We start from the raw sequence: 72,089 nt of genomic DNA, 5'->3' as shown, positions 1-72,089 counted from the left end.
AAAAACCCCTCCAGAGCCCGAGCAGATGCTGAGGCGAAAGACACGGCCAGGCGGAAGAGAAGGAAGGAGATGGAGGGATGGAGGCGCGGAGGGAGGGAGGTGAGAGGGCAGGTGACCCCCCCAAGTCTGGAACGCTCCTGGCGGCCCGCGGGCCCGTCCCAGGACAGGATGTTATGGTTTATTCAGCGTTTAATGTGGGCGTTTCCTACAAGGTGCAGAGTGCCCTCCTCACCACAGAGAGGGAGATTTATGAGAGTGATGGCTGATGACTTTCTCCTCCAGGGTGTGTGTTTGTGTGTGTGTCTGTGCCCTCATACAGTCAGAAGAGTCCAGTCAAAAGGTTAACTCTGATTGCATGTTTGATATTGATGTAAAGGCTTATAATTGAATTCTACCTTTTTTACACTGAAAAAAAATATATATAAGTAGACTTGTTGTTTTGACTCATAAAGTTAAGTTATAAAGAAATAACATGTTATGAGTTAAAAATATTTAACATAACTAAGTTTTGTTCAAACAAAAACCTCTTTTAATTTACACGATTACAAGAGTGAACACTATTGGACCAACAATACACATTCACCTTCAGAAACACAAAACTAAAGTAACTTAGCCTGCCAGCTTCCCAATATATAAAATAATATATAAAAAAAAACACCCAACAGATGGTAACTTTGGATGACAAGAAAACGGTGATGGTACAGTAAGGAATGGGGGGGAGGACATTAGCAAAATACAAATACTATATTTAGTTCCAGGAAAAGGTGTTTTAAAAAACAACTCTGAAGAGCCTTGTTGGATGTGTATTAAACTAAAGCTGGTTGGAATTGCTTTTTATATTTGCTTAACAAACATTTTTTTTAAGTTTTAAGGTTGAAGATTTTCTTCCCAATTTAAAGGTCAATTACCCAACCTGTTCATTAGGACTCCCCCATCACTAGTGATGCCCCAACACCGGGAGGCTGAAGACTAACACATCCCTCCTTCGATAGGAGCCACCGCCACCGCCTCGCATCACAGCGCACTCAGAGGAAAGCGCACTGACTCGGTTCCGATAAATCAGCTCACAGACGCCTTGTGCTGAGCGATATCACCCCATCTACCAACACAGAGGGAGCAAAGACAATTGTGCTCTCTCAGGGCTCTGGTAGCCAATGGCCATCTACATGAACAGGATTTAAACCAGCGATCTCCTGATCATATTCACAGCACCACTAGGCTTTGAACTAATTTTATTGAGTTTTACTTGTTGATAAGTTCACAGAACATAATAATTTACCATAATGTTAGTTCATCTGACTAAAACAAAATTACTTTTTAAAGTATACAGTACAAGACCATTGTTCTGATTTATTGTTAAATTAAGTAGTAAACAGTTACTCAGAGCAACATTTAGTGTGGTTTTAGTGTAAATCTCTTTACACAATCTATATTGTCCCACAGTGACCCCTGATTCCATTCACTACACCATCAGTATGTTTCTCTTCAGTCAACAAACCCCACTCTGAATGAGTGTACACATAAACCACTCAATTTTGTACAAAATCTAAAATGGATGGAAATCCTTTAAAATAAAAAATCATATAGATGTGTATTTTTAAATAGTGCAAATTAATTAATTAGTTACCCTAAGAACATACTGCTCTAGAACAAATTACGTGACCAATCGGTTTCTCTGATTTGACTCTTTATAGATATATGTTTGAGTAAAATGAATATTGTTGTGTTATTCTATAAACTACTAAAAACATTTCTCCCACAGTGCAAATAAAAATAGGTATTTAGAGCATTTGTTGGCAGAAAAAAAAAACGAAAATAAAATGCAGACCTTAAATAATGCAAAGAAAACAAAACAAATGTTTTAAGAGTTCAGAAATCAATATTTGGTGAAATAACCACTCTTTTCATCTTGGCATCCTGTCCACCAGTCTTTCACACTGCTTTTGGATGACCTTATACCCCACATAGTGAAAAATTAAAGCATGTCAGCTTTGTTGTAAAGAATGATATGATATACAGTTGATCCTGTTGTTGTCACACAAATGCATGTTCAAAATAGTAAAATTCAGGAGAAGAAAAAAATTCTAAACCCTGACTGGAGTAATATTGGTACATTTAAATGAAAATAATAAAAACAATGTTTTTGAATGACATCTGCAATTTTATATTAAAACAAAAGATTGATGCACGTATTTAATTTATGCAAGTCAAATAAACAAATTTAACAATCGATTGCTTATTCGTTTGGCTACATACTTGAACATAATATGTAACCATGTAACAAGTAACCAATACAACAATCTGTGTCCCACGCTTATATTTGTTTTTTTACTCAACAAAAGGTTTGCTCAGTAGTTCACTTTTAACTCTATTCCAAAATAAAATGTACTGGGGAATTTTGCTGGTGTTCAAATAGATTCAAGTAGATTCAAGAGGTTAGATTCAAGGCCCAGGAGGTCAGTACAACTGTCTTTACTGTCTTTACTGTTATTCTGAAATGTGGAGAAGGTGAGTAGGTGTGTCTTCTGACTGCTACTGCAAGAGCTCACATTGCAGTAGAGAGATAAAGACATGCTGTCTGTGTGTGTTTGGCAGCAGTCGTCTCCACTGGATCCACAGGTCAACAGTAGGGAACAGAAGTGACTTTAGAGTCGGCATGTCGTAACAATTTTACCTTATTCACAGAATTTGGAACTTTAGTGCTAGGAAGACAAACACTGATGGCACACAGTGACCCAATCAAAAAAAAAAAAACAAGTAAAAACATACCAAAATAGTTATTTGGGGTAATTTCAGAGAAGAACCTGGAGAACCTAGTTCCTTCCTTGAAAAAACTTTAATCCAATGGTTCTCTGAAAGATCACTCTCTTTAGTCATATCTTTAGTGTCCAGTCGCTTATTAAGCCTTCTGCCTTCAGAGAGCTATTTCTATAATTATATTCTAATAGAAGTGTTTTTTTTGTTACTGTTGTTGACTGTTTGAATTGTGCTATTTACTCACAAAAGTGCTTCATTGTTTACTTTAAAAAAATCTGTAGTCAGTTTTCAGAGACTAGAACCAAGAGAAACGCCAAGCTTTGTATCTTGTTTAGAACCCTAGGATAAAATTATTATTTATTTATTTAGTTATTCTTTTAAGGTTAGTTAAGGAACTTTAAAAAGAAGATTCTTCAGTCGGTGTTTGATGATGGCAAGTGTCTGTGCTGTTCTGACATCCAGTGGACATGCATTTCACCACCTTGGTCCTAGCACAGAAAGAGTCTTGGTGTCTGTCGTCTGTGGGTCTTGAGTGAAAGTGGTTTGAGTCGAGCCGTAATAGAAGCTCTAAGAGCTCTTGGTGCTGATCAGACTTTGACCACTGCCATCATGTGTGAAGGAGCTGGTTCGTTCTTGGCTTTAGGGTTAGATTCTGAATTAGTTGCAGGAGTTTGGGGGCTCACAGTAGAAGACCAGCCAGTAGAGAGTTGCAGTAGTCAAGTTTTAAGTTGACAAGAGACTGCACAAGCACCCGAGTGGCTTCCTAAGAGAGAAATGGTGGAATTCTACAGATGTTATAAAGGAGAAATCTGCACAACCAAGTCAGATTTGCAACATAGCTTAAGAATGGTCAATGGTCATCCTATACATGAAGGCTTCTGCTGTTAGAGTGACCAGGGAGTTGTCGAAGGGACTGAAGTTTCTATTCACTGTAAAGAAGTCTTTAATTACTTTGCTCATGGATCAACTGCAAAATCAACTTCAGGAACAGCTTGACTGAAACTGTTGAAATGCAAGATATGCATATTTTAAACAATATACATGCACAAACGCATATTTTAGAACATGGAACCATGGAAACACGGTACAAATATGTGCCCATTACGCAAAATGTTGGCAGATCCACTTTAGTTGACTTGCTTTTGTTTATCACACATCATGCTTTTGTTGATCTCACAAAGCATTTATCATTATAACGGGCCAATAGGGGTTCAAATTTTGTAATAAATACAATGTGGCCAATCAGTGGGCTCTAATCATTGCATAGGCCCCAAGGCTGCACCCTAGGGTAGCCTGTGCGTTAATCCACCCCTGGCTGTGAGTTAGGAGTAGCCATGCTTTTTTGTTTTTTTTTAACAGATCTGGTAATGGGTATTATTAACCCCTTTTAAGCACACAGAGAACCATCCGTTAAAAGGTTCTGCAGAGAAACAGTAAGTAGTTCTATTTAGGCATCACATCGCAGAACCCTTTTGGCAGCTTTATTTTTAAAAGTGCTTGACCCCGCTTGAAAACCCGCAGTTTGAATATCCCAATCTGTTAAAATAGCCTGGCACCCTGCGCCGGTAATTAAACAGGTAAAAAGTGAGCCGTCCTGACCCCAGCTCTGACCCATTTGAAGTGTTTTTATCTCGACCGTGGCCCTGCACTGAGCCTCCCATAAAAGTGTCGTCTGGCCTTTAATGGGTTTTCCAGCCGGACATTTCAGACTCGTTTTGGACGGCCCTTGTTTGATTTGCTTTTTGTTATTGGAAGATATCTTAGTCGCTCCTTGTGATGACTCTCTTTAGCACCGGCTAAACCAATCAGATGTAACACCCCCTTCAACCCCCACCTCCACCTTCCCCTCCCGGTTACTCCCCAGGGGGGCCATTGGAAAGTGTGGCAGGCAGAATTAACGTCCAAACCTGTGCAATACAAAAGCACCGGTGCTTATCGCTGTTGTTCCATCGCTCCACGTCTTTTCATGTGCGTGGAGGGGATATGGTGGGCAGGGCCAGAGAGGCAGTTGTGCATCATTGAGACGTAACAGAAAGAGCCTATATTTGGATTGTTTTGACCATAAGGTAGGTCAAACAGGGACGTAGACTGGACCATCCTGCTGAAACAATGCAGTTGGGGTCAGATGACACTCATTAAATACCTGTGGACCAACATCAAAGCGCAGTGATGGACTGTAAAACTGCAGAGTTAGCACAAGTCAAAATAATTAATGCTAATTAATCTGCTGTGATAGAAAAAAGTAAGACGTTATCACTTTAATCAAACCTATTTCCAGTTTATTGACTCATTATATGTCAGTATAATTCAATTTTAAAACTGATTACAAATCTAAATCACATGAACAGACTATCTCTTGTCTTCTTTAACTTGCAGGATTTTTTTATGTGTCTCCTTGATGCTCAACAAGCATTTAAATACACTGTAAAAAATAAAACCGTAAAAAAACGGTCAAATTACTGGCAGCAGCGGCTGCCAAACAAAAACCCTAAAATTAAAGTAAAATACTTTCATTCATATGAAGTGCAAAACCAGTAGATTCACATGCATTTTCATTAAATGTTTCACACACATACACCAGTATTTTACAGTTTTTCAGAGCATATTTACAATTAAATTTCTTCAATAAAGTGATTTTGATCAACGTTCTGCAGGGAAAAAACTGTTATTTTACAGTTTTTCAGAGCATATTTACAATTCAATTTCTTCAATAAAGCGATTTCAATCAATGTTCTGCATGGAAAAACTGTTATTTTACCTTTTTTTTAACTAACTTTATTGTCTTTCAAGTTGTGAGCTTTATGATTCACAAATTAATGTGTATTTGACTCATTCCGTGACATTCAGTGACAAACTGCATGATCTTTTCAGAATTTCTTTATTAACAAGCTCTCTGCTCATTTAAAGCAATAAAAAGTGCTCAGAGAGTGAAAGCACTTATATCAGCACAGTCTAAAACCTAGCCAGGTGGATAAAACTGCTATGAAACTACATCATGGTGAGCCCTCTAAACTGAACATCTAATTAACATAGCCACGCCCCACAGACAGTTGTTTTTTTTAGGTATATTTTCTTTTACATAAAAGAAAGAAAAAAAACGTTTTATTTCTATGGTTATTTTCTGTATTTTTTTTTTAACAATGAATAAAAAATAATTACAAGTATGAAGAAAAACACTGAGATGTTGGGAAAGAAATAAACCTTTAAATAATAACACTCACATATAATTACATATAATAATAAGTAATTTTACATACATATCTATATAACTTAAGAACATGGAAAAATACCATAAACATAATATAGTAATATAGCCCTAAAAATAAGAGTTTTAACCGTAATCTCTCATTAATGTCATAATATGTAAAATTAGAACAGGGGCTTGTAATTAACAGAAAATGTCTGTAATTTGACAGAATTAGACTGTAGTAAAAGAAAATGGATAAATAGTGTAAACATTTAGAGTTATTTCTGTAAAAATAGAATTTTTTTTACAGTGTAACCTGGAAACACATATATCGGTCTCACTTGCACACTTTTAGTAAGCCATCAAGCAAGACAAACTTTGCCAATAGAATAAGACACTTTGGAGCAGTCCAACTCCAAAGGCTGAATTCACCAATGTCCAAAGCCAATTATGAAAGTGGGTCCTCTAAATGGAGAGATGAACTTCCACCCAATAGCTTGGCTGGGCTCTGAGTGGCCCAAAAATCATCAGGTGGAATCCTTGCCATCAGCAGCGGAGTCTGAGAGAGCACAAGCCTTGCTCTTCTAGCGTGATGTTGGTCAGCACAGGCTTCTGTTAGCTGATGTATCAGAGCCGGGTTGCTGCGCTTTCCTCCAACTGCACTGGTTACCCAGTGGTCCTGCATCAGTGGCAGTTTAAAAAGAGACAATGGCTGACTGCACATGTATCAGAGGAGGCATGTGCTGCTCTTTACCCTCCTAGTTTTGGGGGCATTACTAGTGGTATAGGGGGTTCATATGAATGAGCAGTGAGCAACTGGCCATTCAACTGGGGTCAAATCTTAAATAAAGTGTTGCAGAAGGAAGGCTAATTATTCTTTGTAAACTATTGGATTAAGAGGTGTATACAAACTTTAAATAATGGAAAGAAGGGCACACAATTATTGTAAATTAAAGTCAAAGCGGAGTTTTTTTTGTAATTTTGTACAGGTGCAGAGAGGACATGCATTCTATCAGCATCTTGTATTTTCATGTAACAAAATCTGAATTTTTTTATATGTTGAATTTGAATATTTAAATTGCTGAATGCTGTTAAAAATGAAATCCACAGATAACATAGAAATGAGTAAAACCTTACAATAGGGTTCTCTAATAATACTTAATGGTTAAGTAATGTCTGAACTAAATATTAATTGACACTAGTTGAGACATTTTAAAACAGTACTAATGTTTAATACTTAATAATATTGAAAAGAAAATGGATTGAGAGATTCTTTTTAAAAATGTTATGTAGTTAATGTTTTAACTACTCTTAATTAATAATTAAATAGTTATCAGACATTCTTTTGTTTGAACTGTTAATTTATATATTCTTTTAGACAGTGTGTACTATAGATGACACATAAGCGTTTACTTGTTACAGTACATTGTGATACTTAATGTTTAAGCTGTAAAGCTTGTGTGGCGCAAACAACGTTGGATTGTAATATTTAATAGTGCTTTCATTTATTTTTGTGGCTGTTTAATAAATTAGTCTAGTCTAGTCGTATTCTAGTTCTTATATTCTAGCTAAAACTTTAAATATATTTTTATTATGAATGCTATCATTTTACTGGAACAGCAAATATCTGATATCTTAAAGCCAATATCTTAACTGGAAGAATATGTATGAATATGTATGAAAAGCCTGACTAGCCTGTGATATTTTTTTTTACACTCATCATGTCAGCCTACACCAATGTCTGTATTCTGTGTTGTCATGTAGAAACTGATAAAGTATATAATATGTTTTTGAATAGTAAAGTAACAGTACTCAGAAAATTAAATACTGGTTGACTAATTACCCCTCCTCGATAATTTACATACCCACTATTTTAAAATGGTAACCTGAAATCTGAACACTTTTTCTAAAAAAAAAAATAAAAAATGGATGTCTGAATCTTGCAGTATGACAAAGGCAATATTACCTTAAAGCGATAGATTATCATCATGTACATCTTTCCCTATCCTCAGTCAATCAGCCAAGGGATCACTTCTTTAGTTTTGTATTGCACCTACGAGGCCAAAGTAACACATAATGGCTTAATGCCCCACCAAATAGCATGATGCTTATTGTATGCCTAAATGTATTAACTCAAATACAGAACTTGGGGTCAAGAGCAAAATACAAATGTGCTTTACTCGTCTTTTTTTTTTTTACTACTTGGCTAACGCTTTCTCTCCCTAGCACAAAACAAACAAAAAAAAATAAATCAAGGAGATGATTTAAGCATAAGAGACAAAAAAACAGACAAAAAGATAGTCTAAAATGTTTATTACACATGTGAATAATCCATTTATTGTACCAAACTAGACTTATTTTAAAGATAGAAATTTCTAATAAAAAAAAAAAATTAAAACAATAGTATGGTCAATATCAGAACTGTGTTCCACAGAAGCTGGAAATCTGGCTCATAATATCTGTGTCCTGTGACCTTCCCATAGGTACAGTCTCAAAAACATCTGACCCAGAGAGAGAGATGGAAAAATGGAGGAAGAGTAAAGAGGAGGGGAGGAAAGAGAGAGAGAGAAAGAGAGAGAGAGAGAGAGAGAGGGATAGAGAGAGGGAGTGTGACGAGCAAGCATGAGGGCACTTTGGCAACATCAGGCCCTATTTTAAGCCTGTGTGATAAGGCCATTGTAACAGGCCGCTTGGTCGTGCTCTCCGTCTCTGGTTTTGTGTAGCTTCAGCTGCCTCTTCACTCTTAAGCATTTTGCTGTTCTACACACAGACTTTCATGCTTGTGCTTGAAAATGTAGAATTGAACAGTGCGTAAACACTAGCACATCATAGGGCACCATTCATGAAGCTACATATCCACTACATAAGTGTTTTTTCCTGCCAACTGACATAAACCAACACAAAGATCATGACTATTTAACCTTTGTCTTTAGTTTAACTCACAAATGTCAACATTCTAATGTCAAAACTCAAACTCAAAAAGTGTCAGCTCAAATACAAATGCAATAAAAGTAAAAAAAAAAATACCATATCATAATACTATTATTCTACTTTCTGCTAGCCTTAGAATGGAGACATATCCAAAAAAATCAACATTTGATTTAAAACTTGCGACATTTATTTACATTTGTTTTGTATTTTACATTGTATTTTATATCATCTAACGAGATAAAAAGTTAAGTGTTAAGTGTAACAGCTTTTTTCAATAAAGAGTTTTATTACAAACCTGTCATCACTACTCTTTCCAGTTCTAACAACTTATTGATATCTGTTAACACTCAGATGGATATCAAAAATTGCACTGACATATCAAATGTAATGAAATCATTAAGTGTTACCCTTTGGGGCAGCTTGTAAATGCCCACAAGTTGTGTACGCTGTTAGGTGTTATCCAGTGAATGAAGTTAAACACTGGCCAGCATGCTCACAGCAAAGAGATGTGAATTATCGTGAGTTCGAGTGAGGTATGATTATCGGGTGCAAGATAGATGGGATATTCCATTTTTTTTTACATGTGCACAGTGAATATGATGGAGAATACATTACCATCCACAGTGGACAGCACAGTGAGTGGTAATAATCACAACGACAGCTTCTGGCTGAAATAGTCACCTCTGTATCAAATCATATCTATATGCAATTGACCTTAAGTCTTTATAAAGGCCTACAAGTCCCTGAAGGGTTTTCACAATTGTAAAGGTTTATTCCAACAAGCATCAGTGGCTATAAAACTTTATGTCAATTCAAACAGCCTTGACCATTGTTATAAAAAAGATTTATTATTGTATATGTAGAGTTTATATCTGTCATTATTTAAATGCATTTGAAAGACTTGTGTAGGCTAAATAATAGTCCCCTTCATTTAAGTGTTTTAAGTGGTTTGGACACTCTAAGAAAATAATTTGATTGGTCTAGGACATGTACATTATACGGATGCTTTATTAAATTTATTCAACTCAAATAAACTCAACTTGCACTGATGAAATACACCTTCTCCTGCCAAAGAGAATGATGTTGAAAACAGGTATTCCACATATTACACAACGTTCCACATATTGCAAAAAAAAAACACATAGTGTCCACATCCTCACACATACACACAAAAGACAACACAAGTAAGCAGGACATTTTCTGAAAGGTATGATGAAAGAAGAAACACCTGTGGCTGCGCACTTTATGTTTTTTTACTGGAGTGGAACTGACCTGCCGCAAGGGTTAAATAAAGACTATAAGAAATTGTTGAATGTTAAGAAAGACAACAAGGCTGACCAATCAGCAAGCTGTGCATTGTGATAAAGATCACACATCAGGAGACCATCTGTCTGTGTGTGTGTGTGTGTGTGTGTGTGTGTGTGTGTGTGTGTGTGTGTGTGTGTGTGTGTGTGTGTGAGTCTTCTTTTTATCCACTGCTTCTGAGCTGCAGAGATAAACAGCTAGTTGGACATCGAGATCGGTGGACATTAAGCCCCTCCTTCTAATGCTCTAATGCTCTATCCCCCTCTCTCTCTCTCTCTCTCTCTCTCTCTCTCTCTGCCTGTCTCTCTGAACTTAGTGTCTCTATAATGAGAGATAGGAGTGGGCCATGAAACAGGGGTCCTGCAGCCAGCCCTTGAAGACACACAGCCCTGCTCTTTCATCTGCCCCAGAAAGCCATAGATGGCTGCAGGGTGTGTTTGGGGCTAAACTGGCAGTACCACACAGTGCCCGTTCCAGAGGTCCTCCCTTCTTGACCACTGCTGTACAACTCTTAGTCCTGACCTTTGACCTGAGATGAGACGGTGCCAGCCTTTTTCCCTTAGTGACAAGCAAACAAGAGTTCACCTAACTTTAAACTCCCATTTTTTTTTTGATTTGTCATTGCAGTGCTGTAGACCATCAAACATTTATTTATTTTTTTTTTTTTTGCATTTTACCTGTAGAAAAGTTGACCACAAATGAAGTACTGAAAAAAAAAATATATATATATATGTATATATATATGTATATATAAATAGCATTGTATTGAATTGTATTGCATTGCATCCTGTTTGGCAATAAATCAATAAGCAAATCATTGTCGACCTCGCGCTTCCCACCTTCCCGCAGTGGTGTATTGGTGTAATGAGGAATAATGTGAGTTGCTCATGCGAAGGGTGTCTTCTACACTATTTAAATGTAAAGATTTTTTTATCTCAGAACACAGAAAACAGTAACAACTAATTTACCGTCACCCTCATCATCTTCATCATCCTCATCAATAACATTTACAGTATATATATTAACATCTTCAATCTTGCTGTTGCTCTGCTGCTTTTTCTCACGTTTATTATTTTAAGTGTTGTTTTGTTTGTTGCCGTTATCTCAGACACGCATATCTGACGTGTAAAAAAGTTATATTAAATTGTATTAAATTGTATTGCATTCAAGAATACAAACTGCTCTTTCTGTTTAACTATTTATTTATTGTTTTATTTAATCATAGCTTCGCTCAAATCGCAGGAATGAATGAATGAATGAATGAATGAATAGAGCGCGGGCGCGCATTCCTTCCAAGTGCTCATCCTGGTGTGTGTTTATTCACGCGCATTCTCGTGCACGCAGACAAGTCCATATGAAGTGAAAGCGCACCGAGGGCACGTTTTCTTATTTTCAGACTAGAAGCGTGCGGAGACTTTAGGTTGACAATAAAAGTTAAGATTTTGCAGAAGTTTCGCATGGGCATTATTATTATTATTATTATTATTATTATTATTATTATTATTATTATTATTATAATTATTATTATTATTATTATTATTATTATTATTATTATTATTAAGAACACGGCACTTAGTCGATTTTATTTTAACAATAGTAACAATACTGTTACAACTAAATAATAATAATAATAATAATAATAATAATAATAATAATAATAATAATAATAATAATAATAATAATAATAATAGTTTTTTTTAGCTATGCTATTTAGTTTTAAGAGTTTAAGGACTGAGCAGAAGCAACAGGATGACAAACCAAAATTAGAGGACCACTGCCAAACCCGGTAGCAGGAGGCCTCATGCGCTCATACACACACACACACACACACACACACACACACACACACACACACACACACACACACACACAAAAAAAAACTCAAACTGTCCAGAGAGCTCGCGCTCACCTATAAACATCGTCGCCGTGTGCCGCCGGACAGATCCGAGAGAACTCTCGAGGGCAGGTACCTCTCTCTCTCTCTCTCTCTCTCTCTCTCTCTCTCTAACACACACATATACACACACAAACACACATACATATATACCCGTGTCCGCATCCTCTCATCTCCTCGCACTTTCCCCGTTATTTCATGTCCTGATGCGTTTTCCATCCCGCGAGCGCACCGACAGAGAGAGAGAGAGAGAGAGAGAGAGAGAGAGAGACAGACAGACAGACAGACGGACAGACAGACTGATAGACAAATATTTGATTGGATTGGAAGAAAAAGAAAGTGTGTGTGTGTGTGTGCGTTCAGAATCTCCGCGGCCCAATCTGCGGTCACTGCCCCTGACCGCTTCTGACTGAGACTCTTTCTGACTGAGTTTCTACTTTTTACACAATCATTTTATGTAACTCATAATCATCGAAACATCTTTAATAAGATTTTATAAATTGATATATGTTTATAAATACATCAGAAACATATTTACTCAAATATGTAATCCGTGTGCAATATAGGCAAATAGAGCAGATTCCATCACACTACCGTTCAACCCCGCTGATTTATTTAATAGTATACACCACAGCAATACTTTAAACAATATGTAATGTCGTAATTTTAGACGGTATTTTTATGAAAGAACGCCGAGCTTCTGTAGATTATTGATTCTATCAATATAACAAAAAAATAAATAAAAAGCGCAGCCTTATCTGATTTAAACTCTCTAATAACACGTGGGGGGTTATATGTTACAATAAAGATTATTTTTAATTATTGTACTTTATTTGAGGTTACACCTCCTTTCATTCAAACAGATTCAAATGCATCTTCAAAAATATTATTAAAAAACGAACTATTTCTGTCAAAGAACTTTAGTGGAATATGTATCATATACAGTTCCGTTAAAAAAGAAAAGAAAAGATCTTATAAATCCAGAAAACAATAGGTACAAACATATTTTTAAAAAAGAGAACATATATACAGAGAGTGAAAAAGTTGAACATCGCACGAGACAGGGCACTCTCAGGTTTAAAACAAAATATAATCTGCGAATTATTCCAAATGTGATAAACATAGTCAAAGTTGAGGTGTAATGCCAATAACAAAGATTCTATCGACAAGGATATCTTTTCTGCCTCCCTATTTCGAATTATATGGAGTATGCATGCAGGTGTGTGTTATTAGATGGACTACTAAAACGTATGTCGCTATTCTACAGTGAATATAAATCTAGCCTATACAGCAAATTATACAGCACCTTTTGTATGCAGTAAAATACAGAAACAAACAAAAAATATCAAAAAGATATGCAGCGCTGGAAATTAATATGACACCCGCACCGCGCAGATTTTCACACTCGTATTCCAAAATAGCTCCGCCCTCCTGCGCTGTGAATGGTTAACAGTGAGAACTCACAGGCTGTCCGCCTTATAAGAACGCGAAAAGAAGACTATTAACCAATCGCAGCGATAGGAGGCGGGGTCTGACAGAAAACGGGCGGAGAAAAAAATCCAACCACGCATCAGAGAAGAGACGCTCAGCACCAGAAACTGTGCCGAAAGACAAGACGACGCATAATATGACACTACATATTTAATGCTGTTGAAAAACTGTAGCATTTAATCAAATTGACAGACTGTAAAAAAATCACAAAGGTATTTAACACACGTTCGTTTTAAATATGCATATTAAATCGATGCATCTATTAAGTGTAACCTTATTTTCACGTTTTCATAGCCTTCATAATTTTGTTGAAAATAATAAGCATTCATTACATCTTAAACACATTGTAATGTATTCGTATCAAACTCGAAAACTCAATTACAAACTCTGCAAAAATCAGTACACTGTTAGTTGTTGGCCAACAATAAAAGACTATTAAAAAAATTCTTAACCAGTGTCAATGTCAAACTGTTCTTATCAACCAAACAACTAATTTGAGTTACTGCGATGAGAACATCCAGGACAGTATTTTTACTGCCTACAAAGGCAAAACAATAGATAATCAGCTTTAAATAACTTTAAACATCACTGTTGTCATTATGTACCAACTACATTTAATCTACATTGTTAATCAACTTCAGCTACAAATCCCTCCCTCAAACAGACCCTTCACTCTGTCAGCTATAATGCGATATAACAGACAAGACAAGTGAAAAAAAGTCTTTTCTTTATCTTTTCTTTCTGTTGTTTTGTCCTCATCCCCCTCGCGAGCCTCCGGTCGCTCCTTATTGGCAGCGCGCGCCGTTACATCACCACGACGACGCTGTCCGCGTGACGCGCTCGGAGGGTCCTTCCTGTTTCCTTCGCTCGCGTCTTTAAGTGGCTCGCGCTGCCGGAGGAGCCGCAAAACACGGGAGGACCGGCGCGCGCCCTGTCTGTCTCTCATACACACGGACGCACGCTCGCACGCACACACGCATAAACACACGCACACACACGTACACTTTCGCTCTCTCTCGCTCTCTCTCTCACATACAAAGGCTTTATTCCTCACTCCTCTTTCTATCTCTTTCTCCCTCTCTCTCCCTCTCTCTCTCTTTCTCCCACGCGCATCGCTCAGTTACACCGCACTTCGAGCACGTCGTTCCTCTCTTTTTCTATTCCTGTCTCTCTCTCTCTTTCCCCCTCGGATAAAAGAAATAGGGATTTTTTTTGCTTTGGTCCGGCTCTCGTCTATCTGTGAGGTGAGTAAACTCTTATTTTTTTTCTTAGAGACAGTTTTGAAGATAATACAAAATACGCATCTTTCCTCCTGAGGTACGATAAAAAAAAGAAAAAATATTTTTAAAGCGTTTTCTCGTGCAGTTTTGCTGTTTTGTGTTCGTTGAGTTCGTTGGGACAGAGGTGTTCCTGATGATAAGGTGTTTACACTCGGCTTGCCGGAGTTTACTCCGCTCTTCTCCGTTGCGCACGCATCTTTGTTCATTATTCTTTTGAAAATTGCCGCATCTGCGGTGCGCAGTTTTGCGTGTATTTTTTGGCTTTTTTGTGTTAAGTTGTGGCCCTTGCTGAAAGAGGGGGGCTGTCTGCCTCCTCTCTCCCTTTCCAGAGCGCTGTCCCGACCGGTCAGTCCCCCGGGACAGCAGCGCGCGCGGGTCTGTTTGCTTCTTAATCACAGGTTAACCTCACCTCACCTCATGCACTCGTTTGATGAGGGATTTGCTGCTGTTTGCTTTTGCGCGCATCAGCCAGCTTCACTCTGCCAACTAGAACTTTGATTGTGGCTGCCTGACGACTTTGTTCTTTTTCTTTCTTTCTTTCCTTCTTTCTTTTTTTCCTCCCTTGTTCTCTTCACGAGAAACTGTGGTAAGTTGATCTAAATGTGAATGACGGGAAGTTGGAGTTTCTTTCTGCCCACCTTGGCGTTCGCTGCTTGTCCCAGTCAATTCTGCGAAATGGACGAAAAAAACGGCGAGGCTTGTTGCGCATGCGCGGAGACCGCGAGACAGGTGCGCTGTGAAGAAAGACAGACAGGTGCTGGGGAGGCGTCTCGCGCACACACACACGCAGACATAGTCTCTACGAGCAGTGGTGTAGATAGACTGTTTGGCATGTGTGTACGTAAATACAAGGCTCAGAACCGAAGCATCTTGAAAGTTTGATTTAGTGTTTTTGTTTTATTTTGGCCTTTTTTCCTTTTTTAGACTGAGTTCTCAGTCAGTTTGTATTGGTTTTGTGTCACTTTGCACTGAAGCTTAAAGTTAAAACGATGATTTTTCTTAAGAAAAAAAAGTGTAGAACTGATGCGTGGAATAAATGATGCCCAGAAAAGTCGCGTTCCTTATCCTTGAATATTGACAGACGGGTTTCCACGACGTTGTTTTTATTTTATTTTATTTTTTATTTTTTTTATCTTCATCATTGACTTTGTTTGAAAACTACACTGCCTTAGTGAATTCGATATTGTATGTTTCTGTAGGAAAGAAGTGGAATATATACATTTTTAGAGACAATGAGAGTTTACACGGGTGGAGTGCTGCTTTGCTCTTCCTCTCTCATACAGGGGTTAGAAAAGCTTCGGTTTCCTCTGCACGAGCCAAACTCCCGTCAGAATCGTACACTAAATAAACAACAGGTTATTTTAGCTAAATCTAACAAGTAACTAAAGTGCCTTCTTTACTCTGTGGAAGCAAATGGCAGATTAAGGTCCGACCAACACATCAGACAGAAGATTTAAGTTTTGATATATGGGTTTAAATATTTTTCTTTACCGTTCATAAACGACGTTTTTGCCGATAATAAGAGAAAGCACTTTGTTTTCAAGTAAAACTGGTTAACATTGAATTAATTGTACAAATGTATTCACTTAAAAAAAATCTGAACAAACAAGCCGAGACGTGTCTATAGTCGCTTTTTGGTCACTATTTTCGTATACGGCGATTATATTGAATGCAGTTAAACTAATCCAGCGTCTCTATATGAAAACACAACGACCTCTTTTCAGTGCACAAAATAAATTCGTGTGATTTTTTTGCCACTGAAAATTAGGCCCATTCAGTTGTTTTTGTTCTTCTATCTTCTTTTTCAATATTATTTTGATTCAGTGTATTTACGGAATTTTAGATTAATTTAAAAATGTACACATTTTGGTGTAAAAGGAAGTGTATGTGTACATACCATGTATACTTGTTCTCTTACATATTTATTATTACACCATTCGCTTCTAAATGCACCTTATTTCATTTTCAACACCACCACTCAGAATGATAATGAAAGTCAGAAAATGAAAGATAGACAATAGTCTAATTGTCTCCATCCTCTAGAAAAAAAAGAGATTTTATTCAGTAAACTCAGTAAACTTAAACTTCTGTTGTCATGTTTTTACTGCTCATTATTAATGGGTTTATGGCTGCTCATCTCTGTGTACAAGATCTTATGTCCTCCAAAAAACAAATGTTACCTTTTTGTTTAGCATTTTATTTATTTTTATTAATAAATAAACTATGTATAAATAATCAAAAAAACATAGCTCATCCAGGTTAAAGTAGTGTTTGGTTTGACATTATATCATGCATGGGCAAGTCTAATAGCCGTGGGAATACTTTCTGTTGTCATCTTTGTTCCTCTGCCGATTAATCTTGATTTTTTTAAACCATTGGTTCCTAAATGTTTTGCCTGGTCTAAATCCGTGTAATTGGGGACAGTAGAAAGGCGATTAACATAATTTTATGCAGGATTTTTGCTGCTGTTATTGTTGTGTGAACTGACAATTGTTGCTCTATTTTCTGTATAATGTAGGACTTTGCTCATGTATGCAAAGCTGAGGTGTTCACCCCCCTTTACCGACTACACTACCCACACTTGCTGTCTTCTTTTTCCTTTTTTCCTGAAATTTATAAATAATTTAATTATTGAAATATTCTGAATGCAATTTCTCACATTTAGTGTAGTCTTAAGACCAGTTGTGTTTTACAGATTAACTTAATCAAAGTGAATAATACACTCTGATCCAATTAGAAAATAAAAGCCCTTATCTGCGTTTTCTTCTTTGTCATTAACAGCTGAAGCAAATACACTTCATTCATTCATTTTTGATGATTATGCCATGATTCTGTACTGTTTGACTAGAAAATGTTTATGCAATAATATGAATGAAATGAAATTAATTTACAGATAGATTAATAGAAAATAAATTGTATAATAAATATTTCCTAAAATATTTTCTACCAAGCAAATGTGTATTAAACAAATCAAGGCATATATACATGGCAGTGGTTTAACAGAAAACAAAGCAAAACAGGATTTTAAGTTAAGTTTAAGTTTTTCATTATAAATAGTGTGATGAACCATGTTTTGTTGCTTCGTCCCTCTCTCTGCCTGCAGATAACTGGAGTGGTACTCTAACAGTGTGAGCCCTGGCCTGCGAGAAATGGCTCAGTACTAGCACTAGGGATGCCGGACCATGACAGTGAGTCCCTCCTAAATCGACAGACCAAAAGAAGACGAGTGGACATCGGAGTGAAGAGAACCGTTGGCTCAACTTCCACACCTACACCAGCAGCCTCTGCTGACAGTATTGCAGCCCGCGCAGCCAAATCCGCCGCCATCTTCGGGGCCATGAACGCCCATCACAGCGGGGAGCAGGACCTGCTGGAGTGCCAAGGGACACAGCTCGGGCACGGAGACAGCAGTGAGAGCAAATCCAATGTGCTCCGGAAGCTTCTAAAGAGGGCCAACTCCTATGAGGATGCGATGATGCCCTTTCCTGGTGCTACCATCATCTCACAACTGCTGAAGAGCAACATGGCAAAAAATGGAGGCGGTGGAGGAGGAGAACCAGGGTTCCCAGGTAGCGCCCTCTCCAGCACGGGATCCGAGGTGCCGCAGGAGGATGCATGCAGTAACTCATCCCAGGACAGCCCTCAGGAGTGTCTCTCACCTTTCGGCCGTCCCACTCTGGGTCACTTTGATGTTGAACGACTAAACGATGAGCACCTCCGAGCCAAGCGGGCTCGTGTAGAGAACATTATACGTGGAATGAGCCACTCACCCAGTGTCATGATGCCATCGAACTCCAGCACAAGGGAGCGAGAACGGGATGGGGAAGGAGAAATGGACTGTCCTCAGCAGCCACCCAGTCCACGAGATGGCTACCGCGAGAACAAGCGCAAGCAGAAGCTTCCTCAACAGCAGCAGAGCTTCCAGCAGCTGGTGTCGGCGCGCAAGGAGCAAAAAGTAGAGGAACGCAGGCAGCTCAAGCTGCAGCTTGAGGACATGCAGAAACAGCTGCGACAGCTGCAAGAGAAGTTCTTCCAGATTTACGATAGTACTGACTCAGAAGGGAATGACCCAGATCATGATGCAGGGAACCTCTCAGAAGACAGCGCACGCTCTGATGCTGGACTCATCGATGGAGACATTGATGAGCGGCCTGTACAGGACTCCAATGCTGATCGATCTGATAATGAAATGTCAGATCTGGATCCAGGGCACTTTCTGGACCGGGCAAGGGCATTGCTAAGGGAACAAGCCTTGTTGGATGGAGAGAAACCCAAAAGGGAGGGCTCACTCAGGAGCAAGGGTCAAGGTCCAACCTCTATGCACGCAGAAGGCAAACAACTGGCAGAAACACTGAAGCAGGAACTAAACTCTGCTATGTCCCAGGTTGTAGACACCGTAGTAAAAGTCTTCGCAAAACCTCCACGCCCTCTACCACAGGTGTTCCCACCACTTCCTGCACCCCAGGATCGTTTCAGCATTAATGGGGACAACCCAAACTTTCACACAGCCAATCAGCGGCTTCAGTGCTTTGGCGATGTCATAATTCCCAGCCCACATGAATCGTTCGGTGGAGTCCCATTACCCAGTGCCAATGATCAGACTGAGGCACTGCCTCTAGTGGTGCGAAAGTCTGCCTCTGAGCACCACCATCAATCGTCAGCTGTGGGTGCTCATGGAGGCCACCACCATCCCTCCCTCCACCCATCCTCCCTCTCCGCCAACATGGGTTTCAGTCCGCCATCTTTTCGCCATCCCTTCCCTCTTCCTCTCATGGGGTACCCCTTTCAGGGCCCACCTGGTGCCCTGTCGGTAGGGTACCCAGGCAAAGACAGAGGCTCACCTGATTCCATGGATCTCCCACGGGAGACCACCAGCTTAAGGACCAAGATGGCGTCCAACCACCATTTGGGACACCACCGGTCCTGCTCGCCAACACACCCAGGGAGCACGGCTGAGAGTCTGTCTCTTTCACTCATTAAGTCTGAGTGTGGAGATCTTCAGGACATGTCTGACATCTCACCATATTCAGGAAGTACAATATCCTTTTCATATCTTACTATAAAAGAATGTTTTTTTCATGCTTGTTTTGCTCAAAACAAAGTTCAATTTGTTGCATGGTTTAGCAATCATATTTTTCTTTAATTAGTCTCTGCATGGAAGAGTTTACTGAAGAGAACTTCACTTTTAATGAATGTATTAGAGGGAGCATTTAAAATGTTACAGAAACCCAGTGCAGACCTCCATTACTCACTCTCTGAGAGTGGCCTTCTCCCTGCTCTTTTTTGTTAGGTCATCCTAGCGTTTCCATTTCCAACTCAAGTGCCTTTCACTATGAACACTCTCCTCTTCCAGACATACATTAGAGCGCAGTGTCCCCTGATTCCCATGGTTTAACCCCATGTGATGGCCTTGTGATAAGGGTCCATAGGCCAGAGGCATAGAGGTTTCAGGTTAACTCCTGAGAGACTGAACAGAGAATGGGTCTTATTGCTAAAATCGTACAAGACCCTTTTCCTGTTTTTGTATCACCTACTTATCTTAGCTTGACCAGAGCTGAAATTATACTTTAATTTTAACCACTGATTTCCTATAAATTCTAGTGTCTGTACAAATGAGTGCCTGTCATTTTAAGGATAGGGTCTCTGCATATACATTTTTAATACACACATGAATCCATAATTGTGTACCTTTGAAAAAGATTCCAATCAATTTGGACCTTTAGGCTACAAGTGGTACCAGATATCTCTGTTGCCGAGCTGTGAGGTTCATTTAAGGTCTCGAGGCCTTGCCTGCTGTCTGTGTTTTTTTTTTTGGTTTGACTGACAGTTTCCACCTCTGTCATCCCTCATCATATCCTATTATAGAAAAAAAAGAGAGAGAGGAACAATTATCCCTCCTTTTCATTCCCCCCTTTTTGATTCATAAAGATCTGTCAACAACCTGAGGGCCCTCAGCTGTTGCTTGGCAGCCAAACAATCTCTCTCTTTTTTTCTTCAATGCTTTTTTTTCTTCCTTTCTTTTCTTTGAAGCGGGCATTAACAGGTGTTTGCGGCTGTCTGTTTGTCTTTCATTACACTGCCTCGTCTTGTCTGCTGAGCCAAGGGCCCCTGTGTTCTCCACAGCCGCCCCATCCAGAAACTAGAGTGGGGGGAATAAAAGGAAGAGAGGGATTAGAAACAATTAAATAACGAATCCGCACACCAGTTGCTGCGCGTTTTATTATTGCTATTGATACATATATTAATGATAACAGTCAAAAAGAGTCACAATTTAAATCAAATAGTGGAGTGGCTCTTCCCCAGGCCCACACCAATACATATATAAATAGGGAGGCAGCTTAAGATAACTAGGGATGCACCAATATGGAAATGCTAGAGGTCTGTTTTTTATTTTTAAAAGCATATATATGCAAATATTTAGCAAAATATAAAAAAAATGTGGACAGTATCAACCTGGATTAGTATTACAGAAGTGGGATGCTACTATCTTAATACAGTAGACCAGCATTTTACCCTTCCACGTTCTACTCTTCCAGATTTTCTTTAAGCCTTTTAATATGGGCTATAATATCAAATCATACACCAATCATTTTAAAGCTAGTGTAGTCTGATACTGACTATGACATGTTTACAGCATATAATGTCATTATGCCTACCTAATGGCAACATTAATAACAGCAAAGAATGTATAATGGCATCAAAAGCTAAAGCAAGGCTTAGAGGAGTGGCTGAAGTTCATTAGGTTATTCCAAAACACACATTTAGAAAAAAAGTGTACTTGATAAAATGAAGTGTTATTGAGGTTGAATATACAGTACTTAGGGCATAGTTAATTACAACAGGATAAAGATTAAATAAAAGTATGAGAAGGATCAAGATCTCTGGTCACTGGGACATGCCTGGGAATGGGGTTATAGAAGTGCTGGGAATGGGGTTAGGCGAGACCGCGAGCGCTGTGTTGGGAATGGGGTTACCAGAGACTTAAGAATGGACATATTAGATAGACGGTAAATGGGACGGGATTATAGCGCAGGATACGGACTAAATACTACAGATCTGAAAGTTTGTTTTCGTCTGCGAATGACATTTCATTTACGCCTTGTGTCGAGCGATCTCAATCGAGTCGGAGCGGTGGCAGGTGAAAGTTCCCCCAATGTGACCACTGGGTTACTGGCAGCCAGTCTCTATTTGACAGACACACAAAAGGCCCAGAGCTGGTGTCAGAGGAGGCAGGGCTGGGGAGGAGGGTGCGGAGGACTCTTTGTCTGGCAGAATCGCATAATCAGCCATTTTGTTGTGTGGCGGAGGTTAGGGCAGGAGAACGTCCTCTGCAGGAATGTCACACTCAGTCCCCGTTCGCACTTACAATGCGTTCTTAGCTTAAATAGATTATTGATGAATGCAGAACGCATGGTGGAAAAAGTGCAGATTGGACTGAAACACCCGGACGACTGGCCAAGCAGTTTTTCCTCCCTCGCAAAAAGAGAAACGCCGATAATCAACGCAGCGGACTCGACGCGTTCACTTTGCCGTGAACTTGCGCGAAGATGTCTTGCGCTAATGCGCGTACGCATCTAAAAAAAAAATATATATATAGGTTGTCACTTGAACTTGTGTGACTTTACACAACAAGACTGATTGACTTTTCAGTTCTCAGTTCAAGACGTAGACTAGTACCACATATATATGTAGATATAGAAGTTTAATAAAGATCAAGTCATCATAAACAGACAAACAGACAAAAGCTGAATGAAACCCTCCATAAAAAATATTTATATTGCTACATTACTTGAGCAGTGACACTAGAGTTTAATATTGCTGTGTGTGTTGCACTGAAAACATTGAACTTTTATTTGTGAGTTATTAGCAGCGATAAACTTCAGCTCCAGCTTTCATGTTATGTGTGTGTGTGTGTGTGTGTGTGTGTGTGTTTTGTGCTTGCGCATGATCCATTCATCCATAGCGCTGAATGAAGTAATGCTGCAAAAGAAAAGAGCAGCTTGTCCCTCTTTCATTCTCTTTGGCCTTTGTGCTCATAAAGCAAGACCAGATGGCACGAGAGAGCGAGAGAGGGGGACAGAGAGAAAGAGAGAGAAAGAGAGAGAGAGAGAGAGAGAGAGATATATGCGCTTTTCCAACTAACCACCCTCTTTTTTTTCCCTCTCGTTTCTTTTTTCCTCTCCTTCTTTCTCTCATTCATGTGAAGTACTCTACTTACGGTTCCTTTGAGTCTTTGAATGTGTGCACACTTTAACAAGACGTGTTTATGTTTTCGGATTAGCCATATTTACATGACAAACGTGTCATTTTGCAGGCATATTGTGAGATCAAAGAGATGTTTTTAGATAAATGCTGACCGGTTCCTTGGCACATCGGTTCATTTTGTCCAACCTCTAAACCTAACTGGCAAATCGCTTCCTACAGGTATGACGAGGGCTGAAACCATAACAACAAGTTATTGTAACAAAACGTGTGTATGAGTGTTTAAAAAAGATATATTTACTGTTATTAGTGACAAACTCTGAAAGCTATAGGCCTTCAGTTCAGATTAAAAACTTTAGATGCAATACCAATATCTGTGCTATCTGTAATAGAATGTCATTGCTAAGCTAAGCTAAACTAAGCTAACGCTGGTGCATTTTTTAAACTTTTTTTAATTTACGCTTTATGCTGTTTTACAGTAACATTTAGAGATTTACACTTGCATTTCTTTTTGCTTCAACAGACCTTACCATATATCATATACATATATATATATATATATATATATATATATATATATATATATATATATATATATATATATATATATATTAGTATAAATATATAACTTGTATGTGGCATTTTACAAGTCATTTTTTCATTGATTAGTCCTGGTTACACAGCTGTTGTAGCCATTTCTAACAAAACAAACCTGGTTTGCCTACAGCTAAAGTTCACCGTCGATGATACTTAATAGCGTAACGACTTTTTATGAGCTAGTTTAAGTCCGGCCTAGCTGACCTAAAACTGGATGTGCACTGACATCTCACAGCAATCGGTACTCAGGCCTAGAGGGATATTTTTAATCTAGTAATGGGCCCTACCCACTGGAAATCAAACTGTGATTAGTTGATTATTCCTCTGCCACTTCCTAATTAGAGTGGGGAGGGGGGGTGGTAATCTGACATTCTGTTCAGTGTTTGAAACATAAACCAATAGGGGAGCTTGCTTGGATATATATGTTTAGATTCCATAGGAAAAAAAAACATTTTAATTGGACATTTTGGCAATTAAATCCACTTTTAAAAACAATTATCTTTAAAAAAAAAAAAAAAGGGCGGGAATACTCCTAATACTCCTAATGCTTGAGTTGACAGTGTGAGCACATACAGGACTTGTTTGAACTCTTAGAATTCAGTTGTTTAAGGAGAATTTGATTCGATAGTTTTTTTTAATAGTTTTAATTTTTGAAAGAAGAAAAAAACACAAATCTCTTCAAGTTTGTAACACAGAACATCTCTATTCAGCATTTGATTTGAGCTGGTCATGCCTTGTGAGAGACCCAGAGCATTCCTCCAAGTGCTTACCGCTGTATTTGTAGGCGCCATGCAAATAGCCCCTCGCTCTTTTACATCTGAAGGAGGAGGCCAGCCAAGGCGAAGGGCTTAGGAAAAGACGTTGCTCACTTTGCCTGCGAAATGACTTTCTCATGTAAAACCGGTTTGGCCGCGGTGTTTTATTGGCCGTGACGCCGCGGCACCTTGAGTAATGATGATGATAATGGCAAGCAAATCCTGCTCCTGCTCTCCGCTCGGGGCTCGGCTGCTTTTCCTTAACCCACTTATTTGCACATTCAGGAAGGGCTTTCTCCCAACCACCTGAAGAAGGCCAAGCTCATGTTCTTCTACACCAGGTACCCCAGCTCCAACATGCTGAAGATGTTCTTCTCCGACGTCAAGGTGAGTGGACCACCCCTTGGGTTCTAGAGTTTTGAGATTGCGTGTCCTTGTTTGGCGGGTGTCTCGCGTGTCTGGGTGGGGTGGGAGGGGTTTACTTCACTTCTCCAGGTGAGTTCACTTAAGAATGCTGGCCAGACCGCTGATGGCGTTAGGGAAATGTTAAATGCCGCAGTTGTTGCTGTTGGTTAAGGCTGATGGAGATTCATTTGGTTGAGTGTCATATCAGCCCACGTCAGATAGAGCAGGTAGGATGATAGGTGGACAGTAAGTCAGATTGAAATGTGCAACACTGTTTACGCACTATTTAAAATTGATACCACAGAAGAAACACTTTGGTTCCATTGTAGAACCATGTTTTAAAAGATACTTGTTCTTAAGAGATTGGGTAAAAATGGGTAAACATTCACATAATGATAAGGTTCTGTCTACATAAGCTTCTTCTAACAATCTATACATTACAAGTGATATTAAGAAGGTTCTTTGCATTCATATATCTCATTTACTAAAATTGGCCTCTAGAAACCATCAGTTCCATTGGAAAGTTTTCCAGTTGAGACACACTCATGGAAGCAAATATGGAAACTTTTGTTGAAAATTTGTCCATATTTTTATGTTTTTTCACATTGTAAAGACATCCAAAGTAAGCATCAGATATCAAAATATGGAGTGATTGACAAGTTTAAACCAAAAAAAAAAAAAAACGAATCAAAATTATCTTTGTTTTAGATTTTTTTAAAGTAGCCCCACCCCACATCTCATACCTGTATAAATGTACTGTATGTGTTCCAAACAGTGTTCAAACTGCTTCACAGGGAGATGTTTTGAGAAGCTTGTTCGGATTATAGATATGTTGGGTACACTTTCTAATAACTTTCATTAATATATTTCTAATAAATAATCAGTAGATGTGAACAAAGCAGTAGTTCATCAGAATTTGAATATCAACAAATGCTCACACATGACTCTTATTTATCAGCATGGATATTTATATTAAAACTGTTTCCAAATCATTAGCTCATCAGAATTTGAACATAAAAAATCGCTAGTAAATATGAATTTTAAACCGGGCAAATGTTTACCAATTGCAGTTCATGTTGTCAATGCTTTCATTAGTATTTACAAATGTTTTTGAGTTTCTTAAAATGTGACAAATAACAGTTATTAATCATTAGTTAAGGGTATATTAATGAAAGTTATTATAAAGTGTTATTATTAATAGTAAATTTGATAATACAAACAAATGTCTATAATTTAAATAATAACATTCAGATACACTGTAAGTAAAGTCCAACTTAAGAAAAATTCGAAGGACTGTTTTTGTCCATTACAAGAAAAAGCTTGAGCAAAAAAATTAAAAAAGCAACAATCATTTTTAAGTTGAATAAGTGAAACAACATTTTAGGAAATGTGGTACCAAAAAGCATTGTTTCTTTTCTTACAGTGTGTAGTTTATGAGAAATGCATAACCTAGACTGTCAGAGATTCTCAGAGGAGCGTTTGAGAAGCACTTCATAGAGCGTTTGGGAAAGTGTTTGAATGAGTGCAAGAGAAGGAAGATCATAAGCAAAACATGTAGCCTACATAACAAACAAAGACTTGTGTGTGAACCAGTAGATGATGAGACCTTCTCAGGCCACACAGTGTGTGTGTGTGTGTGTGTGTGTGTGTGTGTGGACTAGGATACAAACCTCTGACAAATTCAGGCCATCTTATTCAAATGAACAGACAAACTTCCCCTTTTTACCAGCTGCCCTTAGATCACTGTTACCACAGTGACAAACAACCTGTAATCACGTGACGCGACTTACGCTTACAGATCTCACTCAGGCAGCTTCCTGGTGTGCTTACTTTCCTCCACCAAGAACAGCCATGGATATACTGTACACTCTAAACCGTGTTCTATACAGAAAACACTGTTTAGATGCTCTATATAAGCTTTTGAGAAAATTCTATAATGGCCCTTCTCTTACGAATGTAGTTGATACAGTTGATGCGTTTAGGTCTTTAAGGTTGTGATGATTCTGTATAGAACCTGTGGAAAGCCCACAGAAGTTTGGGAACACTTTAAAGTCTTTTATCTTTTGACATTTTAAGAGTGAATTAAAATTATATCATTGGAAATGTCAGACCATCAAATTAAAAAAAGAAAAAAACACTTTTTAAAAGCTTTTTGCTTTTAAAAAGTTGTCCCCAAACTTGTGATGAGCAGTCTATATAATCTGCCCGCAGTTCTGCTAACATGTCAGCCATATTTGCCTCTAAGCCTCATATTCTGAAGCGATCATTTGCTTCCCTATGAAGCTCTTATCAATCACTTTTCTTTCTCCTTGACGTTGCTGGTCACTCGAGTAAACAAACCGCTTCCCTCTTTCTCGCTAACCACAGAGGCATTCGTCTGGTCATAAAAAAACAAAACTCTTGCTAATAGAGTTAGCAGCATATAGCATGTGCTCATATATAAGTATATAAGTAAGCAGCTCTTTGGTTAAAGTCATTTTTACAAATATAAATATAAAATATTTTCATAGCCACTGTGGATGTTGTGCATTATGTAAATAATACAATATTTTATTTGTAAAAATATAAAAAATTACAGAAATTTGATGCAATAATTTGTGCTGATAGCAAAGGCACCAGTGTGCCTTCCTCTCTGAATCCTATGTTTGAGAAAAAAATTAAAATTTAAAAATACTTAAGATACACACTGCATAATTCCTTTAAAGCCATTTCATAGCTTAATGTATTTAGTGGTCTTCACAAAGAACAACATTCTGAGTATAAAGTAAAGGAAAAGTATATAAATCCCATGATGTTATGATGTAATGAATTGAAGAAGATTATTAAACTAAAATTCCCCCTTTCACACAGTTTTCAGATGTGCTACAGTATTCCTATTTCTATGCAGAATAAACTCATCCTTTCCTCAAATGAAATCGTCAAATCATGACATGCGATGGAGTAGATAGATGGTCCTTGGAGTACCTCGAATAAACACGACAAACTCATTTTACATAATCCTCACAAGCATAAAGGTTTTCCTTAATTGAATTAGATTAACATAACGCCGAAACAAGGTCAGATTGTTGGCAGCATTATCTCTGTGTGGCTTTGTTTTTGACTGCATTGTGGAACAATGGGTGGCACGGATTTTATTATTTTTTCCCTCTTTTCCTTTCTCTCGGGGATCGACCGCTGCTTTTAGTGTAGCTGCTCATTAGTCATTCATCATATTTACATGTCTCATGAATATCAATGCAGCATGCTTTGCATATTAAAGAGCAGCCATAATCTTAATAAGGTCTGATTATTTAAAGGATAATAATGGTGGGAACGGATTTTCGGTGGGCTTTCCCTTTGTTTCCGATCAGAGCCCGTTCTTGAGCTTCCCCTCAGACAGCAAATGTGGGAGAGCAAACTGGTCTGAGGTCAGTAACAAGAGTGACCTCGTCCAGAACGGACACCTTTAAAGCGCTAATTGAAGTGGTTAGGGACCGCTTGACTTTTGACCTGTGTGTGTGTACACAGAAGGCCAGTTTTTTTTTTTTTTTACAAGCTGGAATCTGGAATTAGTCACACTTGAGTGACTAGAACACATACATGAGCTCATCTGCCCGACTGCCTGATTTAACAATACATAATAATCAGGCTGTTTCTAACATTAAAAGTGTTAAAAATATTAGTTTTTTAATAGACTAATCAACACATTCCAGAAATTGTTCTGGAGTAAAACTTTTTTTTTTTCTTTTTTTTTTTTTACACCTTTCAGCACATTCAGACTTTCAGCTGTTATTTACACTGTTTAAATATTTAATCATGAATGGACCATATAAAGGATTTTAAAGAAAAGCTTGATTAAGTTAAGAGTTTATAATAAGTATATATCTTTTTAATTAGTGGCACAATTTCTCTCACTCGTAGATTACATAAAAGCCATTTAAAAAAAAAATATTAGAAACATTATGTACTGTACCTTAATATTTCTGTCTCATAAATCATTTAAAGAAATCTGTTAATCTGAAGATTAATTCTTTATAATTTTATGTTCATATGTAAATTAGTTAAAAATCAATTTGAGAATTCTCCTTTTACAAGTTCATTGCAAACTTTATTTATCTCTCATTTTCTGAAAAAAAAAATTAGAATTTTGAATCTGTCAAAAAATAATTCTATAGCCCATACACTTTAGAAATCGTTTTAACAAATTTAGAAATCTTTCTAAAATGTATTTGAAATCTTATAAACTTTTCCTAAATGTATTAAAAATATTACAGATTTTATAATTATCTGTATAAATCCAGCAGAAATAACCTTTTCTAAAATATATGCATTTGAAACCTGATATATCAATATGAGACACGAGATCTGTAGTAGTAGTAATAGTACAAGTACATATGTGACAAGTTCAAGATTATGTGAATTAAGTCATTTGTGTTCTGTATGTCATTATTTTCTAAACAGCCTCAGTTGTATGAAATTGTAACTTTATAGAAAGAAGGAAAATCTTGAATATTTTATTGATTAGTGATAAAAAAAAGTGCAATCACAGAAATATACTTAATGTACCCATAGAATGCCAGTAGTCTCGGTTTAGAAGGTTCTTTTTTGTTGCTTTACTGTGACAGTTCTCAGGATCTCTGTGACTCAGGATCTTTCCTCTTGTTTTCCTGCTGATGGTCAGAGCAGAATGAAGAGGGGATTAGCCTTGTTTTTTCTCTTTAGTCCTCCATCAGGAAGTGAGGATGGGCATAAAGAACAAACACTGAAGTCTCTGTGAGTGTGTGTGTGTATGTGTGTGTGTGTGTGAGAGAGAGAGAGAGAGAGAGAGAGAGAGAGAGAGAGAGGGCAGACTGGGATGTGTTGAGTGTGTGAATTAGAAACTTGGTGTTACACTGGCACATAATAGAGTGGACATAAGGGCGAAAGAAATGTATACAGATGACTTCAGAGTGTTGGACCGTCCAATAATAACAGCTCATGAGAATACTCACACACACACACACACACACACACACACACACCCTTGTTCTCTTACTCTCTCGTCTCTTTCGCTTGGTGGTGTGACAGGAAAGGTCTTTGTTGTGAGTGATGAGGTCATTGTCAGTGATTTAGTGCTCATCATAAAGATACACACACACACACTCACACACACACTCACACACTCACACACTCACACACTGCAGGCCAGACTGGACGGACCTCCTGATGGCCAAATTTCTGACAGTGGTGTTTGTATAATGGATTGATCCGTTTGATAAGCCTTTGAAAGTTTATGCAAGTTTGTGTGATGTGGACTTTAATGTTTGTGTGTGTGTGTGTGTGTGTGTGTGCACATGCACATGTGTGTTTAATATCTGACTGTGTGAATAGATGGAGTACATCATGCTTTCTCTTTCTCTTTATCATGTAATTTATCCTCCTATCTCTCTTTCGTTCTGACACTCACGTCACTTCATTTCAATAGTATATATATATATTTTTTTTTTCCCTCTCCTGTCTGTTACAATTTTTTTCTCTTCCATCTCTTACTCCTTCATTACTATCATCCCCAATTCCATCCTAAACTGTCTTTCTTACTCTTCTTCTCTTCATTTCTTTCCTCTCTTTCTTTTTTATCCTCTCGTTGCTTTTCTATACTTTAATATCTTATTCCATCTCTCATTGGACATCTCTCTTTCTTCCTCTCTTTTTCTCTCTCTCTCTGAACAACAGTTCTCTCTAATCTCCATGTAAAAGCTGTTTCCCCTCCCCAGAGGGCCGCTGCCCATCGTTTTGTCGTCTTTTCTGAAAGATGGGAGATGAAGGAGAAAATGGGGGGATGGGAGGGGTTGTGGTGGTGGTGGTAGAGGGGGGCTTTTTTTGGGGCGGGGCAATTAAAGGGGTATGAGGGCCCCGTTCGGGACTTATCAGCTGCCATTGTTGTTTTTTTGCACTGTGTAAAGGGGGCTTCTCTCTCTCTCTCTGTCTCTCTGTTTTTTCTCTATTTCATTTTCTCTCTTTTTTTTCACTGACTTTTCTCCTATCTCTCTATCCTCTGTTGTTTTTGCTACCTCTCTTTTTTATCTTCTCTTTTCTTTTATGTCTTTCTAAAATGTCTATCAATCTATTTTTTTCTACTTTCTCTTCCTTTGCATCTACTTTCTTTCTTTTTTATCTCTCTCAATTTTTTATCATTATCTTTCCAACTTTTTCCTGTCTTCTCTCATTAACTCTTCTCTTTTATCTCTTCCTCTGAAATGTTCTGTCAGTATCTCTCTCTAACTCTTTCTTGTCCTCACTCATTCTCTCTTTCCTAATCTCTCAGTGTGTGTTTAATTCTGTATCTGTCACTCTCACTATTACTCTCTCTCTCTCCTCCTCCTCCTCCTCCTCCTCCTCCTCTCTCCCCTGGGTTCATTGCCCTGGTGAACTGTAAACCACTGCTCTCTTAACCGGTTTAAGGTTGTATTGAATTTGGCACAGGACCCCCCGTCTCCCCCCGGCTCATGCCTGTGGGGTAACAGTCGTTGAAAGCAGGCTGCTGATTGGTGAATGGGCATTAAGCTGATGTTTGAACTCCCTGTGGGTCAGATGGCTCTTTTTATGTTGACTTTATCAGTTTTCTACTCAATTATCTGTCCCAGGCCTCGCAGCTGAGGGCGACTCACAGACCCCTCCTCCTCCCCTGCCCACCACAAACACACACACACACACGCAGTCACACACACACACACACACACACACATACGCAGTCACACACTGTCCAGATTGCCTCTCATGGAAAGAGGCCTTTCTTTTCATGTAAATGATGTTAATGATATTCTTCGTTGTTGACACAGGATCTGTGATTATGAAGATTTGGTTAATGATTAACCGTTTCCCCTGAGGAACACTTGCTAACAAGGCCAGTCTGAGAGACTGCTGTTCTTTTTCCAATCCTTTAGCACTTCATTAACCCTTAGAAGTCACAATTATCACCACTGTCAACAGAAGCCTGTTGTAATTTGATATTAATTGTTCCTCACTCATTGTTCATTGAAACAAGGCAAAACAAAATATTGGAGTTTTTTTCAGTTCTTTAACTTTCTTTAACTTTCCCTTGATACCAGACTTTAGATGCCTTTTTGTGACTTAAATTTGAGGACATTTAGATTTTTTTAAATAAAGCCATCAATTTCCTCATGTTTTCATCAATTGTAGCCTGAAGTAAATTGGCGTAAATGTACGTGGAGTGCTATGGGGGGTCATTTCCTCTTTTACAGGAGCTGCTGCTTTAGAAAATTACAGGCTGAATTATCTACTGTTTTTAACTGAACTCAGTGTCACACTGAGCATTTTAGTCCCATCTAGCCACACATCGCTGTCATTTTCCAGCCAGATGTTGCATTGGATGGCTGATATGTTCTGTACTTAGAGTCCTGGCATTCATGTTCACATTAAACACTGCCCAAATTGCAAATTGATGGATGCTGTGGAAGAGTCATAATTTCTATTCTCAATATTATTTCTTTTCATTTTTGGTGTGGGTTCAACTCAAAAAGCCATTCACAATTTTATTGGTTATTTGCCTTAAAATGTGTTTCTTTTTGCAAAAAAAAAAAAACCTTTTAATATTGCATTACAGATACAAGTTAAAGAGCCTTGTTTTTAATACTATACTGTGGACTAAGTGTAGGCTGTATGCTCTAAGCAAAATGATTCTATAAAATAAAAGGTGTTTATTGACTTAAAACAAGCACAGTACTGTTTTTGGTGCTATAGAACTTTTTTTTATAGTTATTTAAAAAAAAAAAAGTTTTTTTTTTCCACAAATGTGAAAAACTTTAAACTAGACAAACAACCTTTTCAACATACAAAATTGGGTTTTTGAGTTGACATGTTTTTCATTTAGTAAACTTTCCTATAAATTTCATATACAATTTACCTATAAAACTCAAAAACAAAATACTTTTTGTCTGACATTATGTCTTTCTTTTTCTCTCTCTCTTTCTCTTTCTCTCTCTTTCTCTTTCTCTTTCTCTCTCTTTCTCTCTCTCTCTCTCTCTCTCTCTCAGTTTAACAGGTGTATAACGTCTCAGTTGATAAAGTGGTTCAGTAACTTTCGGGAGTTCTACTACATCCAGATGGAGAAATTTGCGCGGCAGGCCATAAACGACGGAGTGACCGGAGCCGATGAGATCTCCGTCAGCCGAGACTCCGAGCTGTTCAGGGCTCTCAACATGCACTACAACAAGGCCAATGACTTTGAGGTACATACACATGATCACACTCATATTAACACATGTAGTTATTGCTCATCAAAAGTTTGGGAACACGCAGTATTCAGTATTCAGTACAAATCTCACTTTACAAAAACTTGAGTTGAGTGTTTAGGTCAGAAAGTGCAATAGAAAATTCAAATAGGGATATTTACAGCTGGTGAGAGCTTTTTCTTAAAGCTAAAGCCTACACATTTTATTTTCTAGTTTTGTCTTCATCCTTTCAGGTGTTTAAAGAACCATTGGGCCAAATTATAAAAACAATAGTTTGATGAAAAAAAAAACCTTTTGAGCAAAGCTAAATGATAAATGTTTTTTAAATTGTAAAAGACATTAAATGAAGGTGTTTAAACCTTTACAAACACCATCTTCATCAGCTTCTTCATGGAGCCAAAAGTGGGTCTTTTTTGGCAGTGGTCTTCCAATCTGGACCTTGAATCTAGGTTTCAGTCATGGACTTTGAAATCTTGTTTATAGTAATAAACTTCCAAATATATCAAAACCCAGGATTGGATTTCTGGAAGTCTTAAAGTTTTAAAGAATTGAGCTCTATGGTATCACCTACAGAACCATTTTAGCACTTTAGTAGTTTGTTTAGGAGTGTAAATATGCACAAAGCTTTAAGTAGCTGCTAATTGAATTGTAATATTGGAAATTCTTAAAAAAATATGTATATGCAAAGTGTTGCCTGATATTTGACTTTTGTTGAGCTGTTTGAACATAATTAGGCTTTAATGCAGATACTAGTAAAGGAGATAGTGGGACTGAGAGTGATTTGTGCTGTAGTGATTAGAGCAAGGGTGTGTGTGATTAAAGGGAGTATGTGTGTGTGTGTATGTGTGTGAGTGTGTGTGTGTGTGTGTGTGTGTCCTGCTTGTCCGGAAGGGTAGTGCAGTCCCCTGGAAGGCCCAGGTCTGCTGGCAAAGCACTTCTGCAGAAAACACCTCACACTGGAGCAGAGCAAGGTTATGAGCCCTGCTGCTTCACAGAGACAGAGAGAGAAAGAGAGAGGGAGAGAGAGAGAGAGAGAGAGCAATACAGAGGACAAGAGCGTTTGAGAGGAAAAACAAAAGAGAAGTGTGTCGGAGAACAAAACATACAAAAAAAGAGAGAAAATGAGAGAGAGAGAGAGAGAGAGAAAGAGAGAGAGGGAGAGGGAGGAGGGGAAAAGGACAAGAAAGCGTGAGCAGTAGAAGATGAGACAGCAGCTGTGTCCCAAAGCCTAGGCTGCAGCCGAGGTGGGTTGCATTTCTTGGCCGCTATGTCATTGGCTGCTTATTCACTGCAGGGCCGAACCGTTCTGAGCACAGAGGATGATGGTGTTCCATACGGAGACGGTTCAGTGTAGAGCACATACGCAATGCTTCAGCACGTAGGAAGAGGCCCATAGTCTCTGCTAACATGCTAAAGCATTGTTAGCGATATCGGATAAACCGAATCACTGACATGCTAATGCTGCAGCAAGTAAGAGAAAGAGAGACAGCGGGTCAGAGATGACACATTGGGAAAGATAAAGAACAAAGGGATTAGACAGAAGGAAACAAAGTGAAGGAAAATTATGTTTTCACCCCAGCATTTTCCTATTGGATTCTAGTCCAGTCAAGTCAAATTCATGTTCAAGTTCAAAGATAAATGGGCTTCCAGACCTTTTCTAAGCACATATTGCAGGAAAGTTAAACAAAAAACACTGCACTTACCCGTGGGATATGTATTTAAGGTCTTCTACAGTAAATGTGGATGTGTTTTTTTTTTTTCATCACACAGACAATTCTAACCAAACACTGACAGTCAAGACTATTACCACCCACTGCACTGTCCACTGTGGGTGGTAATAACTTCTGTGATGTATTACCAGTACACATGTGACATTATGGATCAAGGAACGTAAAATACAATACCACACAATGTCAGAATTTCAATGTCCCATCCACCAGGGATCCACTGTCAGGCCTCGCTCCAACTCCCATAACTTTTGCCACGTCACTTTTCCATTAGCCTACTGGCCAGTATACAAACTCACTCACAAGATATCACATCATGATAACATACATGTGAATGGGCATTCCCAAGCCAGCCTTGAGGTAACATTTCTTGATCATGATCAATTTACGAACTGCTATCCCATGATCTTGGCCTTTGGCATGGCAGTGTTTATGGAAATGCTTTTGCAGAAACAGTCCATTTAGAAAAAAATATTATTTATGATGTCATTTACATCCAGCACATTTACGCATATGTTCTGTACATTTATCTGCAGGGAGGAGCACAGTCACGTAGTTCATTCTTGAAGTACAATCGTTTTTTTGAAAAACCAAAGATCATAATTGACTAACCCTAAAAACTGAGCACTAAAAACATTTATCAACCCGCTTAATTTCTATAAAAATGTGTTTATTTTTATTGTATTTTTAAAATATATTTATTAGTCAGAAAAGATAAGTGTTGGCATGGATTTGTGACAGTCTTAAGTGCAGAGTTTGTTAGCAATGTTAGCTTATCATCTCAATGTAGCTGTAATGTAAAGAAGCAACATGAAGCAAAATGGTTAAATAATGGTAAAATGATTTTTTAAATAATGTTTTCTTATATTTTAATATACATTATTTGCACTGTTACATCTGTTGTGCATTGTTCATTCCTTTCCTCCAAAATATCCCTTTAAAGTAATTAAAATAAAACTAATAGAAGTAGATAAATGGATATCTGAAAAATCAATTATGACTGTGAGACGAATGTTAAAGAGGAGCTCAGGAAAAATAATTAATGCAAGAATAAAGAATATGAACCCTCTGATTTGACCCTAGTGTCCTGTAGGTAACATCCAGTGGCAAGAAAGAAAGGAGAGGCTGTTTCTTTTACACACACACACACACACACACACACACACACACAAACACACACATGTAGACACACACACACACATGCTCCTTTCTCTGGCTCCAGGAACTTAAGGCTTCATGCTGAAGATTTCCATATATAAAAGAGAACTTTGCATACGGAGAGGAGATCAGTGAATAAGTCTACTGTTGTTTGTGAAGTTTTGCCTGACCTGCGCTCGCACAGTGTGTGTGTGTGTGTGTGTGTGTGAGTAAGTGTGTGTGTATGGGCGTTTGTCGGAGGCAGAAGGGGGCCGTTTTGCATGTTAAGGATTTTCTCAGCAGGTGTCTGATAGATCTAATAGCTGATTAAAACTTTGCACAAGGAAATTATGCCAAGCAATGCAAATCTTTACAAACTAACCCACCTGACCGTACTGTGCGAGTGTGTGTGTGTGTGTGTGTGTGTGTGTGTGTGTGAGTGTGTGTGTGTGTGTCCACTGAGGTGATATGATGTACAGGCAGATTTTGTGCTGGTGGTGAACTTACATGCCCCCAAGACACCCCACCCCCCACCTGCCTCCATCACCATTAGAAACAGGAGCCACTGCTGATTCAGCATCGTGCACGCATACACACACACACACACACACACACACACACACACACACACACACACACACACACACACACACACCTTGATTCACTGTATAGTCAGCTCCACCTTGCTGATCTCTTTGGCTTTACCTTAAACATGTTCTCTCTCTCTCTTATCTCTGTCTATGACTCGTTCTCTTTCCCTCTTTTTTACTCTCTCTCTCTTTCTTTCTATCTGTCTCTCTCTCCCTTTCTCTGTCTTTTTCTCTGTCACTTTCTTTCTGAACCTTAAATTGTGCTCTCTCTCTTTCAGTTTTTATAATTTTCTCTTTACAAACACGCTGGTTCTTTCTTTCTTTCTTTTTTTGCAACTTTTTCAATATCTCACTCTCTATTTTTAACAACTTTTTCCATTTTTTCCCTTTGTCATCCCTTCTCCAATTTTTCTGTTGTTTCTTTCCCACTCTCTTCATACTATGATCATGTTCTTTCCTTTTTTCTCTCTTTCTCTCTTCATCTCTACCCCCTTCTATCTCCCCCCAGTTTAGTTTGATGCTAATCAACTCTGTCACTAATTTCTATCTCCTGTGCTTCTCTCGTTCTTTGAGAAGTCTTTTGTAGTTATTGTTTCCTTCCCCCCCCCCTTTTCACGCTCGTCCGCTGTCTCCCGACATCTTTTAGCTTCTGTTTCCTCGCTCCTTTCATCCTCTTCAAAATGCTTTTCTTCCATCCGCTCTTCTCTTGAGCCCATTAGGAAGTTTTAATGACATATTTCTCTCTCTCTTTCTCTCTCTATCTATCTCTCTCTCTCACACACACACACTCTCTCTCTCACTTCCTCACGGCACAGTGAACATGATCAGCAATTAAAGCATCTTCATTAATTACTCTTTCTCTCTCTCTCTCTCCCTCTCTCTCTCATTCCTGCACTCCCTCTCTCTGCCCCCTCCGCTGACTCTCTCTCTCTTTCACTGTTTCGCTCCCTCTATGAAGGCCATGCAGTAAACAACACCCCTCACACAGAAACAGAGCTCCTAGATATTTAATGCGTGTTTTAACAGGTTGTAATAACTGTGTAATTATGTGTAATATGTGTTTATGACATGTTTAGAAGTGCTATCTGTCTAAACAAGTTGGAATTTTCAGCAGAAAGTGTCCTAAATCAGAAAATCTGAAAGGTTAAGATTTATTGCCACACTATGATGACCACGTTTGGGTCATTTTATTCATGATGGTCCCTTAGATTCTCATTAAAAAAACTTTGTAATGTCACAACATTCTTAAGGCAGTGCAAAGTGTTCATGAAAAAATTATACCAAATTCTTTGTTAATTAATCAAGAAAAATCATTAGAAACATAGCATTAGAAATCATTAGAAACATAGCAACCAATAATGCATGCTTACTGTTTTGAACTGAATATAGATAGAGCTCAAACACTCATCCATAAAGTACCACAGGGAATTAATCAAAAAGGCATCGTAGAAATTAGCTTTTTTATGAAGTAATGCAAAAAAAAGTGAAAATTCTCAACTTTCAGATCCAGCATGCTGTAAATAAATTAGGCTGAAAATCAATATTTATTTCTAAGTTGCCTGATATTTCTAACAGCCTGATTCCATCCTTTTTGGGAAAACCTAGTTTTGAGATAAAAAGATTGCTGGTTCGATTCCCAGGACCAGCATCCATAGCTAAGAAAAAAATCAATCCCCCAGTGCTTGTGGAGTGTATTCTCACTGCCGTCACTAGTGGGAGTGTGCATGTTAAATGGGGGAAGCTGGGTTATTTTGTCTTTGCACTGTAATAGCGATAAACTCTTTTATGATCTCAAAAGGAAGAGGGAAGTTTATATATATGTTATTGGCTGAGTAAAGGGACTGAATCGCCCAAAATCCAACCTTGCCTCTTTGGCCTCTACTTGTCGCTGATGCATAATCCTTACTTGTTCTCCTATTCTTTGAGCCTTGATAAAGTCCTGAAAACTATCATTTAATCAACGAAAGATCTTTTTTTTGTTTTTTTTTTAGCTGTCATGGTTCTTTACATCATCAATGTTTTTTTGGAGAGACTTTGAGTAGTGTTTAGTTGGTCTTTAAGAAAGTCTTTTAGAAAATGTTTCAATTTCAAGATTTTAAAACTTTGTAGTAAGATGTTCAGCATTTGATGACATATCAGCCACTAGTGAGTGATGTTAGGTCTTTTTAAACTTTTAAACTTTTTTTGTTTTCTTGAGTTTTAATTCTCAACTCGATCCCCTGTACAGTTTTCTCTGTGAGCACCTGATCGCCTCAGAACCCGTACCCTGTACTGTGTATACCTGCCCGCTGAGTGCGTCCGCTTATCTATCATCATATTTATTAGGATTAAAATGCAAAAGCCGATCCCACGTCAGCGTTATTAGTTGCCAGAGTCATGCGTGCATGACCGCTGATTTCCCCGCAGGCCGAAAACGCCTTGGCTAACACTCACCAGGTCGTCTTGTGTTTGCCAGACAGAAGCACTTAGAGCCAAAGTGCTCTCCCCTGCGGCCCAGGAGATGGGGGCAGGTGGGGTGGATGGGTTTGGATGAGGTAGTCTGCTTCTTCTCATATTGCCCACGACAAGACGAACCAGATAAGCCATTTAGCAAAGACAAAAGGATCTGATTTAGACGTGTAGCCGCTGACTGTCACTTTTGTGTGTTTTTGTGCACTTTAGGTGAAAAAATTGTGTCAAATTTAGGGGTCGGGTTTCAGTGTCCCTAAAGCGATAGCAACTTGTTCTTTTAATTGCACTAACACTCCTACCTGCCGGTGAAACCTGGCCTTTTAGCCCGGCTCTAGACATGACCTTGTAGAGGCAAAGTTTGACTTGTCATGCACTCTGGTGTGCTGCCGTATTTTTTTTTTCTGGAGTATGTGTATGTGTGTGTGTGTGTGTGTGTGTGTGTGTGTGTGTGTGTGTTATATCCCAGACCCTCCCCTCAGGCTGACATTGGAAGATCTGGTCCTCAGTGAATCTTTGCTCTAATCTGAGTTGATCTAAAGTGGCCTCAATCACTGCTAAAGAGACGGCTGTCGTGACACAGGTCTGCAGGGTAGCACACACGTACGCCACACACACACACACACACACACACACACATACACACACTATCATTGCCACTCTCTCACACTATCACTTTTTACTCTTCCCTTCGTTTCCTTTGTACTTTGTATTTGTAATTCTGTAAAACTCTTTTTCAAAACTTCGCCTTCTAACTTCTTTCAATTAATCACCCTTTCTCTGTCCTCCCCATTCTCTCTCTCTTTCTCTATCTGTCCCTTTCTCTCTTGTGTTCTATCCTTCCCTGCTCTTTTCTGTTCTTTCCCACCCTCTGTCCACCTGCTCTTCTCTCTGTCCTTGTATTGAGATGCAAAGAAACAGCTTGTCACATTCAAGCACAGGCAGAAAAAAAGCCCAAAGACCTTCCCCCAGAATGTCCCAGGCTTCTATGTGTCTGTCTCTATGTGTGTGTGTGTGTGTGTGTGTGTGTGTGTGTGTCCATGCCAAGGAGATCTGCGCACACTTGGCAGAAAAGGGTGCCAGTGGCCTTGTCTCAAGTCCCACTGCCTCCCTTTTTCCACCCGACTAGATCGGGCCAAGACGGTGGCCATCAGGGCTGGCTGGATGCACCGCTCCCCCACGGAGTACCCCAAGGCTTTATACTGGGCCCTCTACTAATCTGCTCAATCCCCTCTAACCTTGCGATGGACACGCAAACACATGAACGTTAGTATGGGTTTTTAGTTCTTTTGTTAGAGCAGTGGTACTTAAAGGTTTTAGACCACTTACCACCAATGACCTTAACTAAAACTTAACTAAAAAGTACCACAAGTACAAGACATTTAGGAGGAACACCTGTACCACACACATGCTTATTAATACACAGTAGATGTGGAATCCACACATATACATAGGCTGAGTTATCGTTTACCAATTGTTCTTAATTGTTATGTGGAGCTTGCCTGTTTTTTTAGTCTGTAAATTAGTATGATAAGTTTAATTAAGTTTAATTGATTGTTTGGTTATTGTTTCTGGTTAATACCGTATCACTACTGAGAAGAACATCTCAGAAGGGTTTATACAGAGGAAATCAACAAGAGCGACAAGCTACAAGCTATTAACTGTAATGCAGAAACTGCTGTGATAGATATAATATATTGTCGCTTTCCAATGAAAAACATTTATCTACAAAACAGCAACTTTACAGGACAGAGAAAAAACTTTGTAAACTTTCAATGGAAGTCAATGTAAAAAGAGTTTATTTCAGGTCATTTTGAAAGAGTAAGAGACAATTTGTCTGTTCAAATTATTTAGTAAACTAAAAATCGACAAAAAAGGAGATGAGGCCTTTTCATTGGACAGCGTTATCTTGTGGCGTTCCACAGGGTTTTACTCTATGGCCGATGAAACTGATGTTAATGATTATTAAAAGACTAAAAACTGTAGTTACATATAGTTACAGGTTCTAACAATTGAAGCACTAAACACAAACATAATAATATAAAATAATGTTAGGAAATTTACAGGTGGAAACTTCATATTTCAATGCAAGGTCATCTAGTGTACCACCTTGGGATGCCTCGAGTACCACCACAGTTTGAGACTTACTGTGTTAAAGAAAAATAGGAGATGAGAGATGGAGTTGAACATAAGATAACATAGTCGAGGCACAACTGTGGCAAATCTAGACTGTGGTGTGCAACAACAAAAAAAAAATGTAAATGCCGTGTAGGTTTCTTCTCCCATTAAAAGCCATTGACTTTGCCTCACAGGACATAGTTCTCTCTGACCCCTTTTGTTTCTCTTCCCACACACTTCCCGACTCGCTCTTTTCAGACCCGATCCTCCAGATGTCTCAGCTCCCACCCTTGGACACAGATCCACCCACACAGGCACGCACTCAGACACAGACACACTCACACACACACCTCGCTCTGCACTATTACAGGCTGTCGTGGCCGTTTGACCCCCGGGACCCCGATGGCTGACCTGGCTTTGCTCTGTGCGTGCCCCAAATCAAACACAATCTGTGCCCCATGTGGAGGATGCCGTAAAACAACAGCTCTCCCAGAGCCCAGGGTCCTCCCTGCTCCTGAGCCTGGGACTCATCTGTAATGCAGATTACTCAGCAATCTGCTCCGAACAGAGCTTGTGGCAGAGGTTACGAGTGCACTTGAATCTATTAGTGCGTAATACATTCGTACACTGTGGAGGACAAGATATTCAGCATAGGAGATGAGCAGGAACTTGAGTTTAGTCTTGAGTCACACCAGCGAGTCTAAACTCACTAAACTAGGCTGCGAGTGCGAGTGGTTTATGAAGGGGGTGGAGGACGGGGCTGTTGAGTTGTTATGTCTTAATTGTCTTATGGATAGGTTTAACTGTTGGCTTAAAGCTTTTTTTTTTCTTTTAAATTGAAGACAGTTTTATTTGCATGAGCAGTGAGTAAATAAGTAATATTTATTTGTATAGCAGTTTTCTAAGACCACAAAATATTTTACAATAAAATAATTAAAACATAATACATAAATCATGATAAAAAAAAAAATAAAGCACAACTCTCTCAAACCACACAAATTAGGCACAGTTTTTAAAAGTTTATTTTTTTTCAAAGATGCAGTAGATTCAGCAAGCCTGATATCTAAAGGTAGACTGTTCCATAATTTTGGATCATTTAGGAATAAAAGTCACTTATTAGAGGATCTCAGAGACCTGTTAGTCATAATGGGAACATAAGCAATTCACTAATCGCCATGTAGAGCCTTTTAAGTGAGAACTAACACCTTAAAATCAATCCTAAATTTCACTGGCAACCAGTGAAAAGAGGCTAGCACTGGGCTTATGGCTAATGTGCTCTCTTTGTCTAGTTCTTGTTAACATTTTGGGCCACATGGAGTCTTGCTAGAGTTTATTGACTAAGGCCACATCCCACATCCCCCAAACTTACAATCTGACAAAACTCTGAGATATACTGTGAAATAGCCCCCGCCCCCCCTTTGTACCACCCTGACAAGCTGCTAACAAGAGATGAAAGATGTGTAGCAGATCAGGGATCCCAGCAAACCAATGGTGCTCAACCAAGGTCCTCTCAGACCAGGGCTCGATGCCACAGCAATAACATATAGGTCAGTAGAGACAGCATGACAAGGTAAACCAGGAGAAAAAAAAGAGAGAGAGAGAGTAAAAGAGAGTGAGCGATACCTCACTTTCCTTTATCTACTCCTTCGACCCTGTCCTTGGAGGGTCATCGCAATCATCACATACGCCCACGCACACCTTGAGAAATGGAGCGATGATACGGTCTGGATGTCCTCTGGCTAGTTCTTAAGAGTAAAAACAACGAGTCAAATGGCAAGGCCATGTTAGTCTGGCAAACTCGGCCTAAATGTTTGCCTATCGGTTTCAGATCTCTCTCTCTCTCTCTTTGGTCTCCTCAAGGCTGCATAGTTCGTAAGCCTTGGTTTCAGGGAAGCCTGGGAGTTTTATCAGGAGCTTGGACAAGAGACAGCGACACAAACAGAGAGCGAGGGAGCGCGAGAGAGAGAGAGAGAGACTGGGACTGTTTGGCTGTTGTGACACAAAGAGCTTATCGTGGCTTATCCTCGGCAGCTATTGATTTGCAGCTGATAGGGACACTAGTGACCAAACACGGCTCGGTTTCAGCCTTCGTTAAGAAAGAGATGGAGTTATTTTCAGCATTTTAAGATCTGGGAAAAGGAAATGTTCTCGGTAAAACTGTAAACTGCAAGCTGTGGTTGTTAATAATAATAATAAGATAAGATAATAATAGTTAATGCAACCACTGAGAGTGTGCTATATTAAGCTAGAAATGTGCTATAAAAGTTAATAACAACATACCTAACTACCTAAACTGATTACTGACTTTGAACTAAGAGATTTAAAAAGAAAAACCTAAGGCTTAAAGGGATGATGGAGATGGGGAGTTTCACAGTCTGAGGCCTTGACGCTTAAAGATTGCTCAACAGTGACCAATCTGAACAGCTGTACAGCTTGCGCTCCAGTGCCAGGAACGATCAGAGTGCAGCCAAAGCAGAGGTGAAGGAGCTTGGCTAAACAGAAGCCCGCTAGACAAGGTAGGGTTTCATACGTGTAGGTTTAGTCATAAGGACACGAACGTACACCCCTCATCCAGCATGCTGTACCTGGGCAGTTCCCAGCTCGTCCGGAATGGTCAGGTTGACATGAGAATTTTTCCGTTTCGCGTTCCCAGGCCATTGGTTAGGGATTAACCCGGAGCGCTCGGAGCATGTGGGGTCTGTGAATCCTTCAAGGCCATCGCTGCCTTTATCTCTCAGGGTCAGTTTTTGTTTGGCCAGCGCAGAACAAATAAAAACACGCTCCCGAATGAAATAAGGCCATGTCAAAGAGCTGTCCTCCTGCGTCCATAAATCTGAGCGAAAGTTTTCGCGACACGCCACCGGGCACACCAATCGAGAGCAGCTCTTTAGCGCGGGATTCATTTGATTGAAACTTGATTGGCATCTTGTTGTCAAGAGTTTGAGCAGATTTAAAGCTGGGGCAGGGCAGAATGATGTTCCATTAGCTAATCAAAAGAGAGGAAAGAAATCTGAAGCCTTCTCTCTGACTGTTCTGAGAAACATAAACTCTCAAATCTTAAGCTAACTGTCAGCAGAGACAGAGATCTACTAATTGATAAATGGCAGAAAAGTGCTCGCTAAATGGGCTAAATCATGGTTTTCTCTCTTTTTCCCACATGAATAAAACCAACACATTGGCACAGACAGCTGTAACCACTTAAGCTCCACCTATTTTTGGAGGTTATAAGGAGTGTTTCATCCCAACACAGGCAAAAAAGTACTAGTCATACAGGTCAGACCAATTGAAACAGAGACCATTTACAGATATCAGTCACAAAACATCTTGGTTTAGTTCTATTTCTAATTCAATCAAGAGTTAAATAAAAATCGTAAATGGTATTGTTAAAAATTAATATCAACTATTTATAATGCATAAAACCCACACAGATGTTTGGAGCCTCAGAGTATAAATACAGAACATTTTACGCCCAGTCTTAATCACCCTTGAAGGAGTTTACAGCAGTGATTAGTTCATCCTAACACCTGCTTCAGTGTGTGTTAGGAAGTGAGTGATTCTCCAGTTTTATTGGAATGCCGGCTATGTGTGTGTTTTCTGTGCGTGAAGAATGTTGGGTATATTACTCTGGTGCCATATGCCATCATTATTACCGTGCGCCAAGAGCTGTTTATATGCTACTTCAGAGGAGACTTGACAGGTGTTAAGCTGAAAACAGAACCAACCTTTTAACTAGCATTACACACACACACACACACATACACACACCACACACACTGTAACATACATACTGTAAATGCTGTAACACATATTTTTTACATTAGATCTCACAATGTCAATGGTGTTGTGTACTGCATTTATACAGTATATGCCCCTATATTTATGGTAGTAAATTGGCAGGAAAATTGCCAGTGGTGCTTAGCTTTATTTTAAGCTAGCTAGATAGCCTACTGTAGCAAATGCCTTTTTGTAATTTACAAAATTCAGAATTTGGCTTGAAATACAACAGAAAATTAAGCACAAATGTCACTTTATGCTTTATAATGTCACAATATAACAAGCCAGTTAAGATACACCAATTTGAGCTACATGCTAGTCACAGTTTGTTGGCGTACATCTTGCACTGCTAAATCACTGCTAGCATGCTAGTTAGCAGCAACTTTAGCAATTAGTTAGCATGTACCAGGTAAACTATAAGTTTGGAGACATTCACCTAAGGCTTTTTGGGGGGTTTTAGCCATTTGAAGCTGTAATGTAAGCTGTTGTGTGATCATATTGTTTTAAGCAACTTTAAGTAAGTAAAGCAACTTTACATCGAAGAGAAATAACCTTGTAAACTTTCAATGGAAGTCAATGTAAAAAGAGTTTATTTGAAGAGTAAATTGAAGAGTTTTGAAGAGTTTCTATTGGTTCGTTTATCAAGAAATTTTGTCACAGTGTAAGGGACAGTTTGTCTGTTCAAATTATGTAGTAAACTAAAAATCGACAAAAATGGAGATGAGTGTTTTTCATTGGACAGCGACGATATGTACATGCGTTTGTTTCAGTCAATAAAAATGGCTACAGCAGTGATATGCTAGCAGCCATCTTTAAGCTTATGTATTTTTAAGCTCTGTATTTTTATTTTTATATTGTGTGTAGGTTACATACAATTTGGCATACATTGTCACAAACTACATAAGCAAGCCTAATTAAGAGATTAATGAACAACTCTGTCAAGGCAATATGATTAATGATGCTTTATCTACACAACTGGCTTTAAGTTTCCATTAGTGGTTAGATTTATTTTGAATGAGAAGCTTCAGTCTGAAACCAAAGAAACGAACAGAAACTTAGAGCGATAAACGATAAATGTGTCTCGTGTTGATAAAGGGGAAAATCGTGTACATTTGATCTTTGGCCAAACTATCACTTTAATGGTGCTGGCCCAGCTGCAGATGCCCTCTGTACATAACTCCTACAGGGCAGGGGACAAATGTCCCACAGCAGACTGGTGAGATCAGCAGGGAGACAAAAAAACAGTTAAAACTGGAGGACGAAGGCACACACACACACACACACACTCATGCACAATCAGTCACAACTGCATGATATATAGACGTACACACCTTCCCGTGAGAGACCGTGAAAAGGGTGCTTAGGACAAGAATAACCCACTCAAGCTTTTCCTTTCTTTCCTTTTTTTTCCTCTTTTCCTCTGTTTCGCTGCCTCTCGCTCCCTCAGTTTATCTTCATCTCTGTCTTTCTCACCTTTCATTCCATCACTCTATCCTTCCCCCTCAGGTTTCCTCCCTAAACCTTTCACACAAACACACACTCACACACACACACACATACTCTCTTTACCCCACTCTACCTCTTTTCTTCCCACCCCCTCTCTCGTTCTCTCTCTCTCTCTCTCTTTCTGCCCACCCCCCTCTATCTCTCTCTCTCTCTCTCTCCGCTCTCCCTCCCTCTTCCTCTCTCAGTCAAGTGGATCTAAAATACCCGCTACCCTTTTCTCCTTGACATTGTCGTCTCCTCGCAGTCAGCATTTCGCTGTCCTTTCATAGTAAAAGCGTCAGGAGAAATTCCATGCAGGAATATTCTTAGCAATGCGGCACTCCGTTCACCTCCAGCTTCTGCGGCCAAGCCGGGGTTGCCAGGCGGATGGAAATTTACAGACGGTCTGCAACCAAAAAGGCCTAAGACAAATCTGTGAAAATCTTAAAATAAGTGTCCGTATAATAATGATCTTTTAGGATGCAAATTTTTGACTGAGTTGAACACTCACCTTGTAGATACAGTAAATGTGGAATATACATATATACGTATAAATATATATATACATATATATATACAATACTGCACATAAAACCACGACATGTCAACAGGGTGCACACCAGGGCTCACTCAAAAAAAGCTAAAAGTTTTTCTTCATATCTCTTATCCATCTAATAGGTCAAACTTTACCTCAGATCTACAGACTGCTGTGGATGAGTCATGCAACAAAGTCACAACAAAATGTCACTGTTATAATTATCCACTCAATGCATTAAAGCATAATTGCTACGGTCATTTGTATTATGCCATTATGCATAAAGACCAACTGTCAAGAAAAGCGGAATCAGGTGTGCTTCTGCTTGACTGGATTGACCTAAAGACACACTGGGCCTTTCAGTATGAGACCCCTGTGGTGACCCCTGCTCTACACCATAGAGTTGGCTTACAAAACAGTGCAAATGTTTTAGAGCATTTTAAAAGCTGTCTATCTGGCTTTAGAGTTCATTCATTTTCTGAAGCTACTCTCTGAGAAATCCAAGTATTAAGTTTTGTTCATCATCCAGCACATAGTGTGCTTAATTCACGCTTCATTACACTAAATCTTCTGGTGACTTCTGGTGGATTTAAGCTAACCTGAGGGGCGACTGCAGTTTAGCAACAATGTGAAACCTGAAACTGAACCTAGCTCCAAAGTAGAGTTAGGCTCAACAATGTGGATCACGATATTTCACAGGAGTTTCTGGTGATTTTAGGATATTTTCTTTTATTCATATACATATTTTTTGGCATGACTGTGACTTTAAATAGATTTAATTTAATTCTATTGTGCATAGATTTTTTCTAAACATTTTATTTTAATTGAAGGTTTTAAGTAACATAAGGAGTAATTGAACTGCAAAATGTAATTGAACTGAGCAACAGAACTTTTGTATGGACACGGAAATTTAGTAAGAAAGCCCAGGACATTTGTGTATACAGTATAGGTAGTAAGAAAGAAAGAAAGAAAGAAAGAAGCTTTATTCTAATATCCTTATCGTAAGTAAGAATGACAGTATTGGTAGTGGTGGTTTATTTTAATTCAGGCAGACATGGAAACGGCCCGGGGTCCTTGAGCAATGACAGTGTTTGTGATTTTGTGTGTTGTCGCTAGCAACACATTTGTGCTGCTTGTGACACATCTAAATTATGCCACACTGAATGCTCACCGGGGGTTTCTGAACGGTCCAGCAGTGGTTTGAATCACTGGGTCAAATCCTGCTCATGCAGCTTGCCATCAGCTGCCGAAGCCCTGAGAGAGCACAATGGGCTGTGCTCTCTCTGTCGTGTGTAGATGGTGCTCTCTCCCCACATCACTTCAAAGTGTGATGTCACTCAGCATGAAGCGTCTGTGAGCTGATGTATCAGAACCAAGTCCGAGCGCACTTTAAATGTGTTGGAGGAGGCATGTGCTAGTCTTCACCCTCCTGGGGTTGTGGTATCACTAGTGATGAGGGATATACAGCTGATTAGCAGACAAATGGGTGAGACAATTTGGCCCAGCTAAATTGGAAGACAATGGGGAAAAAAACTGTTCTAAGTTTTTAGCTGTTTTTTTGATAGTAATTTTCGATTGATTTCGATAGATTTTTTTTTTTTTGCAATGTTTGTTTGCATAGTATTCCATAGAGATATGGCCTGTTTTTTTTTTTTTGTTTCTTTCTTTATTTATTTTGCTTTACTAAGTTTTTTTTAGCTAGAAAACCATGATGAGTAAAATGCTTTAAAAGACTTTTGCAAACTACTTTTTTTAGTTTAAAATATAAAATATGAGTACATTTATTATTGTAAGTGATTTATAATGTCTTAAAAACACTAATTTTATGTTGGTGATGGATCAGTTTAAAAAAAAAAAAAACACTTTTTCCAAAACACATTTGCATACAGGTAGATTTCACTCTCAAGCTAATTGAGTGTTTGTACTGTTGCTGATGGCTTGGGCCACCTACAGAACATGAACAAAGGCATACAAACACACATACACAGTACGGCACATTCTTCACCCTGGGCGAGTTGTGAGGCGATCCTGTGCCAAGGTGGTGGTGTTGCAGTGGCTGCTGGTGTGTGAGTGTGTGTGTAAGCGTGTGTGTGTGTGTGAGTGTGTGTGTAAGCGTGTGTGTGTGTGTGAGTGTGTGTGCATGGCCGCTAACCTTGGCGTGTCCTAACACTGTTGATGAGTGTCTGCAGGGCACAGGAGGAGTGCAGTCTGCTCCCACACACACACACACACACACACACAGCGCAGGGCACTCAGCTGAGGAGTGCCATGCACACCACTAGAGATTGTTTAGCTGCTGCCGTATCTACAGCCTTTTAGAGCGTAAAGTGTCGCCTCAAGAGATGTTTTTGAGAAGAACCTGGCCTGGCACTAGTGCGAGCGTGATCCAGTGATTCTGTCGCCAAGCCTTGTGACACAGTCTTCCGTTCTCTCAGACAAGAGCCCACGGTGTAAAAAATGCACCTGAAGGTGACAAATCAGCTGCACTGATTCTGTATAATCAGTCATAATGATATTCAGTAAAGTGAACAAATAAAATTTAATTTTTCAAAAAATGAATGATTGAATTGAATTGTGTTGAAATGTGAAGTTACATGTTTCACTGAATCATTATCTTAATAAGATCACAATACATTGAAGCAAAATGTCAAACATACTGCTAAATTCTAAGGCTTTATGATGAATTGAATCCTGTTCTTAAAGAACTCTTATGAACTTTAAACACTGACTGCTTTAAAGCCAGGGAAAATGATTCAGTTGGGAGTAATTACTTGGTAGATGTTCAGTTTCCAGATTTTGTGGAGCGTCACATGGTTCTATTTTATAGTCTAAGGAAGTAATGCAAATTGTGATATTGATGGAGCATGGACGCACATACAGAATTTTAATGGGATAAACTATGTAATCCCATTAAAACACAATAGAAAAAAAAAGGTTTAGATTTAGAATGACACATTGAATCATTTTCTTAAGAATGTCATGTAATACAAATTGTGCAGAAGTTTATTTATTACCAATTGAATCATTTCATCAATAAGAAATGATGCAGAATTTATGATGCAGTGAATCATTTAAAAAAATCATTATCAAACTCTATAGAGTGGAATCTGCAGGATACACTGAATTATTTGTAGGGAATCAATTTTTAATTCCCTAAAATTAATTCTAAAAATTTTATTGAATTATAGTGAAATGTGGGATGTGATGATGGAATAACTCATCATCTGATGCATATGTTCCATAATATTTGAATAGTTTTGGTCTTGTCTGCATGGTCAGGGCTCCATTTAAAAAAATCATAAATAAATTGAATCGAATCAGTGACACACTGAATCATTTCCTAAAGAATCAAATCGTCGTTCAGTTAAATCACTGCGGGATTTGATCGGCACATGTGGATCGGCACGTATGGCTGTTGACAGCGTCGCTTCAGACGGTTGCTCATTTCACTCCTGTCTTCTTAAGAACTCTTGGGTCTCGGTTCAGAGCGGTGTGAACCGCAGAGGTTTTCGCTTGCGAGGGATGTGAGACTTTATGGAGATGTTAAACTGTGGAGAGGGAACAGAGGAACAGAGGAGCTGGACTACTCCCCTTTAACTTCTGCTTTTAACTTCTTCTGCTTTCCACTGCTCACCTTATGGCAGGTTGTTAGCTCACCTCAGATTTACAAGCATGGCACGCACACACACACACGCACAGATACACACAAACAACACACCTGTTGTGTGTTCACTTCCCCCTTTATCTCCTTATTTGATTGTGTGAGTGAGTGAGTGAGTGTGTGTGTGTGTGTGTGTGTGTGTGTTGTCATAGGTATAGGTTCCTTAAGCCTGCGCAAATACTGGGAAGTCCCAGAAGACAGTATGTGGGTAAATTTGTGTTAGAGGAAGTGAGAGTAAGACGGTGTGAGCTGTAATACCACATATCACTGCATTTCCCCATGCCTGTCTACCAGAGCGAAGTGGCTGATAAGAAACGTGTGTGTGTGTGTGTGTGTGAGAGAAATCGCGTGTATGTATCTACACTGAAAAAAATGTGGAGAAGGATTTACTTAAAAAAAATAAATAAAATTAGGAACGTTTTTCCAAATAAAAACAGCAAGTAAATTTAACAGAGCATATACTCAAGTAGTATTTACCCATAATTCTCAGTGTATTTAACTACAAATTATTCAGTATATGTTACTTTGCAACACTTTTATTAAATTAGATTTTACTCAGTGTATCTTAGTAGATTTTACTACAATAATGTAGCGCCACATTCTCCCATGGCTTCTATTATTTACTTAATAGTAGTAGAGGTAATTTTGACATTCTTTAGTAATGCTTACCTGCCAAATATTGTATTTATTGTAGTATTAATTTCCAAAAAACAAGTAACACACTTTACAACAATTTTTTATAAGATGTTGAATGTTTTGTTGATGAATGTCATGTTGATGTTTTATTGTTTTGCCCGAATAAAATAATGCATCTTTGTTTACCAATAAAAAAAATAAATAGTACAAGATAGATCCATCTTTTAACCAAATCTTCAAGTTTGTTACTAAGTCTTACTTGCTGCACCCAAAAAACTAAAATATCAGAGAGAGTTACAAAACTTTCTGCTTCCATGGGTCCTTTGCAAACTGGTAAACGATGCAACTTCCTGTCTTTAAATTGCTTTCAACATAAAAGTCCCAAAGTAGTAGTTTCTTGAGGGTCGCACCACATGATATTCTATAGAATGGAGATTGTCGGACAAAGTTTGCTTCTATATTACAATAGAAATAAAATTACAAATGCTTTGCAATTTTTTTACAGGACCAAAAATCACTCTGAAAATCATCCCAAATAGGGCAGAAAAAAATACAATATTAGAGTAATATTAACCACTGAACATGCAGGGAAGATCTTGCATTCCGTGAGAAGAAAGGTGGCATGTGTGGATCCTGTAAGAGATCTTTTACTTGCAGTTTTCAGTTTTGCTTCTCACAAAAAGAAAAAAATTACAACATTGTAAATTTTACTTTGGCATTTAGACTAAAATGTACAAATGTATTTGACGACAAACAAGACTGGACTGTAATAGATTATATTTTTTTCCCAGTTTAAAGGCCTCATTATAAGTAAGGGTTGGGTTGGTTTCACAACCAGTCACAAAAGTGAGACTTCACTATATGAACAAAACTAATGGAACACATTCTCTTTCATTGTTTGTTCCTAAATAAATTATCATTAATCATTAATAACTGAAATTTTCATTATACTGGCATAAGGACTTTATTATACTGGTGTAAGTAGTGATTGAGGTAATTATAAAGCAATATAGTGGACAGAAATTACCTGAAGACTGTTGAACACATTTGAAAATGGAACCATTGTCTGTCGTTTCATTTTAAAGCCCCTTATGTTATGTTATGAATGTTGCTTAATAACTTGAATGTCATCCTGTGATTACAGGCGTAATTCATCACCATTCATTGCGCATGTGGTTGTTATGACGTCTTTACGTAGCCCTTTTTTAATATAGTATGATTGCTATATGGTTTTATATGACGGTCATGTCATTAAACACCAAACGTCCGTCTCTCTGCAGGTTCCCGAGCGTTTCCTGGAGGTTGCTCAGATCACACTGCGGGAGTTCTTCAATGCCATCGTGGCAGGGAAAGACGTGGACCCGTCTTGGAAGAAGGCCATCTACAAGGTCATCTGCAAGCTGGACTCAGAGGTTCCGGAGATATTCAAGTCCCCCAACTGTCTCCAGGAGCTTCTTCACGAGTAAACGATTCCCAAAAGCCTGCTTGTTGTTTTTTTTTCCTTTTTCTCGTTCAACTGATGATTTGAATTTCTTTTTTTTTGGAAAGTTTTACATTTCTTCTTTTTTCCTTTTCTTGTTTTTGAATGTATGGCATATGAAGTAGCATTCCTGAGCTTTTTTTTGTTTTGTTTTGTTTTGTTATTTTATTTTATTTTTTTTCGGGATGATCTAGCTGTTAAATTTGAGATTGTTTTCTGTCTTTTTCTTTTTTGTGTGTTTTATATTTGAAGAGACTTTCGATATGCCGGTAGGGGCCCTTTTGACACTTGCCTGCCCACTCTGTTTGGAATTACAAGTATGGGGGGGAAATGTCATTGAATCCCTCATACTGAAGCCAAACAACTCAGTGAAGTAGTATGACTGATATAAAGTTGACCTGGGCTTGTCAAACTGAAGTTTTGAAGTGTGTATTTTTTCTTCGGAGAATAGGGCATTGCATTTATAGGGTGTATAGACTATTATTATTATTATTATTATTATTATTATTATTATTATTATTGTTATTTTATTATTGTTGGTGTTGTTGTTGTCGTTCCTGCTTGGGTAAGACTGGCACTTGGAGGTTTTTCTCTTTTTTTTTTGTTTTTTTCGTTTGTTTCACGATTAAGGTTGCAAGAAATAAATTATTATTCCAAAATGTAAATCTCTATATGCAAAACTATATTACAGACTCTACACCCGAACTGACTTCACACTAGAATAGACTTCATTTGGTCCTCTCCCAGACTACTCTCTCTCTTTTTTGGTTTATATGGGTCTAAGAGTTTCCATTTTTTTTGGCTGCTTTGACTGACAGCTCAATGCACCAATCACAGAATTTGAAAGGGCATCGTAACCCCACCCCCAAGCTGTAGATTAGGTTTTCTTTTTTTGCTGCACAGCCAATTTTTGGTTGAATCTGAATTCTCTGGTTTGCACAAAAAAAAAGTACAAATGCTTTTGTATTGCCTCTAGAATTCCTAGCGTCACCAGCACACACACACACACATACACACAAACATATACACACTCATATTAGCACACAAACACACACGCACACAATCCTGTCCTGCTTACTCAGAAGCTGTGTGTGCTTGGCACTTGTTCAGTTTTATACAGGCACCTCTTTGCGTGCCGGGCGCTGGGGAGGTCACCCCCTCAAGGCCGAATTTCTGGATGACCAACAGCTCGGACCCGAAACGTCACTGTGCACACATCTCAAGAACAAGCCCTTCAACTTCTCATTCCAGAAGAAGCATTCTAAACCTTCGAGTGTGTGTGTGTGTGTGCGTGTGTGTGTGTGTGTGTGTGTGTGTGTGTGTGAGATTTTGGAGAGAGATTGTAATTGGCCTCTGGCCCTTTTCTGCGTGAGTGATTTTTTTTTTTTTTGCTGTGTGGTAATTAGCTCAGTATTTTTATGGTGTTTCTTGAATAAAGAACTGCTATGAAATGAAAGTCAACCATGTTTGAAGAGGACACAATACACAGATTCAATCCTTGCATTTTCTTTCCTTCTTTTCCTGAATGTTACGATTGAAAGTTTGTACTGTATGGATATGAATTAAAAAAAAAAATGCACTTACCTGTTGTTCAGTGGAGGCAATGACATTGGATTTTATTTAATAAAGATTGAAAATATACTTGAAATGAACATCATGTTTCCCCAGTGCATATTTCTACCTGTTTGTCTTTGGGTGTCATTTTTTTACATTTTTATTTTAGCGATCTATAGACGAGATGCTACTTTTGCACAGATTGATTTAGGGCATGTCAGTATGTTTGGTATCATGAGGATGCAAAAATATGCGTTGCACGACTCAAATGCTCAAAAAGCATGTACTACTACTCTTAATGAATCCTGCATGTGTTTTGGGCGTAATGTTTAATAAACCAATCAGTGCATCAGTCAGGTGTGCTCTGATTTTGGCGGATTGGTATTTTAATGGTGCGGCACTTCTGTGCTTTTCAGCAGAGGGAACTGACCTGCACGTTCACACTGTGAAGCTCATTTGTGGAACAGCAATGTAATTTTATTTAATATTCTGTTTATTGTAGTATGTAAAAGTTGGGTTTGTGCGTGGCTGCATGTTCTTGTGTGTGTGTATAACAAGCAGCACACCTGCATCGCCAAGATAGCAATAAATGTCTGACAGTTGACTGTTGTCAGGGTCCAAATCAGTTAGTGCCACACCTGTGTTTTCTGTTGCCAAATTAGCAATATGCCAGAAATTTACCTGGACACACCTCATTTCAAGATAACCACACCTCTCAGCGCAGATATGTTCATTAGCATTTTTGCTATTTTAACGGTGCAGAGTCAAGGTGTGAAAATCTCTAATCTCTTAAAGCTGCAGGGACTGTTCATCTCAGAAAGTGTCTTAGTCTTTGATAATTTCATTACACTTGTTATGACTGCATATACTGTATTTAATAATGTGTCACTGACTCTGAAGTTCCAGAGACTGTAGAGTGGTGATAGGAGAGCCTAGTGATCCACTGTTAAAAAGATAGGATTTGTAACGTGCCTAAGCATTTCATTCATATTGCATTGAAGTAGTACAAGAAACTATGTATTAAGTATATAAAAAAAACTATTCAATGTCAGCTGGAAGTGAGGTGTGTTCAGTTTAATTTCTGGCCTATTGCTATTTTGGCGGTGGAAAACACAGGTGCGCCACTGACTAAAATGAACCTAGACAACAGTCAACAGTCAGAGTCCATTCCTATAGGTGCATACACCTCCGCTTATTAAACACACACACACACACACATATTCTGTTGAGACGTAGAAAACGCCACACTTTTAAGATAAACGTTTCAAAGAGGATGAAAAAAAAAGATACCTTCATAAGCGTTTTTACTATTTTAACGGCGCAGGGTCAAGGTATGAAATTGTTAATTTGACTGTTTGTGGGGCAAAAGATGAGAATCGCTTTGCGCCCTGCACAGAGTGAAAAATAGGGACCAATCTCATTCACTCCAGCTCATTCAACACACACACACACACACTCTGCTCAGACGCAGAAAGCACCTCGCTGTTAAGATACAAATGAGCCAAAGTCAAAGCAAACCAGCCTTTTAAAGAAAATGGCAAGGGACTATTAATTTCATGTTACGCTCAAAACACACCCATGTTTAATTAAGAGAATTGGTACATTCCTTTTGCATGTTTTGAGAAGCACAAGGGGTATTTTTTTGTGCCCTCACGATACCAAAGACACACAACACACCCAAAACCAAGCTTCACAATCTGCAATTGACTGGTGCGCTATAGATCATAAAAATAGAGTCCCGTATCTTTCTGTCCTTCATTTCTCTGCAGTTTCACCAGTAGAATACAATTTGCTAGTTCTTACTGTGCATCAGTATGTGATTGTTTATAAAAAGAGAGAAGAGAACTTTTAGAGAGTATTTCGGCTGGAGTTCAGGCATATTTTCTTTTGGTCGGAATCCAGTTCCCTCAATTAGATAAGCATAGTCAAGAAGGAGATATAAGGGAGATCAAAGAGAGGAGACATGACAGTAGAGGGTTGGGAAGACGTAACGTAGAAGTATGACTGGGCTAGAAATGGCATTTATAGGATATTAATTTGAGAGGAGGGGCCTCCGGCATGTTTCTTTCCCCCAAATTTTGTTAGAACCGTAACACCAATATGGGGACAGGAGAGCTTGCTGATGTTTCAAGGGTAGTAACAAGTAGATACATTACAATGTTCCATAAAGTAAGTTAAGAAAACAAATATGTGAATAGTACAATCTTTCATGACAACCTTTTAAAAATGCTACACAAAACATATGTTATTATCAACTAACTCTGGGAAACAGGGGAAACAGAATCCAAATACTTAACTGGTTTATACAGAAAAAAAATTGTCCAAATTGATACTCACCTTACCTGACCTCAATCACTGACCTTACTTAAATAAAATACTGACATTTTTGGACATTCTTTATAATACTGAAGTATTAAAGCACAACTTATGTTTTGTCAAATGAGTGCTGGATGTTATTCTACACAGATTTCTCTACTTAAAACTAATTCTTTGTCTGAGTAAAGCGCTTCTGATTATTTACATTAAGCTTAGATTTTATAATTTCCACTAAGACTAGCCAGATAGAGCTGCACTAAGGAACTCTGAGTGTTCCAATAATAGCTAGCGGTTCATCCCACATAGTACTTGTTGAAACACGGTAAACACGCAGACTACAGTCCTATATACTCATCTCTGAACAGAAAAAGGGCTAGCAGTTAGCTCAGTTAGCAGCTAATGCTAATACTGCTCCAGTCTCGACTGTCAGTGCTGTAGAACTAAACTATGGGACTCATCCACGGTGACCACTGGCCTCTTGGGTGTTCCATATTCCTTCCATTTTCAGATGATGGAGTGAACAGTTCTCAGTGAGATTTTTACAGCTTTGGAACATCATTTTTTTTAAATAACCTAACACTGCATTTTATATCTTCACAATCTTATCCCTGGCCTGTCTGTGTGTTCTTTGGTTTTGATGATGCTGTTTGATCCATACTGTTCCCTGGAGTGTTCTCAACAAACCTCTGAGACCTGTACAGAAGAGCTTTAGTTATACTGAGGAAAAGTTATCTTGATTAAAATCTGACAGAGATTGTAGACTACAGTAGTTGGGAACTAATTTAACTACTCTAGCTTTATAAGCTCAGTTCAGAAACGGTGTTAGGACTGTTTGAAGGGCTTGTGGTTAAAAATGAATTAGTTTATTAAATTGGTATCTTCTTTGATTTGATCATTTTGCACATTCTTACTTTGATCCTTTCTCATAATCTATTGCAGTGCTATTTTGGGATACACAATGACATCAGAATTATATCAATATCAGACGATAACTGCTTTTTTTAAATCATCAGCATCGGCCGATGTGGCCAATATATTAAACTGATATTTGCTGACGTAATTATTGCATACAGGAAAAGAACAACTTAATGCTGGCCTCACTACTACAATCATTCTACTTTAAAATGAATTGTTTCTTGAATACAGAACTGCTATGAAATGAAAGTCAACCATGTTTGAATACTGACACAATATTAACACAATACACAGATTCAATCCTTGCATTTTCTTTCCTTCTTTTCCTGGATGTTACGATTGAAAGCTTGCACTGTATGGATATGGATTTATTTTTTTATTTACCTGTTGTTCAGTGGAGGCAATGACATTGGATTTTATTTAATAAAGATTGAAAATATACTTAAAATGAACATCATGTTTCCCCAGTGCATATTTCTACCTGTATGTCTTTGGACGTCATTTTTTAACATTTTTATATTATTGATCGAAATGCTCAAAAATAATGTACTCATTCTCTTAATTAATCATGGGTGTGTTTTTGGCGTAATGTTCAATAAACCAATCAGTGCGTGACTTGCTACTCCCTTTAGGAGTCAGCTGTGTTCTGACTTTGGCGGATCGGTATTTTAATAGCGCAGTGCTTCTGTGCTTCTCAGCAGATAAAACTGACCTGCTTATTCATGCTGTGAAGGTGCACGAGCAGGTCATTTATGAAACAGTAATGTTATTTTTTTTGTATTCTATTTTTTTTTGTATTCTATTACGTAAAAGTTGGGTTTTTGCGCGGCTGCATGCTCCTGTGTGTGTGTGTGTAACGAGCAGGGGTGTACATATCACACCTGCATTACCAAGATAGCAATAAACGTCTGTCTATCACTGCTACAATCACCCTCCTTTAAATGAATTGATTTAAGCTATTTTTTTACAGTTTTACAGCTAGTTTTACAGTTATAAATGTGTTTATTGGAGCCTGCGTTGGCAGATATGTACATGTGTAATATGGGATGTCGGCATCAGCTGAGTATACCTGCATCAGTGCTTCCCTAGTATTATGTGGTGACGACAAACAAATACATTTTTGGTTCATCTGAAGGCTTTGGTTTATAAGCCAACATGAAAGATGCTTCTGTTTAACTCTTTGATCATTTGTGTAGCATCTTTTTAAAAGAAAGTTTAGAAAGTTCTCAAGTGAACAGAATCACTATTCTTTTACCGGTGTATTACCCACCCACTTTTTAACAAGTAAATACTGTGAGGAAGTTAAGATTGCACATGTACACACACACACACACGCACGCACACACACACAAAGGCAAGACTCCACCTGTTACTGTGTTACTGTTCTTTCAGATGCTCTTTTCATCTTAAGATCTTTTGCTTGTGTGAGAGATGAAGGAGTGGTCTTTGACATTGTGCAACACAATCACCAAATCTTTCATCTTACTTCAACAGTCAAAAGTTTCAAAGACCTTTATACGTCCTCATGAGAGAGAGAGAGAGAGAGAGAGAGAGAGAGAGGAGGAGGAGGAGGAGGTGGGGAGAGAGACAGAGAGATCATAAGAATCACTATGACTCCCACACCACTAACTCAAATTACACTCTCCCACAACTTGAGCTGCGGTCTACGGACTTCACTGACTTTCATGAAGATAATGACCGATCCCTCACGGGATTGATACTCAGCACTACCCAGCTGAATCCACTGTTTTCTTTGCATTTTTGTGTTGTTATTTATACAAATAAGGCTAATCCTCACTCTCCAGTTGACCATCCTATAATATTTTCACAGAAGTTAAAGTCATTTAACCCAATAGTTACGATAAACTTGATACATGTAATGAAGGTGTGTCTCTTATGAAAAATAAATAAATAAATAAATATAATTTTTATCAAAAATACATATGAAGAGAAAACTACTTTTATGCTACAAATGCTCTAAATCAAAACCTAAAACCAGGTCAACCTAAAACACTACGTGAACCGGTTGCAGTTTTTCGAGTAACTTAATTGTTACAATTAATTGCTTATCATGGGAAATGCTGATGTCATAATGATCACTTTTGGTAAAGTCCAAAAATGTGTCTCAACCTGCTTTTAACCTTTTTTTGTTTGATCCAGAATAAAAGAACCAATAAACTTTAACTTGTTAAAACACAATTGCTGACAAGTGTTTATTATGAATAAAACCAAGCACCTTTAATTTCGTCTTTATCCACAGCAAATGGTCTAAACTGCTTTATACTGGACAGATGCACAATTTACAGCGCTGTTAAGATACAAACATGCCAAATTCAAAGCGTACCTGCTTCTTAAAGGGAAAGACAAGTGACACACTGATGTTACCCCCAAAACACACCCATGAATAATTAAGAGAATTAGTGTTTAGGCTTTAGATCGCTAAAATAGGGTCCATGATCTCCTGGAAAGCAGGTAGACAGTTGCTCCACTGTTGCATTATGCAATTGTTAGTGCTGTCACCACTAATGTGTTAATACATGTGACTAATCTAGTTAATTTGAATGCATTTTTTAAATGCAATAATTATTTTAACCATTTTAGACCCAACCATGTTTTACTATTTTAACAGGGCCTGGTGAGGTGTTTTCTTGTAGTATTTAGCAGTATATAGTGATGTCAGCACAGTGTTGCTATTGCTCAGAAGCTCAAAATGTAGACTACTTTTTATATATATTTAAATATGGATTAAATAGGAAAACCCTTTAGGTTCCCCATCCCCCCGCCCCTCTCTCTATCTCTCTCTCACACAGGTAAACACACATGCATTGCTGCTTCTGTGAAGTTTGCCTGTTTAATCCACCTGTTTATCTCTTTGAAGACGATATTATATTTTTAAAAATATATATTTTTTCTCCATATTTTATATTTTTAATTTATTCTTTGACCTTTGTTTTTTTTTTATTCCACTGGTACTTGAACTTATTTCAAAAGGAAAATCTGTGTTCAAAATTAAAAAGATACAATTGAATTAATATATTTGAATATAGATAAAATCCTATTGTGATGGTCCGAGAAGGAAACATGCAATTATTTGTGATTAATCACAGTAAAGTGTTGATTACTAGTTATTTTTTTCAATTGGTTGCCAACCCTAGGAATTACATAAACCAAACAGCACAGATAATTATTTTAGAGCAGATTCAGATACATTGCATTAATTATTTTTCATACATTTCTTGACTACAGAAATGCACATGGTTTTGCAGTTCTTAAGTTACATAACTCTAATGACTGTCTGATCCTTCACTGATCCAGCATACACCCTCCCCCTATTACTGTACATGATAAGGGACAGAAGTTTTAGTGATAATATAAATAAACATATTCAAAAATCTTTTTTTTTTTCAAGGAAACTCAGGTTAGACTCCATTGGTGATCCACCTGAGAGGCAGATACAATGTGGAAACAGTGACCACATCATTTCAAGTTGACCCGACTCGTTATTTTACAGTACTTACTTAAAGAATAAAAGTAATTGGTGTCAACATGATTGGCACAAAGCTATCATACACCACCCAGGGCCTAGTGAAATGGCACAGCAGCCTTTTTATGGGTCAGATGCTGAATGAGTAAGCGTCTTAAACGGTTCAGGCTTTGTGCTGGGGGCTGCTCATCTCTCAGTAGCTGATCGTGTGCTCTTACTGTAATTAAAATTCGAGCAGGGAGATTCACCCTCCTGCCCCTGACTTTGACCTTGACCCTTAGGTCCTCTGCTCTCTCCCAGGCATGGCAGGCGATTGCAGATGCCGCTCACTCATCAGGCTAAATGGACCGATGCTGGATCAGGATTTCCCAGAATGTGTAGAGATCGCTGATCCTTCTGTGATTCAGAAAAACGCGAAAAAAAAAAAAAAAGAAAGAATGAGATCAGTTAGCTCTCAGATATTAACTCGCACAAGCACACACATAGACTCTGTCTCTCTCTCTCTCTGTCTCTGTCTTTCTCTCTGTCTTTCTCTCGCTCTCTCTCCCTCTCTCTCTCTCTGTAGTCTGCAGGCAGCATGAAGGCTCCTTGGGAAAGGCTGAGACAGCATCTTTGTGTGACACGAACCGTCTGCTCCACAATCAAACACCATCTGTCGCTACATCTGAACTTGCGGGCTCGCGCGCATGCGCCTGCGCTCACACATCTGAGCCACCTGCTCCTCACAAACGCTCCTAAAACATAGTTTACACACTTAGGATTTGGCACAATGCACTGTAAGTAAATAAAGTCATGTGCGGGCCTTCAAACTGTCCAAAGTCCTACTTAAGATGGATTAGTTTTACCGAAAAAGGGAGTATAATTGGAGTGCTCTATGATTTTAATCCAGTATGAATCTGCACCGTTCACATTTTCACGCCTGACAGTAGTACCTGCGCAGTCAATATAATCCAGCCATAACCTGCAATGTTTTCCATACTGTATAAATGAATGAATTTTAATCCAGTATGAATTTGCAGTGTTTTTACCTGACAGTCTAATAACTGATTAAAAAGATATTTTACAAATATGAATTTTACCAAATTTTATATTCCAACAGTTGAGTGTTGAGTGATACTGATACAATATGAACAGTCTGAAAGTAACTATGAGAATATAATCCAGTATGAATCTGCTGTGTTTATATATTTTTTTAAGCCTGACAGTATGACTTGAAGCTTGATGTTAATACAACCCTCTAATGTGTGTAAAGCTTGACAGGAATGCGTGTGGAGGGATTTTAATCCAGTATAAATCTACAGTGTTATTACTTGACAGTGTGACAGTGTGAATCGGCTATGCGTTTATTTAGTCTGATACTAATAACCATGTAGTGACTTTAATCCACTGTGAATCTGAGTGTGTGTATTTTCTTTAACGTGATTAATCCAGTATGAATCTGCATGTTTCTAAATTTTACATTTTGAAAATAATACCTTTTGAGTGATTTTTACATAATATTATTATTCAGTAATAACTGTGGAAATAATGTAATCCAGTATGAATCTTTAGTGTTTATATTTCAAAGTCTGACAATAACACTTGTGAAATTATGTTAATCCAGTATGAATATGCAGTGTTTATACTTCAAATTCTAATAATACTTGTGAATTTATGTTAATTCAGTATGAATCTGTAGTATGGTTAGCTTCCTTTTTACAATCTGATATTAGTATGTGTAAAGTCATTTTAATCCAGTATGAATTTACACTGTGAATCTGCAGTGTGTTTACTTTTTTACAACATATTAGTAATAACTGTGATGTGAATCTGCAGTGTGTTTATGTTTTTTACAGTTTGATAGTAAACAGTGTGGAGTGATTTTAATCCAGTGTGAATCTGCAGTGTGTTGAGTTTTTTTTTTTTTTTTTTTTGCAGTGTACTAGTAATAACTGTGGTGTGATTTTAGTGCAGTATGAATTTGCATTTTTTTAATACAGTGTGGACAGTCTGATAACTGTAATAACTGTGGAAAGAATCTAAAATTGTATGAATATGTAGTCTGGCAATAATACTTGTTATGTTTATTGATGTTAATCCAGTAAGTATCTTTGGTAGTCTGTTATTAGTACGTGTGGAGGGATTTTAATCCAGTAAGAATTCTGTTAAGTAATTTTACTTAATTATAAATCTCCAGTGATATCGGATATCTGATGATCTGTGGAGTAGTCTTAATCCAGTATGAATCTGAATCCTGTTTACCTGATAGTTTGAGGGTAAATAATTCTTGAATGATTTTAATCCAGTATGAAGCTGAATCTTGTTTACCTGATAATTTGAGGGTAAATGACTGTTGAGTGATTTTAATCCAGTATGAATCTGAACAGTGAATTGTAATAAAGTCTGACGGTAGTGACTGTAGTTGAGGTTAAACAGTATTACTAGAGTCTTCCATGCTGAAGGACCCAACAGGACCGGAATACCATTACCTCACTGGTCTCAGAATGCCTGGCCTGCCAGGGAATTTGAACCAGTAACGTTCTAGGCCCTGGCGCACTTCTCTAACCACCGAGCTGCTGCCGCACGTGTGTCATGCTTATCACGTTAAACTGCCTGAGCATACACACTTTATTTTTTTCTGCTAAGAGTGTATAACTGCTGCTAATAATAACTGTTTAAAGACTTGAAACAAAAAGGACTCAAATGTCTCCACAATTAAAGGGTTAAGGACTTTATTCAAGCACTAAAATCAAACGCATTCAATTACCCTTCTCTCACCGTCCTCTCACTTCACTCACTTCATAAATGTCATTGTTAGCTTAACCCAGAAGGGCGCGTGCCGTTCTCGGCTCAAGGCTTCTCTCCTCCTTCGGGCTGTAGAGGAGAGTTCCGGCGGGGTTAAATATAGTGTGTCACACCTCGTTGCTCTCAAAGTCACACGCTCCGGCCTTTAACAAGCTTCTGAAGACATGGAACAGACTTCTTAACAGCCTGTCACCAGCCAGCAAACACACAAGAGATGGGGACACCTAGTGGCAAGTATGCCCATTATCATGCCTTGAAGAAAGAGGCTATTAACTGAAGGATCCCTATGTTATATTACTGGATTTTTAATGTAAAAAATATATTATAATATAAGATATTATACATATAAGATAATATGTGATAATTACACTTATATTTTACCACATTTGACTACTTAAAGTAGTCCAATTTTCTCTTGAAATGTTTAAGTATTAAAGCAGGGATACTTTATTTTCATGTGAATAAATACATGATAACATGATGTATATAGTAATATAAAACATTTGGGTGTGGTTAAATTGACTGTACATGTACTCAAATATTATTGATATGATTGGTTAATACAGTACTTTACAGAGTATCATCAAATCACATCTGTTTGAGTTTTTTAAAGCTTAAAATCAATATTAAATCTTATTATACTGAATCACATTTTAAAGTTTTGAAAGTTCTGTCAATTTGTGTTTCACTTCAAAACTGATACTAGGATTGGCTGCATTCATTTTTCATTTTTCCAAGTCTAAAACCCTATCCGGATTGGATTAGTTTCTCAGCGGGTCCTAGGGTAATTTTCTCTTTTATAGGAGGTCCTATTCCCATCCGGATTGACCATATATATGTTTTTCTCAAACGTCCCCTGAGAAAATTACAGGCTGAATTATCTACTGTTTTTCGATAAATTCCGTGGTCCTCTGGTCATTTTATTCCCGTCAGGATCCCCGTCTCCCCACCCCATGAAGCGCACCCTCTGTAAGCTGTTTGTTTGTTTACTTTGAAAACTTATATCACAATAATGATAAAAAATACAATTTATCTCACAGCCCAAGTTTTAAGCTACTTCTGCTAGAAAACGTACCCGTTTTATACTGTTTATGTGTCTTTGAGTGAATCTGGATTTCTACAAATCCCCATGACATTCACTTTTAGAATGCAGACAGTTAACAATGTAACGTAAAGAGGAAGTGAGCTTCGTAAATAAATCAACAAACCTGCACACTAATTATGTGTTTATGATGTAAACTCGTAACTGAGCACAGTAGTTTCCCCACTGCTGTTCCTCAGTTCAACTTCACATTCCATTTGCACTGTGGCCCAAGACACCCTTCATGTTTACAAGGCCCTATTCTTGTAGGACTATTTGTGGAAATATTGTGTAATGACCATTGTTATTCCACTCCGCCACTATGAGCTTCGGGTCATGCCTTGAGCTCATTTGCAGTTGAGGGCATTAGATGCTCTAATTTCTCCCTCTAAACTAATTTGCAAAGCAGTTATCAAAATTCCACTTAGCAAAACTGATGTTTGTCTTACTTTACAGGACATGTGTGCTCTCAGATTTAATAAAAAACTCTTAAAGTACATTCCATAGACCTCTCTCAAAATTAAAGTTTATGAAAATGAAAGCTTAGGGTAAATGAACTGTTTGGAATTTGATTTATTTTTTACTATATAAAGTACATCACTATGATTGGTGCAAAACAGATCAAACAAGTCAACAACATAGACATTTAATGTTTCAAGTATTTGGAAAAGAACACGATTATTAAGTTATTAAACTATATAAAGTAATCTGTACTTATCGATTTGTAGGACTGTTTTGAGTTTATCTTCCTCAAAAGTTTGTCAGCTTTTTAAATGTAGAGTATCATTTAATAATTTATAGTATATTATATTATGTTATTATTATTTGTTTAATATATATGATTTATGCTGTTTTGTACTTATTTTCACTTAAAGCATCAACACATCCAGACAAAAATCAGGTCACCAACATTTTTGCACCAAGTGTTGTTCTATTGGCAAGCAAAACTGCAATGTTTTTCCAATTGTTTTACAACAAACAATGAGGAAAATGACAAAAAAAGAAAAAGAAAAACACACATCCGATCATAATTAGGTATTTCCACTTATAATTACAAACACAAAAAGTAAAGAATGCAATAAATGTTTGCATTCCAACACAAAATATTTAAATTTTTTTGACATTTTTAGTGAGAAGAAGAGGAGACTTAAAACTCATCTAACCTTTCTACTCAAAGGTCTTGTTATTTTTTCAAAATATTCAGTGTTGTGAATGCACTCACATTTTTTTGATGTTTGATAATAAACAATGACAGAAATTAGAAAATAATACAAAAAAGACATTATGTCATTATTACAATCATAATCCAATTACAAACATAAGGTGTATAGACTGCATTTAATGTTTAAATGTCCAACACATAAAAAATGTTCGGAAGAGGTTCAAAAACATCTACCCTTTCTATACAAAGGTCTTCATAGAAAATTCTATTCTTATTCCAAAATGTTCAGAGTTCAGTGACATGAATCAGTTTAAATCTGAAACTGCTCTTTGCGTTACATTTTTTCACAATTCTAAATTCACACATTCTGTTATTTATTTACAGGTTAAACTGTGGTGCAGTCACAGACTGTTGGACACACTGTTTAAAAAAGTAACTGATGAAACAAAAGGCAGGTATTTAAACACACAGATGTCATGGTGAAAGTTGTATTCATGAATATCAGGTATGTTTGAATCTTATGAAGCTTATGAAGAGACTTCCTTTGTTCTACAGTGATCTGTAATATCTGAGGAACATTCTAGCTCTGCAATGCTGCAGGAACATGTGCCACACTCCTCACCATCCTGTTGCCCCTCCACCCCCCACCATCCCGCCCCCATGTTTTGGACAAAGATTCCAGTTGGACAGATCAGTCTGCCTTCAGTCTCTTTCATTCCTGCCGAAAAATCTGGAAAGGGCGACGCGCCGGGAATTGCTGGGACTCGGGGGGAACATCCTGGGAACCCAAGAACAAAGGAGTCCGGCCCCAGTCGGACCCCCATCCAAATTAAGACCCTCTCAGATGTGAGAGATCTGGGCCCTCCATTTCTGAGGAGAGGAGGGGGAAAAAAACGCAATCTGCAAACACGCAAAGCAGGGAGCGCCTCACAAAGCTGGCCTTGTTGGAGGGCACTCAGAATGTGGAGGGGCAGAGAGAGAGAGAGAGAGAGAAACTGAGAGAAAGAGAGTGAGAGAGGACAGAAGGAACAGCAATGTTTCCAGTGCTGTCCCAATAGATTGTGTCTGATGGGGGTCAGCTTGCTCCAGTTTCACTCCAATGGTGTCAGAGGGAGGGTTCGTTTGTGTAGTTTCGGTGTATTGCAATTCGGGGAGGAAGTTACTCTATAAGGGCCTATTATAGGCCCTATTCTTACTCTATAGAGGCCCATTGTATCATGAATGTTAGAGGAAACGTATGAACCGGACCATGAGAACTGTACACCAACAAAAACGTAATAATGGACACAAGGAACAATTGAAAACTATAAATAATTCCCCAAAAGTTATTATGCTCATCAACCAATCACAACACGAGGCATATAGCATTACAAAAGCAGAGTAAGATCTGAAGGCACTTAAATGTAATTTTTTATCCATACAACAATGCATGGTAACTTAACCTTACCGTTGGCATACAGCAAAAAGTGTCACGAATTTAAAGTAATAAATCAACACATAAAACCAAATGTTTCAGCCTACAATCTGCTGTATCTCAATTTTAACTATTGTTTATGATATAATAAATTTGCACGTTTGAATCTCAGAGTTGGAGTCCTGGGTTCAAGTTCCTATATGGGTGGAGTTTCCATGTTCTACCAGTATGGAGATCAAGTTAATTGGTTATTTTAAAACTGCCCTGTGTATGAGTATATATGTACATGTGTGTGCAAATATGTGTTTGAATGTGTGTATAACTGTATGCCCAGTTATGGAGTTATATTCTGCCCTGGCTAAACCACCCTAATGCTCCCCTTGATGCAGTCCTTCGTGTGGACGATCATTTCCGGTTGAGAGCATGTTGTGTGTGATTGGCTGGACTGTGTTGAGTGTTAAATTGTAAAGTGCGTTCCTTGAGTTTATTGATAGGTGCTATATATAAGAAACTTATTATTGTGATAAAAATCAAATTATTTGACCTTTCTTTAATTGTGTGCATAGCATTGTGCTTTTAATAAAGAGTTGTAGCAATGAGTTATTTTTGTATAAGTTGAGCAAATTTAAAAAGGTCTATTCTTTAGGCAGAATATGTCAGTTATTTCAATTAGTTTGGCAAACCACCTCAAATGATCCATTAACTCTTGCAGTTAGTTTCCCAGAACCAGTTTAAGATAAAGAAAAAAAATACAATTGGCGCTCTAACTCGAGGAATATGACCATAGGTAACCAAATTCAGCCCAGGCAGTCATTTTCCTTTAAGCATTTGTGTAAACTTGACAAATCTGGTTTTGGGTGTCTGACTAAATTACAGACCTTGTGCCCTAGTAACCCTAGTGCAAAAGGCTGAGAGAAAATGGCCTGTTCATCCCCAAGGGAAGCATTGGATTTATCTGCTTGGGAAGAGCTTAATAGGGCTAAGCACAATGCATGCATGCAACAACCACCGCCACTGGACCAGTCTTAGAAAACAAAGCACAGAATTTAGCGAGATATGTTGACGGTGTATGGAAAAATATGTTACTGCTATTTTATACCAATGTTATCCATTAAAATCCACATCCATCAAAGATTAAAAAATAAAATCAGGAGGATATGGTAATGACCCACTTGGCAGGGCAGCTGAACATCGCCTGGATTATAATCCCGAAGCAGTGCTCTCATTTTTGGCTAATTCTGACAATGTAATTACTTAAGTGAGCAGGAGGCTTGGGGAACGCTAATCTCTGAGACACAGAGTCCAACCAAAGAGAAATTCCTGCACTGACCCGTGACGGCTGTAACTACACTGCTGATGATCAAAACAAGGCTCAAATGGTCATTTATAAAACTATAAGACTTAAATGAATTGCTTTATTGCCACTATGGACACTTCCAAGAGCACTTCTTGCTAGACTTTACAAGAGCCAGCTAGGCATAGAACAATAACAACTGTCAGTTTTTGTTCATCTTTTGTTCATGCTTTGTCTGTGTTAAAAGGTCTGACATTTATCGACTACTGCTAGGCTAGTAAAATATCTAGTTAAATATCACTGCTAGCTAAGTCAGTGAAAGTTTCTGGGAGTGTGGAATCTCATTAGATGTTGATATTGCTTTGTCACAGAACCGGACAATTAACCAGGACTAAATTATTGCTAAATGCTAATCATACTATTATCTATTATTATTGCTAGCTGAGACAAGGGTTGGTGATACAATTCCAGGCATTAGAGTGTAATTAGTTCAGCCTTCATCAAATACTTCTGTCTTCTCCACCGGCCGACTGCCTTGGGCTCTAAATCCCTGTCCATGACATCACAAGCAAGGCCATTTCAAGGCAGCTTTGTGCTGTTCCCTCCGAGGGACTAAGTCCGCTTTTCAGCGATGCAGTGTGTGGCCCCACTGAGCCCCGTAATTCCCGCGCCACCTCTGTCAGATGGGACGCTTTATCCGCGAAGTGATCCCCTTGAGCTGCGAGGGCCCAGACTCAAGACAAGGGGCTGATGGTAAGGACAGGTGTGGGAGCAGAGTAACTAGCTAACTAGCCTGGGCTCGGCTGTGTCTGCCAAAGGGACCAAAGGAGGAATTTCATTTGTCATGAAATGGATATGGATGCCGGCCTCCAAACAAAGGAGCGCTGCTCCTCGGAAGCTTGGCTAAAAATAATGGCACATGTCCCAAGGTACGGCTCGTGGCCTCATCTGAGAGGGGTGTTGTTTCCACAAAGGGGCCGAAGGAAGAGTGTGGGAATGGGAAGACAATGGGAAGAAGGAAAAAAAAAAAAAAGAAGGTCAGTTTCTGTGAGCAAATAAGTTTCCCTGACTCTCTTGTTCTTGCCTGTTAGAGTCAGGTATGGTCAGGTGTGAAAGACAGGGACGCTCCAGCAGGTAAAGGTGACACTGGAACCACTGCTGTGATATGAGCCCGGGATGTGAATGCATGGCAGCGAAATAAAAATGTCTGGCAGCAGGGAGGAGGACAAGGGGATGTCTTTTGTTCTCCATCAACGCATGCCCTGCTGACAGGGGCTCTAAGCCTTTTGCCCCACCACCACCACCCCCCAACGTCATCTTTAAGAACCGATTCGCTCTGGTATCCAAAGCCTGAAGCCTCGGCTGCCAAGATAGTCGGCATAGACGTGGCATGTGAGGCCAGGTAGCCGACAGCTGCTTCCCAACAATACATGGAGAGCAATGGGAGGCACTCGCGGAAGATGCACAATACCCTTTTAGTCACCTTGCACCAGTTGCTGCTTGGGTGACATCAGTTTTGTGGTGGCGGCGGTGGTGGGGGGGGCAGCTCAACTTGATCGCAGCTATTGAGGGATACCTATAATTCAAACCCCGGGGAGGTGGGGGGATTTTTTCCTTTCCTTCTTAGAAGCGCTTGTCACTTGGCCTTTGTGCCATGAAGATGCCGTGCAACACATGCGGACCGTAAATAAGACAATGGCATGTTGTTCTTTTCAGAGTGAGGCGGCTTCACCGGGTCAGCTGAAGGGGAACCGGGGTACGTGATGAGATTCAGGCTGCAATCATGACCTCAAGTTATTCCTTTAGACCTTGAGAGAGCTTCTCCACTTAATCTTGGTCTGTCTTCTCCTGACAGGTTCAAGCCTCCCTTAAAATGTAAATATATCGGCACGGGTCTTGTTGTCACTGAATTTCCTTGAGAATTGATAATGTGTCTGTGTTTTTGTCTCTGTGTCTATATATCTAGCTGCCCCTGTCTCCTTTATTCAATAATGAGGTTTGTTTCTTATAGGGAAATGAAAGTCGTGGATCATGAATCATAAATTATTATGGGAATTATGGATCTACACCCTCAGACAAGAATGGTACAAAATTGTCACTGGAATGGTACATTCTTGTATCTAGGGTGGTACACTTAGTACCTTTAGTTAAGGCATATATTGTTTTCCTTCTTTAAATTGGCACAGTTAGACTGTAAAGTACCTTTTATTTGTGAGTAATATATATATGTATCATTACGTTTATAATATTTGGTAGATATTTACTCAACAGTGTTTACTGCTATAGCACAACATGCTTGTCCAAACAGTCACAAAATAAGATAAATTTAACAACTGTAAATGGAAGCATGTTGGTCAACCAGAATAAGTCATTCTTTAGATCAGAGTTCCCAAACCCATCTCCTGGAGGTGTGCACAATTGTTGATTTTACCTCCAACCCAAATCGAACACCACATTCATGTTTACAGTCAGATTACTCTCAAAAGCAATAATTAGATAATTCAAGTGGGATCAATACATTTGTTGCTAATGCTGTTTTCCATTTTCAACTTTTTAGTTCCATGTAGGACATTTGAACTGAAATGCTCCTAAAGGTTGGAATTCCTATGAGCAAAGTGAGGAGTTCAGAATCCAAGATGGCTGCACTGCACATTAACAGTAATAGAAGCAGTAAATAAGTAAGTAGTCAGATTTATTTATAAATCACTCTTTAAATAACTTGCATAGAGCAAGGTGCTGTACATGGAAGATAAGAACAAATAAAACATATAAAACTATACATACGATAAAAAAACAAAAAAAAACAATACACTCAACAGGAAGAAATTAAACACAGAGACAGAAAACATACATTAAAAACACAGTCTCTCGCTATTTAAATAGCAATTTATCCAAGTAAGTTTTAGACCTATTTTAAAACCGAGATTTAAGTAGCTTGCTAAATGTTGAATGGTAGACTGTTCCCAAGTCTCTGACCATAACAATTCTGGGATGATGATCTCAGAGAACGTTGAGAAGCTGGGGGTATAATCAGACTGGTAACATAAGAGGAGGATATACCGTTCAGTGTTTTAAAAACAAATAAAAGCATTTTTAATCTGTATCCTATACTGGACTGGTAGTCATTGAAGAAAAGCGAGGACTGTTGTAATGCACTCTTTTCCCTCATCACTCTGAAGGGTGATGTTGATCAGTACAAGGCATCTGTGAGCTGATGTATCGGAACCAGGGATATAAAGCTGCTAGCAGTTGAATGGGTGAGACTATTGGCTACATGAATTGGGTAGAAAAAGGGAAAAAAAAGTAACTATGCTATGCTACACCAATAAATAAATAACCTTGAGCAAAACACTACACTGGCCCACCTCTGTAATAGAAATGATATAACCTATATAACCTCCCTAACCTTCCTAAGTCGCTCTGGATAAGAGTATCAGTTAAATATCGTAAATGTAATGTAATATAATGTCAATTCATAAA

The 72,089-nt window shown here is 38.4% G+C and overlaps 1 protein-coding gene across 1 annotated transcript; it reads left to right on the top strand.

The window, feature by feature from the left end:
- Positions 1 to 14,357: 14,357 nt before the first annotated feature.
- On the top strand, positions 14,358 to 54,257 carry LOC103022569 (prospero homeobox protein 1). Its single transcript, XM_049479056.1, has 5 exons — positions 14,358 to 14,809; positions 17,949 to 19,885; positions 24,681 to 24,786; positions 32,817 to 33,011; positions 52,406 to 54,257. Exons 2-5 carry the CDS (start codon positions 18,018 to 18,020, stop codon positions 52,589 to 52,591), a joined length of 2,355 nt encoding a protein of 784 aa, XP_049335013.1. The 5' UTR covers positions 14,358 to 14,809; positions 17,949 to 18,017; the 3' UTR covers positions 52,592 to 54,257.
- The last annotated feature ends 17,832 nt before the right edge of the window (positions 54,258 to 72,089 follow it).

Source organism: Astyanax mexicanus, chromosome 1 (assembly GCF_023375975.1).
Source record: "Astyanax mexicanus isolate ESR-SI-001 chromosome 1, AstMex3_surface, whole genome shotgun sequence".
Classification (NCBI taxonomy): Eukaryota; Metazoa; Chordata; class Actinopteri; order Characiformes; family Acestrorhamphidae; genus Astyanax; species Astyanax mexicanus.
Note: the sequence above shows the minus strand (reverse complement) of the source record. Positions and strands in the feature narration are given on the sequence as shown.

Excerpts from the sequence above, each read along its gene's own strand:
- LOC103022569 (XM_049479056.1), top strand. The coding sequence starts at position 18,018 with ATGCCGGACCATGACAGTGAGTCCCTCCTAAATCGACAGACCAAAAGA. Across the intron at positions 24,787-32,816 it reads TGTTCTTCTCCGACGTCAAG|TTTAACAGGTGTATAACGTC; the intron begins GTGAGTGGACCA and ends TCTCTCTCTCAG. Across the intron at positions 33,012-52,405 it reads ACAAGGCCAATGACTTTGAG|GTTCCCGAGCGTTTCCTGGA; the intron begins GTACATACACAT and ends GTCTCTCTGCAG.